General features: G+C 41.9%; 1 long non-coding RNA gene and 1 pseudogene across 1 annotated transcript; both read left to right on the top strand.

The window, feature by feature from the left end:
* The first annotated feature begins 16,960 nt into the window (after positions 1-16,960).
* On the top strand, positions 16,961-18,042 carry LOC130070359 (uncharacterized protein K02A2.6-like; annotated as a pseudogene).
* A 29,511-nt stretch (positions 18,043-47,553) lies between these two features.
* On the top strand, positions 47,554-48,044 carry LOC130070374 (uncharacterized). Its single transcript, XR_008803875.1, has 3 exons — positions 47,554-47,645; positions 47,775-47,897; positions 47,990-48,044. It is a non-coding gene; the product is annotated as an uncharacterized LOC130070374 (long non-coding RNA).
* The last annotated feature ends 24,045 nt before the right edge of the window (positions 48,045-72,089 follow it).

The raw sequence follows: 72,089 nt of genomic DNA, 5'->3' as shown, positions 1-72,089 counted from the left end.
TCATTGTGTTCACATATTAGATGGGAAAAAAATTACAGAGGGATTAATGGATATTTTGTTATCCTGTAAATCAGAATATACTGTCAATAGCCTTAAATTTATTTTCGCCATGTTTTTTGGAATAAAATGTTATATAAATCAGGCTAGGAATAATATTTTTACAAATCTCTCAGTAAATGTCTTCATAATATAACTAGGTACAAGACTGGAAAGTTTGGTGTATATAGGTGCTACTGAAGTGGAGATTTCGGAATCACGTTTTCAGAAATTGGCATCAGCCAATGAGATTGCGCATTTAGAGTTAAATCCCCCCTTTTACTTTCACGATTGGTTGCTGATAAAAAGGAAATGACCATATTTGGATCCGACAGCATTGCACAGGAGAGAGAGAGAGAGCTTTCTAATGGTATATGTGATGACAGGGTGCAGGCAGCGATCGCAGAGCAAAGGGATGATTTAGAACGCCAACTTTTGTTGAATTTATGAGAAATCTACAGATGCAAACTAGGGCTGACTTCTAATAGTCGAGGATTCGACGATTCGATTCGGAGAGGTCTGATTCGACTATGAACCTCATAGTCGAATAGTAGGCAAGTGTTATGAGGGGTGTGACGTTAACCGTGAGACCGACGGTTGAACACCGTCATTAGAACTCTATAACCGCCAAAACCGTGCTATTAAAATATTTTTTACAAACATTTTTTATCATAGAGAATGTTTAAATACTATAATATCTTACGAGGGAAGCGGAGGCGGAGTTAGTGGTGCGTCGGAGGCTGAGTGCTGGAGATGATTCGGGAGAGGTCTGTGCCCCTTTACCGATCAGAGCGCGCGCTGACACGGAGTAAAGCCTTGTTTATACTCGACGCGTCCGCACGAGCGCGAAGGTGCGGACGGCAAAAAAATGACGCGTTGGGTGCGCAAGACCGGCAAGACCCCATTTTGCTTGGCTGTGTGCACGGCTGTTTTTGTAACAGCGCGCGCGCGCGACGCCGCATCCGAGGATGAACGACTTCAAGCCGAATCAGCATGTAGGCTACGTCTCACCGCACCGGCACGCAGTTTGCGCGTCTAAATTGCAAAGTTCATTGCAAAGTTTTTTTGTTAAGGTTTTGTTTACTGTGTGTGATTTATTTAAAACAAAGCACGTTCATTGCAATGTTTTTTGTGTGTTAAGGATTCATTTAATGGAAAGCACATTCACTTCTAGTTGTCTTGCTGTTCATTTTAAATAAACGTAGAGCGAGTTGTCCTATAACAGATGAACAGTTATTCAACCGAACGTCTAGCTGCTATCTAAAAAAAAAAAAAAAAAGTTTGACTATCAGTCGACTACGGCAAAATCTAACGAATCAGATTCGACTATGAAAATCCTTAGTCGAAAACAGCCCTAATGCAAACAGATAAAGTGTAGTAAAATATAGACCTAAATGTGTATTTCGGACTTTTTTTCACCACAACTCTAAAAGAAGACATGTTATTGAAGACAAATATCCCAAAATCTCAAAATTGACCAGTGAAAAAAACAAAACGATGTTTTTGCCTGCCGTGTCTCGCCTTAATATCATCAATCTTGCAAGTAAAGAAGTCGCAATATCAAGTTCTTCTAAGCTATCTGGGATGCTGAGGAGATGAAACTGATCAGGAAGTTTATCTATAAAGCAATCTTTAGTGGCAGAAATTATAGTTCTACCATATTTGTAACAGAGTCGGCTTTGCAACCTTGGCTAAATGGAGTATACACGAGACTAGATAATGATCTGAGATGTCATCACTCTGCGTCAAAATTTCAACGGCATCAACATCAATTCCATGTGATACTATTGGATCTAAAGTACGATTACGACAATGAGTGGGTCCTGACACGTGTTGTCTAACTTTAATAGAGTTCAGAATGTCTCTAAATGCCAATCCCAATGCGTCTTTTTCATTTTCTGCATGGATATTAAAATCACCCACAATTAGGACTTTATCCTCAGCCAGTACTAACTCTGATAGAAAATCTTCAAATTCTTTGATAAAGTCTGTTTGGTGTCGTAAGATTATAACAATAATCTTGGGGGGTGGTCTCATTTAAAGTAATGTAATAGTCTGGTTTTAGCCAGGTCTCTGTCAAACACAGCACATCTAGGTTATGATCTGTAAACATATCTTTAACAGTAAGTGCTTTTGAAGAAAGAGACTATTCAGCAATCCAAGCTTTATAAGTTGTTCATCTGTATTATATCTATTTTTTATTTGTTGAACATCAATAAAATGTTTACCCTTAAATGGGTTTTGTATTTCCTAGTTCAGGGAACAGACACAGTCTCATTATGATGATTTATTGGTGAAAGAGTCTCAATGTGATAGGATTTATCTGACTTCTGTGACATGAGACAGCTAGCAGACGGTCGGTTTAGCCAGTCTGTCTGCTTCCTGACCTTGGCTCCAGATAGTCAAGGTTCAACTCTAAGACTATGTGGCACATTACTAGAGAGAAGAGCAGCTCCATCCCAGGAGGGATGAATACCATCTCTTTTTAACAGGTCAGGTCTGCCCCAAAAAACGTTTCCAACTTTCTATGAACCCTATACTATTCTGCGGACACCACTTAGACAGCCATCCATTGAGTGAGGACAGTCTACTAAGTATCTTATCACTCCGGTGTACAGGAAGGGAGCCAGAGCATATTACAGTGTCTGACATGGTACTTTGCCAGTTCAAACACCTTAATGTTAATTTTAGTGATCTCAAACTGACGAAGTCGAACATCATTAGTGCTGACGTAAATATTAAATCGTAGAGAATTTACGATTAACATTAGCCAGCACTTTTAAAATTTGCTTTGATGTCAGGCGCTCTGGCTCATGTGACTGGTGTCTCTATTTTCATGTTCCGTGTAATAGAATCGCCAATAACTAATCGCCCTAGTGAAAAAAGATGGCAAGCACGGATGGCAGATTAACTGGCTAGCAAAATGTTAGCGCGTTGTGCAAGCAATAGCGATTTAGATTAATGCTAGCGATGTAAGATCGATGTAACAGACAAAAATAGATAATATCAGATATATTGCGACGATGAAATTATATTAAGCAATATAAATGGCAGGAAAGATAGAGTTTAAAAACAAAGCTATACGAAGCTACAACGTAATTCACTAAGGCAGACAGGAAACCACTGTCCAACAGTGAAAACGGGCCGTCCGGAAACAACCAGCTGTCTTCGTCAGTCCTGAGTCATTACAGTTCAGGTGGAAAAGACCATGGACTGGATTAGCAGCATGGTGGTGGTGAAAAAACCATGTGGAAAATTAATAATTTGTATTGTATTGACATAGATTATATTCTTCCTGATCTGCCTAAAGCGAGAGTTTTCACAGTGTGTGATGTGAAGGACGGATTTTGGCACGTAAGGCTGTCAGAAGAGTCAAGTTATATCACTACTTTCGCATCTCCATTTGGCAGGTATAGATGTATCAGAATGCCCATGGGCATCAGCCCGGCTCCAGAAGTATTCCAGCACAGATTGACTCAGGCGTTGGCGGGGCTAGCAGGAATCCGGATAATAGCAGATGACATTCTCATCTGTGGGGAAGGTGACAATGATGAGACAGCTGAGGAAGATCATGACGCAAAACTAAGACAACTACTGGAACGTTGTAGAAACAGAAACATCAAACTAAACTTCACCAAACTCAAGCTGAGACAGAAAGAAGTACCATACATCAGACACAGATTGACTTTAGAAGGTCTAAAGATTGACCCAGAGAAGGTGAGAGCCATAGTGGAGATGCCCATACCGTCAGATATGAAGGGGCTACAGAGATTATTAGGTGAACTGTATGTCCAAATTTTGTGCACACTTGTCAGATAGAAGCGACACATTAAGACAACTGATGCAAAGAGATGTGGTTTAGTAGTGGACTGATTTTCAGGAAGAAGCATTCAATAAATTGAAACATATGATTGCATCTGCACCTGTTTTAAAGTACTAAAATCCAGAAGGCCTGGTTCTTCAGTGTGACTCCTCTGAGACAGGACTCGGTGCAGCACTGCTACAGGCAGAACAACCAATTGCTTTTTGCAGCAGAGCACTTACACCTACAGAAAAGGGGTATGCACAAATAGAAAAGGAATGCCTGGCAATCCTTTTTGGGATGAAAAAATTCCACCAGTACACCTATGGCAGGAACGTAGAAGTCCATTCTGACCTCAAACCCCTAGAAACAATCACAAGAAAATCACTTCTTAATGCACCTAAAAGATTGCAGAGAATGCTTTTGAGACTTCAGCGATATGACATTAATGTTGTCTATGTTCCAGGTCGACTAATGCACCTAGCAGACACCATCAGCAGAGTGTACTTACCAGAGTGTGCTGCAGAAGGATCTGTAGAGACACAAATTGAGATGATTAACATGCTGCACTACCTGCCCATATCAAAAGGAAGTCTACAAAAGATACAGACAGAAACAGCTAAGGATGGTACATTTCAGATGTTACAGCAAGTGATAGTCCAGGGACAGCCAGAAGAGAAATCTCAGCTAAAAGAAGAGGTGAGACAATTCTCTTCTGTGAAAGAAGATCTCAGTGTACAGCATGGTGTGATTTTCAGAGGAGAAAGAGCAGTAATACTGGCAAAGCTGAGAACAGAAATCATGGAAAGAATTCATGCATCACACTTAGGCGTGAAAAAAAAAAGTGAAAAAAACCCAAATAACCAAAAGGACATTCAGCTTTCCTTAGGCGTGAAAGCTGCTTACGCAGAGCAAGAGACTGTGCATACTTGCCTGGGATGAGTGTGGCCATAAGGGCATACATAGGAAAATGTGTGGTCTGAAGAGTGGTGGATGCAAGATAGTGGAAAGGGACAATGTGCCCACATGACATTCCTATGAGACCATGGTCAAAAGTGGGAACAGATTTGTTTTCATTTAACAACAGAGCATATCTCATCACTGTTGACTATTTTTACAACTTCTGGGAAGTAGACTGTCTCACAGATGCCAGGGGCCTCATTTATAACCGTTACGTACGCACAAAACAGGCCCTGAAAGAAGCGTGCGCCACTTCCGATGCATAAGTTAAGATTTATAAAAACAAACTTGACAGGAAAATTTGCACACCTGCACTCAAACTCTGACCCATGCATATGAACATTTTAGAGAGGGAGCAGTTTGGCGACACCGATGGTGAGCTGGAGTTAAATGGCTTTTTGGTCACTTTTAGAAAATTACACATATACAGCAAGATAATACAAATATAATTTCACTCTAGCAGAATTGGTTCACTCTACCACTTGAAGAAAACATCCATCCCTTCTTAAATGTCCGCGCTAGCAAGGCGTTGGGCCGTTTAGTGAACCTGTAGTAGCATATAGGCCTATCTGACGGCAGATGAAGGAAAGTCTTAAATCTTCATTGTGTCCTAATCATAAATACTGTGCATGTTCACAATAACAATTTAAATAAATAAAAGATTGATTTAAACTATGCTTTACATCTGATAAACACATTTAGATTAAATATGCCATTCTCATTAATGGAGTTAAGCACTAAAATTACATGTTTTTTATATTCTTACAACATTTTTTTGTATTCTTATATTTATATTCTTACAACAAATGTAAGTTACAACATTTTTATATTCTAATAAATAGAAATATTTGTTGTGGATGCAATGCTTTTGAACACTTTTCCTGTGGCATGCTGTGTATTAATGTTTTAACTACAGCGAGGATTGCTTACCATGATAATAGCAGATTATATTTTCGCGCAAATAATGCAAAATAAGGCCTATCTGTTTCCATTTTAAAATATAAATCACTTAAAAATACAATTGGGCCAGTGGAAAAGATTGAGAAAAACTTTCCCTGAAATGTATTTTATACTATTTGATTTATTTATTCAAAAACAAGGCACGGATTGTTACAGATCTGCCAAGCTCTCTCACCAACCAATCACAGCGCACTCCTTCACCTGAGCTCTAATCACATACACCTGCACCTCATCATCACACTCAGTGGCGCAAAAAGTGGGTATGCGCTATATGCGGCGCATAGGGGCGCAGCACCATGGGGGGCGCCAAAGCGATGGTAAAATTGTTTTAATTTAAATTTAATTAAAAAATATATATATATATATTGTATTTTCTATATGTAGCTGCTGTTGTGCGTTTCTAAATCATTTCTGCATTTCTTCAATGTTATATAAAATTTTAGAGGACTAACAGGCTAGAGTAGGCGCCCTCATGGAGAAGGGGGGCGGGGTAATAATATCGCGAGCGGGTGGGGGCGCCGTGAGCGCTGAGCGAGTAGGTACGAGTAGCCTAGTGACTTGTCGTCGAAAAAGATGGATAAAACAAAATGCTGGGGGGCTAAAAATAGAAAAAGAAGGAGGGAAAATGAGATGGCATGTCAATTGATGTGACAGCAGCTAAATAAGTGCATGCTGAAAGCCAACAGGTAGGATTTAAAGTGTGACATCCAGGCATGTAGGCTATCTATATCTCTGTGGCCATCGGGGCTACCGGGAGATTCCCGGTGGGCCAACGTGCTTTTTCGTACTCTCATACTTTTTTTTTTTCTTTTTTGTCTTAACGGCCCATAAAACTCGAACATCGGCGGCCCATTCGTTTTTTTTTGTGCTTAATTGGCGGCGCTGGGTTAGTGCCGGTGTAATGCATTGGGCAAAAAAAGTCAGCGTTAGTTTTTTTCTGACACAACGGCCCATGAAACATGTCATCATGTGCTTATATCTTTCAAGTATAGAAATTAGTACAAAACTAAATAAGAAAGTTTTCTTTATTTTTCAGTGCATTTGTTTTACAATATATGGCTATTACTATCATGGGATTAATATTATAACTATTATTATGTAGTAGTGTAATGTAGACAGACACTAACTAAAAGAGGTTTACATTTTTCTTTGTTTAATTTGCACCCTGAATATGGGTTGGAGCTTTTAATTTTGAACTCTCAAAGTGCACCAGACTGCTGAATTTAACATTAAAGAACAGAAAATTTTCTTACGGGGGGCATGCCCCCGAACCCCCCTAGAGAAACAGAGGTCCACCTACCACAGTTTTACCTAAAATCCTGTGAGAAACACTGGTATTGCTGTTCCAATGGAGCTTATAGTTTTTTTAGGGGGGTTCATCACAGTGGAGTAGCTATAGTTTAATTGTATTAATAAATGACAATTTTGCACTTATTTTATCTGTTAGCTCTCACTCATTCCTACTCACGTATTACATGGCACACTTATTTATTTATTTGTTTATTTATTTTGCGGGGGAGGGGGCGCAAAAATTGTTGCTGCATACCCCTCTGACACAAGGTAGTTGCGCCCCTGATCACACTCATCACTGCCACTACATAAACACACACTTCAACACAGTTCACGGTCTGGTCTCGTTCGTATGAAGAGGACTACTCACCTTACAATGGCTTACCTGATTTCTCCAGCGATCTTTCTTCAGCCTCCACTCCAGTGTCATTCTGCAGCGTCTTGTCTCCATTCTCCTTCGTGTGATTCCCTCCGTGTCTCCAGCGATCCGGCATTCCATCCTTCCACGCTTCATCTATCCATCCACATTCCTGTAAGAAGATGCATTCCATTTACTGCCAGCACCACACTCTCCAATTCATCACTGCACTTCCCACTCACCTGCTTCCAGTTCACCTGCTCAGTTGCTGTCCAAATAAACTTCCTGATGGACTAATCTCGGTCTTGTGAGTCTGATTCCGTAACACGGATAGGCTACTAAATGATTTTTATCAATTTAATGTGAAGGCATGTCTGTGTCTCATATTTTCCTAATGTCTTTACCGTTAAACATGGTATCACGTGGATGAATATGCATTTGCAGATGAGGATATGTATAGTAAAACTAGGCGTTGTAAGCGCCATATATGGTTATTTCGGGGAGGACACGCACGTGTGCACAATCTTCCGCTGCCTGGGATTTATTAAGGGAATTCTGCGTAGGTTCTGGCGTATGCACAGTTTTATAAGTCTGAACATTTTTTGGCGTACGCCATTTTTGGCTTTCGGGCGCACGTACACTTTTTAGTAAGGATCCTATGCACAGTTTTATAAATGAGACCCCAGGTCAAGCACAGTGATATACATGTAAAAGGCCCATTTTGCATGACACAGAATCCCAGACACAGTAATCTCTGATAACGGGCCACAGTACAGCTCACAAGAATTCAAACAGTTCAGCACAGCTTGAGAATTCAAGCATGTAACATCATCTCCAGCATATCCACAGAGAAACGGCAAAGCTGAGTCTTGCTATAAAGATGGCTGATGGAAAAGGCAAAGAGAGCAAAGACTGACCCTTATCTTGCTATACTAGATTACAGGAACACACCATCTCAAGGATTCAATGCCAGTCCTGCACAAAGGCTCATGAGCAGAAGAATTAAAACATTACTGCCAACAGATGACAGCCTCCTGCAGCCAGGTGTTGTAAACACACAACATGCAGTAAAAGACAACCAACACAAACAGGCCTACTACTACAATAGAGGAGCAAAAGATGTTAAACGTCTTCAGGAAGGAGAACAAGTAAGAAATTAGTTGGACAAGGAACACAGAACAGACTGGGCACCAGCAAAAGTGATAAGAATGACCAATAACAAATACACGGTTGTTATGTATAAAGCGTTGTTACTCTAAGACAGGGCGTTCTCAAGACAGAACGTTGACACTGTCCTGTAGAGTTTAGCTCCAACCCTGACAAAAACATTCAGCTGCCTGTAACTTTAGTAATCCTGAAGACCTTGATTAGCTTCAGGTGTGTTTGATTAGGGTTGGAGCTAAACTCTGCAGGACAGTGGCCCTCCAGGATCAACGTTCCCCACCCCTGCTCTAAGACATAAGTAATGGGTGGAGTCATGTGATGATGACGAAGTGATGTGCTGCAGAGAATATACAAGTGAATCTTCATTAGTGTCCTCTGTCTTTATAAAAAGGAAAAGACACGACAAAGTGGCGACGAGGATGTTTGAAAGAACCTCTGCGTGTTTGAATTGCCCAATACAAGTGTAGTGAAGTGCAGAAAATAGCTGAACGAGACGCGAGCTCGGTGCCTGTGAATTGATACAAAAAGACGTTATGGCTGGCATCAGAGGAAATATCGGACAATTCGACGAAAATGTTGAACAATGGAGCTCATATACAGAGAGATGTGAATATTTCCTGCAGGCAAATGCCATTGAGGGTGAGAAGATTGCGCCTACGTTCCTCAATGTGATTGGTGTAAAGACTTTCACTTTGCTACGCAGCCTCGTACAGCCTAGGAAACCAGGTGAGAAAACTTATGCTGAGATTGTGGCAGTGTTAAGCGCACATTTTTCACCTAAACCGCTGGTGATAGCGGAACGATTTCGGTTTCACAAGAGAAATCAGGAACAGGGAGAAACTGTTACTATATTTGTGGCTGCACTGAAGAAACTTTCAGACACTGAATTCGGCGATGTTTTGAATGATACCATCAGGGACAGGCTCGTTTGTGGATTAAGAAGCGAAGCCATTCAAAAAAGGCTGTTAAGTGAAAGTAATCTCACATTGCAAAAAGCCACTGAAATAAGTGTAAGCTTGGAACTTGCTGTTAAAGAAGCACAGCATTTCAGTAGCTCAGATAAAGTCCATAAATTGTCTGCTGACATGAGCACTTTCCAGAATTCCCCTGGCAAAGCACCTACAAATGCAACATGTTTTAGATGTGGCAAAGTCGGACATCTTGCATCTGAGTGTTGGAGTAAAGAGTTGGTGTGTCGTAGTAGTTGTGGAAAAAAAGGCCACATAGAACGTGCTTGCAGAGGAAAACAAAAGGCTGCAAAACGCCTTGCACATCAAAGAACAAGAAGAATATGTATACAATGCAGTCAATTTGCAAGTACACAGATGACACTGATTCCTCCTCAGAGGAAGTTCCTTTGAATATTCTAGCCATGGAAGGAGACTCCAAAGGCTATTTGGTGACATCTGTCATTGAGGGAGAGCCGGTGTGTATGGAGATAGACACTGGCGCTGCTGTTTCTATTAGGGATGCAACAATACCGCTTTTTCAAAACCGATCCGATCCGATACCAAAATTCTGAGTATTGGCCGATACCGATACCAATCCGATACCAGTGCAGTTTTTTTTTTATATCAAGTAAAATTTCTATAACTCTGTGTTTAACATTGTGTGTTAAACACAGAGTTATAGAAATTTTGCTTGATATAAAAAAGAGTGATTATCAGTTCAACACACAATCTACTTAATACAGACAACTTCATTTTAAAGAAAAACAACAAATCCAAACAAAGATGGCGCCGCTGTGTTTGGCATGCCGTCTGTCGCATCCTCTAGCTTTGATGTCCTTACTGTTTTTATGCTTGTCTTTTTTAACTACTGGTTGTAAAATGGCGCTGACGTACGATCGTCAAACACTTCTGGACATTCGACTGATTGTTGAAGCTGCTAGAGGTGACATTTACCTGCCTCGTCCCTCTCCTTTGCCTACTCATACTTACCTTCCAGTATACCAATATTGGCGTCCTGCTGACTTGCCTTGGAAGAGGAAACGTCGGAGAAAACGTGGAAAGCGGGGTGGAGCCGCTGCTCGGCTCAGGTCTCCTGCGTGGCCGCCATCTGAGAGGCTCCGCGAGCGGCGTGTTTACCCGCACTCGCTGAGTGCTGGTGCATGGTCACCGTTTGCTGATAGGCTATCTCCTCTGCTTACGACCAGAGAACGGCGTGCGCTCTGGCGCCCGCTAGATACATCGCATCGATGGCTTCGACCCGTGGTCCCCGGCACTCTTTCAACATATACGCGCTGCCTTCCTCCTCCTCGTCGCGCGTGTGGAGTAAATATCTCTAATCTTCGACCGTTGCAGAGATCAATTCAGCTGCAGGAGGACACGAAGCTACTAAAAGTGGCTCTGATCAACGCACGCTCTCTGGTAAACAAGACTTTTATATTAAATGACTTTTTTACCCTTCACACCCTGGATATCTTATGTATTACCGAAACCTGGATTAAACCGGGAGACTTAAGTCCATTTACTGAACTTGTGCCACAGGGCTGTAACTTTCTTAATTCCCCCCGATTGTCCGGTCGTGGTGGGGGGTTAGCTACAGTGTTTAAAAACAACCATCTCTGTCACTGTCTATCAACTCATAAACGCAGGAGTTTTGAAGTTCAGCTATGCCAACTCTCTCTGGTAAATCCAGTGGTTTTTGTTATCATATATCGGCCACCCCATGCAAATAATGACTTTATTAACGAATTTGCTGAATTTCTGTCTGAAATTGTCACCTGCCATGATCAAATTCTAATTATTGGGGACTTCAATATCCATGTGTGCTGTGATTCTAAGCCTCTCTCAAAAGACTTCCTTAGCCTAATAGATTCCTTTGACTTTGTGCAATGGGTGTCCGGACCAACTCATGTCCGGGGGCATACCTTGGACTTGATTTTATCTCGTGGTCTATCGGTGTTGAACGTCAAAATTGGTGAACCAGGCTTATCCGATCATATGCCCTTATTGTTTTCTGTGCCACTTGATGGAAATGCTGAAGGACATTCTCCACTGCCACGCTTGACTCGAATTCTCACTGAATGTTCAAGCAATGAATTTTGCTCTAGGTATGTACAATTGTACGCTACTCAAGATGCAAACCTTTCCATATCCCACTTAGATGCTGATGAACATTTAAGTATTTTTAACACTACCTGCTTTAACATTTTAAATTCCATCGCCCCCCTAAAAGAGAAAAAAAGCAAGCATAACTCATTACCTTGGCATAATGATATTACTCGTTCTCTCAGACAGACCTGTCGAAGGGCAGAACGCAAATGGAAAAAAGACCGATTACAAGTTTCATATGAAATCCTAAGGGACTCTCTTTCTGCCTTTCAACGAGCTGCTAAGGTTGCAAAGAGTAGATACCTTTCAAACTTAATCATACGGAATAGCCATAAGCCAAATATCCTATTTTCCACTATTGAATCTGTTCTCCACCCAAAGGTTAATTTATTCCCTGACGCATCTGTCTCATTATGTGAGGACTTTGTGACATTCTTCAATGACAAGATCTCCAAAATTACATCTTCGCTGTGTACCTCATCGTATAAACTGTCTGATGTCCCACTCTCCTCTTCCACTTGGTCTGTCTTTGAGTCTGTTAGCCTCAATTCTTTGATCGAGACTATGTCTCATCTGAAGCCAACTACGTGCCCCAATGACGTTATTCCATCTCGTTTCCTGGGGCAAGTTATTGAGACTGTCGGCCCTGACCTGTTGTCTGTAATCAACAAATGTCTCCATACTGGTACGGTACCTTTTGATTTTAAACTGGCCACAGTGCGACCCCATCTTAAAAAAACTAGTCTGGACTCCAAACTATTGGCTAACTTTCGACCTATCTCAAATCTACCATTTTTATCTAAGATTTTAGAGAAAATTGTTTTAAATCAACTTCAGTCCTATCTGACTTTCAGTTCTATTCATGAAAAATTTCAATCTGGCTTTAAACCCCGCCATAGTACTGAGACAGCGCTCCTAAGAGTTTTAAACGATATCATGCTAACCACTGATTCTGGGCAGTCTATGGCGTTGGTACTGTTAGACCTCAGTTCTGCCTTTGATTTAGTTAACCATGACATTCTCATATCACGCCTTGAAACATGTGTTGGTCTTCGTGGCACGGTACTACAGTGGTTTCGGTCGTACCTCTCTGACAGGAGGTATGTTGTCAATATCGGTCACCATTCTTCCTCTGAAACAACTGTAAATTCTGGTGTCCCCCAGGGCTCAATCCTTGGTCCTGTACTGTTCTCCCTGTTTATGCTTCCACTTGGGTCTATTTTTAATAAGTACGGGGTCTCCTTTCATTTGTATGCTGATGACACCCAGATTTACATCCCTCTGAAGCGTGATGATAGGCAGGCATTACAGCCTATCACGGATTGTCTGGGAGAGCTAAAACTTTGGCTTACGTCTAACTTCCTGAGCTTGAATGAGAGTAAAACCGAATTTATTGTGTTTGGTTCAAATGGACAATATTTACATGCCCCTGATTTTGCATCCTTGTCGCCTTATAGTACCACGTCCACGTGTGCCAGAAACTTGGGTGTTTGGTTTGATACCAATCTTAAATTTGACAAGCAGATAAGTACTGTGATCAAGTCGTGTTTTTATCATCTTCGTCTTTTGTCAAAGGTGAAGCCTTTTCTTTCCCTTAAGAAATTCGAAACAGCCATGCATGCTTTTGTTACATCACGACTTGATTATTGTAACTCACTGTATATTGGCGCTTCACAGGCCTGTGTTGCGCGTTTGCAGTTAGTTCAAAATGCAGCGGCTCGGCTTCTTTTTGGGAAGCGTAAATATGAATCTATCACACCGACCTTGATCTCACTACATTGGCTGCCGGTCAAATATAGAATTGATTTTAAAATTCTACTGTTTGTTTTTAAATCCTTTCATAATGAGGCACCACAGTATCTGTCAGACCTCTTACACCGTCACGCTCAGCCAAGGTCACTCAGATCAGCTGACTCTGGTCTGCTGCAAGTGCCGAGGACTAGATTAAAAAATAGAGGAGATCGTGCCTTCTCTGCCATTGGCCCTAAATTATGGAACGGTCTCCCGGCCCATATCAGAACTGCCCCAACACTATCGACCTTTAAGTCTACTCTTAAGACTTATCTTTTTTCTTTAGCGTTTAATATACCCTGACCCTTTATTTTATGATTTTACTTTCGTGTGTTATACCCATTTTACAACTGGTGCTTGTCTGTAAATTTGCTAAATTCTTGTATGCATGTACAGCACTTTGGTCAACCTCGGTTGTCTTTAAACTTGTGCTTTATAAATAAACATGTATTGTATTGTATTGTAAATCTGGTCAAACGTTACAAATTGCTCTTTTTATTGTTGTAAAATACATTCATGAAAAACAAGATAACAAAAATCAAAAAGATAAATTATTTTATATAGCCTATATAGGCTACTATAAAATTGAGACATGTTTTAAATGTATAGCACAGCTGTTTAATGAGGCAGCAACATATGATAGATAGGACAGAACAAGAAAGGCTATTAATAATCTTTCATTGCGCAAAAGTAGTATGATATGATTATGAAAGACTCCAATACAGTGCGGCACACATCGCTTATGCGCATCCCGAGCGCAGAATGATGTGCTTGAAGCAACACGGAGTCACAGCGCGTCGAGTCCGCATTGAAAAGTTCAAAGCACAAAGGAAAGACATATCGATGCGTAGTGTATTGTACACAGTATCTATCTATTTCAGTTACTGTGCGAGTGAAGAACAATTATAGTGCTCTGACTCTACTCTAGTGTTGCGATCTAACAGACGCCCGGTAGAAAGAAACGTGATTTAGTTATAGCAATAAAGTCCAGCAATATAAAGTTGTTTTATGCGAAACCATAGACCTTTATCTACAGATCAAGTGTAATAATAGTAACATTGAATCATCTTGGAGAGTTTCATCGGGTTGACTCTCGTACCCGAACGCGACGCGCTGTTTGAATGCTGAATGGAGAATGACTGACAGCCGCAGCGGAGGGAAAAAGTTTACGTGGTCTTGAATTTAATGACACATCACATTATACTATATAATGGCTTCAGAACACTTAGAAGATAGTGCATGAAAACTTTATGGTGCTTTATAATGTTTTTGTGCCTTTTGTGGGGGTTAACAATAACACAGAATAATATGCACAATATCGGATTTGGATCGGCCTCGTCTGACCGATACCCGATCCGGCAAAAATGGCAGTATCGGAGCCGATACCGATACTAAGTATCGGATCGATGCATCCCTAGTTTCTATCGTGTCAGATGCTGTGTACCACAAAACCCTAAAACAGGGGTCGGCAACAGGCGGCCCGCGGGCCAAAACTGGCCCGCCGGCAATAATATCTGGCCCGCGCCGCAGCCTGAAAAGTTCTAAAAGACATTCAAAAGAGTCTGTGGATCGCTAGACACACCTCTAAAATAACCGTCATGAAATGTCTAATATTATATTAAATGCGTCTCTATAGCACGCGTTGTGTTTATCGTGCAATTTATACACGAAAATGTGTTTTTACGTGCATATGATACGCAGTTTTTCGCGTGCATTTGATACGCACTTTATTGCGTGTAATACACACGCATCCCACACCACTAATCCTACCCAACGTATAATACACACGCACCAGACACCACTACTAAACCTACCCATCGTGCAATTTATACACGAAAATGTGTTTTTACGTGCATATGATACGCAGTTTTTCGCGTGCATTTGATACGCACTTTATTGCGTGTAATACACACGCATCCCACACCACTAATCCTACCCAACGTATAATACACACGCACCAGACACCACTACTAAACCTACCCATGCGTATCATATGCACGTAAAAACTCTTTTTCGCGTATAAATTGCACGATAGACACAATGCGTGCTATAGAGACGCATTTAGTGTGATCGGGTTGTCGTTGCAGATAAGACACACGACACACCGGCTTTGCATTTACAAAAATAGGTAGGATGAACGCATAGTTGTCTTTTTATTATTCTTTGTATAACTATTTTCGCTGTCAACTTCCCTTTTTAGACTCTTTGATAGTGCCATTTTCTCTCACCAGCTTAAATGTTAACACGACGTAATAGCGTAAAAAAAGTAGCTATGCAGTTTAGTAGGCTATGCGAGGATGCCAAGGAATAATTCTAAGTTTAAAAGTAGTCTACGTCAAATAATTATTACAATAAGTTAGACTCCATTGTGTAACAAGCAAATTAAAATGATACACATTTATTCACAATATGGAAAGAGGAAATAAAACATAGTTCGTTAAGAGCATGACTCAAAAATGCCATTAATGGGCTTATTCAAGTCCTCTTTTATTTTTTTAGTTATTTTTATCCATTCCGCATCTCCCACATGTGTGTTTTAGCAAGGCAGGATGTGTTGCAAGATGCCGCAATATATCGGGAGACATGTGGGTCAGACATGATTTTGACCACTTCATTAAGTTTTGTTTTGTAGAAAGCCTATCTAAAAATTTAATTTCGTTTTGTATCATTTGTATCTTATTTTTAATCAATGTTTTATCAACCAATTGCCTGTATTTAATAAAAGCAAATATAGCAGACAATATAATCGGACATGGAGGCGCCGGCGAGATTGCATTGCTCGTGAACTGGAGCTCGTCTCATAAATGAACCGAAACTCAGCGTTTAAGCTGCCTCACAGACACGAAAATATATAGAAAGCTTAAAAATGTCTAATTTTAAACGAAACAATTCAAAACGAAAAGAAACCGACTACTCTCTGCTTATGTAATCCATATGAAATGTGCATTTCTCTCTATAGGCGCGTTAACTACTGCGGTCACTATTGCAGCCGACTGAGCCGACACAAGACACTTATAAACAATTAAAATGTCTCCTTGCTATATTTGAAACATTCATAATCATTACTTTTGCCGGTTCCTTGTGACAGCTTTTGCGTTATTGGCAGCGTCACCCTCTGGTTACATGAACACGGCGTCACCACCGAATCAGCACCGAAAACATGGGAATTTTTTTAGACAATAATCCCACGACCTATTCGATATTCTATAATTAAATCAACAAATCGAATATTCGAAAATCGTGACTCATCCCTACTGCTTTATTAATGTATCCAGTATAAAACCCGGACACTGCCACACTGACTGTCCTACTACAGTATTTAACACAGAGTAACAGCTCACTAACATTCTAGTTGCATTTTTCATCAATTAATTTCTTAAATTATCCATTGACTATGTTCTGGCCCGCCATCTAGTGTAAAAAATTTTTTTTGGCCCGATGCCAACCTTACTTGCCGACCCCTGCCCTAAAACATGTCTACTTAAAGCCAACCAAGATAGTGTTGAAAACATATACGGGGGAGCCTGTGACTATTAGAGGGTAATGGATGTGGAAGTGGAATTAAATGGTCAATCAGCAACGCTGCCACTGTATGGCGTAAAAGGGAAATACCCAGCTTTACTTGGTCGAGAATGGCTGGAAACAATGAAACTGGACTGGCCGACCGTGCGGATGGTGTCAAAGGGTAACACGGAGCTCAGGGATGTTCTAGAAAAACATACTGATGTTTTCAAGGATGAACTGGGCATGATGAAAGACATTACAGCCAAGCTCGACATTAAGCCTGATAGTAAGGCAAAGTGTTGCAAAGCCTGTTCTGTGCCATATGCTATCAGATCAAAAGTTGAGACCGCTCTGGAAGATCTGGTAACCAGTGGAGTCATCATACCAGTGAGTAACAGTGAGTGGGCTACGCCTATAGTACCCGTGCTTAAAAAGGATGGTTCCATTCGATTTGTGGTGATTTTAAAGTCACAGTAAACCCTATACTGTCTCCTGACCAGTATCCACTTCCCCTCATTGATGATCTGTTTGCTGGCTTGGCAGGGGGGAAGCGGTTCAGCAAACTTGATTTGAGTCAAGCCTACCTACAAATGAAAGTCGATGAGAACTCTAAGGAGTTACTGACAATTGTCACACACAAGGGGCTTTTCAGATACTAGCGTCTTCCCTTTGGTATCACATTGGCCCCTTCGCTTTTCCAGAGGGCCATGGACCAGGTGTTAAGTTACCTGTTGGGGGTGCAGTGCTACTTAGATGACATCTTGGTAACAGGAAAAACCGAAGCGGAGCATCTGAGTAATCTGGATGGTACACTCCAGCCCCTAAAGGAATATGGTTTAAGAGTGAGAAAAGACAAATGTGAGTTTTTCAAGCAGTCAGTTAAATATCTTGGTCATGTGATCGATGCTGATGGACTGCACAAGGCACCTTCAAAAGTAAGAGCCATACTAGAGGCTCCAGCACCACAGAACACCAGCCAGCTCCGCTTGTTCATAGGTCTTCTAAATTACTCTGGACGATTCATCAGTGGATTAGCCACACTGTTGAAACCACTACACAGTCATGGGAATGGACACAGCAATGCGAGACCACTTTTCAAGAAGCTAAGAAAGCTCTGGTGAAGTCCGATGTGCTAACCCATTTTAACCCAAAAGCTCCCCCTGCAGTTAGCCCCTGATGCGTCATCTTATGGGGTGGGAGCTGTGATTTCCCACATCATGCCTTCGGGAGAAGAAAGGCCAATAGCATTTGCCTCACGCACGCTGAACAAAGCAGAGAGCAAGTATGCGCAAATTGAGCGAGAAGCTTTGGGAATCATTTTTGGTGTTTGAAAATTTCACCAGTATCTGTATGGCAGGCAGTTTATACTGCTAACTGATCACCGGCCTTTAACCACAATTCTTGAGCCACACACAGGTATTCCCTCTCTGGCAGCAAGCCGAATGCAGAGATGGGCTCTGCTGTTATCAGCACATCACTTCGTCATCATCACATGACTCCACCCATTACTTATGTCTTAAAGTAACAACGCTTTATTCATAACAACGGTCAAGCTGGAAAATGGAACTGTTGTAAGGAGAAATCGGAATCATCTCAAGACTGTGCCTGGAGGACCACAGAGAACAGACACACAAAACACGAGTGTCAAGATTGAACAGACTAATCAGAAGATTAATCTGGATGAGGGACATTCAAAGACAGGACCGGAGAGGCTGCTCTGTCTAGTCTTCGTCGTCTGTTAGGAACCTGGGTGTGCTCTTTGTAACTGCCTCACAGTTTTAGTTGGGTTTGTTACTGTTTTTTGGTTCCTACCTGAAAAATAATAGATCGTAGAAGCGGAACTAATTAGCGCCGATTTTGTGTCCGCACGTAACTAATAGGACAAAACACCTGCAAGTGAAGCGCTAAAAGCATAGCATGACGAGCTCTCCGGGCTAGGTTAATATTAAGAATATAAAACACATCTAGATGCGTATTATCTGAGGCAAGGAAGACGTTAAAGATTTAGCCCCTCTTAGTAGAAAGCAGCCTACGAGGTATGTTCTTTTGTATCTGTTTTTACGTAATATGTTTTGTGTGAATGCTTGTGTTATCTAGTGTGTAACAATAACGTCACAATTTGTATTCAAGGCATTGTATTTATATTATCCTTTTATTTTTCTCTCTTCCAACCCAGTTCTCACGGGTTGAGGGTTGACATATGTTGGAGAAATAAACCCCGTATTTTAAACAAGACCTCGTGTTTCGTGTTGACTACTGAGGGAGCTACATTGATACCAATTTTTCATTTGAAAGTCACATGTCTAGTATCTGTAAAACCTAATTTTTCCATCTTAAAAATATATCTAAATTACGTCATATGCTCTCAATGACAAAAATGCGGAACAATTAGTTCTTACCAGAACCAGGAAGTATGACCATATTAGCCCGGTTCTGTCAACACTGCATTTGCTCCCTATTAAACATCGTATAAATTTTAAAATATTACTGATTACTTACAAAGCACTAAATGGTTTAGCTCCCCAGTACTTGAGCGACCTCTTAACGCATTATAGTCCTTCACGTCTATTGCAATCTCAAAATTACGGCCAGTTGATAATACCGAGAATATCAAAATTGACTGCTGGCGGTAGATCCTTTTCCTATTTAGCACCAAAACTTTGGAACAGACTTCCTAACATTGTCCAGGAAGCAGAGACACTCTGTCAGTTTAAATCTAGACTAAAAACACATCTCTTTGACCTAGCATACACATAACACATTATAGACTTCTATAATTCAATGTTAGGCTGCATAGATTAGGTCAGCAGGAACTGGGAACACTTCCCATAAATCCTGATGTACTCGTTACATCGTAAGAAGAATGGCGTCTACGCTAATATTAGTCTCTCTCTTTATCCCGAGGTTTACCGCAGTCTGCCAGATCCAAGCCATATCCAGATCTGATGAAGGATCTGTGCCTGGACATGACAACAAAGCAGTCCTGAATTGTCAACTGGTCTCTCCCCTGAGAAGGCCTCCTTCCCTTCCCTTTACATCCTTTACCTCTATACAGATAAAGCGTCATCAAAATAATTCCAGTTCACATGGCTACACAGAAGCGATAAATAATTATATATTATAATTTTTTAAGGCCAGCCAAGTAATTTGTTGAGGTCAATTTCTAAAGAAAGACTACACGCCTGCGCACATATATATTCAAACGCGCATACCTATAGCAGACTGATCTCATGAAATGGCGTATGTATGACACGCCAATTCGAATTTCCATTTTTGGCGTGCAATCAACACGCATAATCGCTTTTCAGCGTGTTTATCAATGCCGTTGACTTAATGTTACATTACTGTATATATAAATATATGACCGACCCCAACCCCGTCCCTAAACCTACCCGTCACTGGGGTTAATACCATTTATGAGTCTTCCCCTACCATCCTAGGAAAAAAAAGTTGTTGTTTTTTAAGGCTTGCACCTTTGAACCTATTTCAAGGTTTGCATTCTCGAGACACCAGGCACTGTTGTTGTGCGAATGAGCGGGCCAGAGCGTGTTAGGGTTTTTCTGTTAGAACAGTGTCGTGTTAGCGGCTCCTAAGTTAATTCCACAAGTTTTATTATTTCACAGACAGTAAAAAAAAAAAAAAAAAAAACAGAGCAATACAGTCAAGGGAACATTATCTGCACTTTTTTTAATCCCCACATTTTACTCTGAATGATAGACAAAACAGTAGGAAGAAGAGAGAAAAAAAGAAGGGTGAATTCAGACAAGAACTAGACGAACACCTCCACCCCCCACCCCCACACAAGACACTGCAATATCTATAATAATAACAATAATACATGAAATGTATATAGTAATAACAATAATACATGAACATAAGTACATAAGTATACCTACATGCATGTGCACACAACCATACTATACATAAATGTCAACATGCTCACACACTGTACAAACTTAATCAAAATCTAGTGAGGTCAGAGAATCAAAGAAATTTAGAATGGGGTTCCAAGTTTTATAGAATTTAACAGTTGAACCCTGGGTAGTGTACTTACGTTTTTCAAGAGAAAGGAATGACATAAGATCTTTTAACCAAGAGTTAGTTGGGGGTGGAGTTAGACACTTCCAATGTAGCAAAATACATCTTCTAGCAACCAGCGAGGCAAACGCTATAACATCTGCTTGTTGTTTTGTGAAAAGAGAAGAGAAAACAGACACATCAAAGATGGCAACAATAGGACATGGAGGGAGAGAAATATGCAAAGCCCCTGAAAGAAAGTCAAAAAAGGAAGCCCAGTATGAGGCCAGTTTGGGGCAAGTGAAAAATGTATGTACATGATCAGCTGAGGAAAAGGAGCACCTGATACAAGAATCATCTGTTTCTGGGAACAATTTGTGGAGTCTAGCTTTGGTAAAGTGAGATCGATGCAAAACTTTTAACTGAATCAAACTTCACCAGGCACATGTAGAAGTAGAGTTAACTTTAACAAGGGCCTCGGACCAAAGCTCTTCAGAAAGGCTGAGCTCCTACTCTTTCTACCATGTTGACTTCAGACAGGAGAGAGATGAAGTTCTAGATGAAAGCAACATGAAAATATAGCTGCGAGCAGCGATTGCGGGCCCAAGCCGGTGGCACCGCAACCCCGGAGCCTTTAGTTAACTAAAGGCACCGGAGTGGCGGTGCCGCCGGCTTTGGCCCTTCATCGCTGCTCGCAGCTATATTTATATATATATATATATATATATAAACAAGCCGGTGGCACTGCCACCCCGGTGCCTTTAGGGTTACTGTGCACGACGTGCAAAAACGTAACCCCGCTTTCACTGTCGCCCTACGGTCTCATGGATTTAACGGACACATGAAATAAGTACACAAGACCGAAAATTCATATGAAGTGTACCATTTTGGACAGGGCCTATGATCGTGAATCACAATAGCCACATATATGAGATAATTTAAATTTAGAATCATTTTTAATGTCATAGGATGTCATAGGTCAATCTGTTTTGCAGCACTTAAATGTGTAAATCCAGAAGCCCAGTATTTATCTGGAGGTCTTTGCCCTTTGCCTGTCAACCTGGTTTGTCTCTGCCTTTTCTGTTCTGCCCTGTTTGCCATTTCTTAATAAAAAGCTGCAAATGGATCCCCCTGGCCTGACCCTCCCTCGTTACAACACATATGCTGCATCTGCTCGCTATCCGCCGAACGGCTCTGGTAGTTCCGCTTCAGCACTGATGATGTTGTAGGAATAGCGCGCTCTGGTTGGTCTGGATTATTCGGGATTTTTTATTTTATACAGAAATAAGTTATTTATAATTTAGATGAGAATAAAGTTAGTGTTGATTAAAATGAAGGAAAACAAATATATTGATCTGAAATATAGCACATAAATTTCAAATTAATTTAGGTTCAATTACCAAACATACAATCTTAATTTAATTTAAAGCAAACAATACATTTAAATACATTTAAATTATGACTAGTCAGAATGGCATTGTAGATATCTCAAACTGGAGTTAGGGATAGTCATAAACAGGGGCGACAGTGGCTCAGTGGTTCATGTAGGTTGTCTACAAACCGGAAGGTTGGTGGTTCAATCCCCAGTTCCACCTGACCAAGTGTCGAGGTGTACATGAGCAAGACACCTAACCCCAGCTGCTCCCAACGAGCTGGATGGCGCCTTGCATGGCTGACACCGCCGTCGGTGTGTGAATGGGTGAATGTGAGGCAATATGTAAAGCGCTTTGGTGGCCATTGGGTCTGTGAAAGCGCTATATAAATGCAGTCCATTTACCATTTACCATTTAATTGTAGATATCTATTATCAAGTTATAGATATCTTGAAATTCATTTTGATTAGAGATATCTGAAATTTGATATCTGTAACTTTCATTTTATTGGGTTAGCTATGCGCACTGTGATTGGCTCATCGCGTTTGGGGGCGTGGCTTAGCCATAGGTCAATTACGTTACAGATGTCTTAAATGATAATACAAACTATCCAAAATATAATTACGACTTGTCAGAAAGACGTTGTTGAGATCTACAATGTTAATTCCGGATAGTCAAACTAAGCTTTTAAATGTTAAAAGGGCTTGCCATACAGAGACGTAGGCTCAGAGAGAGGCTCACCATATTCAAACCAAAATATCTGACTTCCTGTTGGTCGGAGCTAATGACTGTAAATTAGAAAGTTGTCCGGCTCGAGGAGAACAATATACATACCGATTTTTGTAACTGTAGATAAAACTAATCCCCCCACTTTTGACAAAAGGTGGCGCTACTGAGCCCTCACCACGCCCGTTTCTAAACTTTGCACATGTCTACTGGCTAATAAATGTAATGTGTCTGTCGAGTTTTATGCAATTTCAAGCATGCTAAGAGTCTCAAAAGCATCAAACAAGAATATTAAAGTTTGATGCGTTGCCACGGCAACAGTATCTAAGATATCAATAATATTTTCACAGGTCTACATCTGCCGTGTGTTTACATTATACACATAAAGTTTGAAGCAAATCGGGTAAAAATAAGAGGGTTATTTCAAAGCATTTTGAAAGGGACACACTTCCTGCTGCCAGTTGGTGGCGCTATAACTTTGACTCACAATAGTCACATCCATGTGACCGGCCTCTTACAACGAACACACTGCTGAAGTTTCACCAAGATCAGTTAATGTATAAAGAAGTTATAACACACTTCCTGTTTCTCTTTTCGCGCCATAATTTCGTTTCCTCGCCATGGGCCAAACCGTTCGAGATATCAAAAATCCCCTGGCAATTTTTCATCCTCAATGTCTTGACTTCATGTTGACCGAGTTTTGTGCCGTGTGTTTGAATTCTCTAGGAGGAGTATTTCAAATTCCATTGCATGCGTTTTCCAAACAACCCTAAATAGCCGACTTCCTGTTGGGCTGGGGTAAAAAGTAAGAGTATGAAGGATATATGAACCGATGAGATCTATATGTGTACTGAGTTTCATATTATTACATGCAAACGTGTTTGATTTATGGACCAAGTTTTCGGACCCCGTTCCAGGGGGCGCTGTCGAACCCCCTGCCACGCCCGGGTACCAGCTTCAGCCCGGCCCTGATGGCCGCGGGTTCTGACCCGTGTGCAAAGTTTCAAGAGTTTTTGAGCATGTTAAGGGCCCCAAAAGTGCCTGAATAGTCGTTAGAATTTTTTTTTTACATGTATCCTAAGGAAAACAATAGGGTCTTCGCCCTTTCAGGGCTTGGGCCCTAATAAATAGAAGAGATACAGTTACCATTTATAGGGGCTGACAGTAAATTCTCAATGAGGGATTTTTGAGTTATTGTAAAATTACGAAGTTGAAAATACCTGAATAAGCTTGTAGTATGTAAATTATATTTGGATAAGAGGTCGTTGAAAGTAGCAAAATAAGTATCAATGAAAAGATCTGAGAAACAAACAATGCCTTTATCATGCCATCTATTAAAAGTGTGATCAATAGCAGATGGCAAAAACAAGTGATTGTTGCAAATAGGGCTGAAAACAGAGAGTGATTTCAAATGAAAATGTTGTCGATATTGTTTTCAAATTTGTAAAGTTAACACAATGGGATTTCTAGTATAGCTAGAGGGTTGGAGAGATAGAGGAGCAAAGACTAGTGTTGGAAGGGAAGAAGATGTACAAGTAGCAGCTTCTAGTGTACACCAGTTAACCTCTGGAGCATTATACCATAATGAAATCTTGGAAATATTAGCAGTCCAGTAATAAAATAAAAAAATTGGCAGAGCTAAACCACCATCGCTTTTACGGCGTTGAAGAATAGTTTTGTTTACTTTGGGAATATTACCTGCCCAAATAAAAGAGGAGACTGTTTTATCAAGACAGTTGAAAAAAGATTTAGGTAAAAGAGGGAGAGGATTGAAAGAGAAATAAAAGTCGTGGAAGAACATTCATTTTAATAGTCTCCACTCTTCCTACTACTCTTCCTAGAGAGGGGAAGGCTGCCCCAACGTTTTAAATTGAGTTTAATTTGTTCGACCAAGTTAGTGAATTTTTTCTTAAAAAGAAAACTGAAAGAGTGAGAAATGTTTACCCCTAAATAACGAAACCCCATAAAAGACAAATGAAAGGGTAGAGCGCTTTTAGGAATTTTCCTAGCCGCATTGTTTATGGGGAAACATTCACTTTTTGTAAAATTCAATTTGTAACCAGAAAAAGAGCCTAAGGTTTCAAGCAGGTGCATAACCTCATCAGCACAGTCTACAGGGTCCTGGAGATATAGCAACAGATCGTCTGCGTATAGAGAGACCCAATGTTCAGTGCCTCCCCTATGGATGCCGGATGTTAAGGGGAAAGGTTACTAAGGTTCTGACATGCTCTGACATTTGTGCTTATTTCTGATACTTGTGACATTTTCATGGCTAAAGTCTGATTACACTGTATTCAGCACAAACTCTGCTACAATAATATGTCAGCAGCATGTATGCAAAAGTTTGTAGTTTTAAGATAATTACGTTTATGCAAAAAAAAATTGTCACTGAAATAAGGTCATGAAACCCATTCTGATTATTTCTTCACAAGACTTTTGAAAATTGTATCACATAGCCTATAATATTTGCTCCAAAACTATGTGAAAATCATCCTGCCTACTCATTCAGATAAAATATTATAATGATTTAAAATTTGAAAGACATGTTTTGTGTAAGAAATCTTTATGCGAGTAGGCGTGAACCACCCATTAATATTGATGTGTTTCACACCTGAGAAAGACAAAGACCCTCCCCTAATGGCCCTATAAGGTGCTATCATTACGAGGAGCCTTGCACAAAAAATGAGGAAAGACTTAAAAAAATAATGGCTTTGTAATTGTTTGGATTTATTTACAACACAACATAATCCAAAGATATACAACAAATGACAAAAAAACACATTATTGAACAGAGACAGATCTAAAGACAGAGACTTGAACAGTTACACACCTTTGTGCCATTGAAACATAGTACATACCTGTCATTTCCAAGGTGTTTGATTGTTCACTTTACCATGTTCATGTACAGAGACTCATGTGAATGTTGAAGTCAGCAGGACTCATCAGTGGGGCATCTGGTCCCTGTATGAAAAAATAAAAATAAAAAAACACCATCTGTGAACATGCTGATTTCCAGAGAAACTATTGGGCTGCACGATTTTGGGAATACATTTTAGATCTTTCTGGTTAAAATTGCTTTTTAAAATTTACAAAATACACACACACATATATATACAGGTCCTTCTCAAAAAATTAGCATATTGTGATAAAGTTCATTATTTTCCATAATGTAATGATAAAAATTAAACTTTCATATATTTTAGATTCATTGCACACCAACTGAAATATTTCAGGTCTTTTATTGTTTTAATACTGATGATTTTGGCATACAGCTGATGAAAACCCAAAATTCCTGTCTCAAAAAAATTAGCATATCATGAAAAGGGTCTCTAAACGAGCTATTAACCTAATCATCTGAATCAACTAATTAACTCTAAACACCTGCAAAAGATTCCTGAGGCTTTTAAAAACTCCCAGCCTGTTTCATTACTCAAAACCGCAATCATGGGTAAGACTGCCGACCTGACTGCTGTCCAGAAGGCCATCATTGACACCCTCAAGCAAGAGGGTAAGACAGAAAGACATTTCTGAACAAATAGGCTGTTCCCAGAGTGCTGTATCAAGGCACCTCAGTGGGAAGTCTGTGGGAAGGAAAAAGTGTGGCAAAAAACGCTGCACAACGAGAAGAGGTGACCGGACCCTGAGGAAGATTGTGGAGAAGGACCGATTCCAGACCTTGGGGGACCTGCGGAAGCAGTGGACTGAGTCTGGAGTAGAAACATCCAGAGCCACCGTGCACAGGCGTGTGCAGGAAATGGGCTACAGGTGCCGCATTCCCCAGGTCAAGCCACTTTTGAACCAGAAACAGCGGCAGAAGCGCCTGACCTGGGCTACAGAGAAGCAGCACTGGACTGTTGCTCAGTTTTGAATGTCATTCGGAAATCAAGGTGCCAGAGTCTGGAGGAAGACTGGGGAGAAGGAAATGCCAAAATGCCTGAAGTCCAGTGTCAAGTACCCACAGTCAGTGATGGTCTGGGGTGCCATGTCAGCTGCTGGTGTTGGTGCACTGTGTTTTATCAAGGGCAGGGTCAATGCAGCTAGCTATCAGGAGATTTTGGAGCACTTCATGCTTCCATCTGCTGAAAAGCTTTATGGAGATGAAGATTTCATTTTTTAGCACGACCTGGCACCTGTTCACAGTGCCAAAACCACTGGTAAATGGTTTACTGACCATGGTATTACTGTGCTCAATTGGCCTGCCAACTCTCCTGACCTGAACCCCATAGAGAATCTGTGGGATATTGTGAAGAGAAAGTTGAGAGACGCAGACCCAACACTCTGGATGAGCTTAAGGCCGCTATCGAAGCATCCTGGGCCTCCATAACACCTCAGCAGTGCCACAGGCTGATTGCCTCCATGCCACGCCGCATTGAAGCAGTCATTTCTGCAAAAGGATTCCCGACCAAGTATTGACTATTGAGTGCACAACTGAACATAATTATTTGAAGGTTGACTTTTTTTTTTTTTGCATTAAAAACACTTCTTTTATTGGTCGGATGAAATATGCTCATTTTTTGAGACAGGAATTTTGGGTTTTCATGAGCTGTATGCCAAAATCATCAGTATTAAAACAATAAAAGACCTGAAATATTTCTGTTGGTGTGCAATGAATCTAAAATATATGAAAGTTTAATTTTTATCATTACATTATGGAAAATAATGACCTTTATCACAATATGCTAATTTTTTGAGAAGGACCTGTATATATATAATGAACACCAGGTTTGTTGTGCCTTGTAGGCATATAGGCTACGTGCAGTGCTGCATAAAATAAAATAAAAACAGTAAACACGGGTCTAAACATTATAATATTCACCATGTTAGAGTAAACACTCATACGAGCCGACTTTTATCATGCTGTTTTATTATCGAACATAGAAATATCCTCGTGTGGTACATGTATATACATTTAGCATTGAAAGGTTGCCTACCAGTCTAGTTCACATTTCAACATGTTTCTGTCTACATATAGATACACATACATGTACGACATTAGGCTTTTTACTCCAATCTCATTTCATAACGTACATTTTAGTCTGGCACCAGTTTAACATGTCTTACCTTAAAAATCTTCTCATCTTCAAATCACGTTCTTCTAATTCTTCTGAGGTAAATCCAAGTGAAACAGCACAGCACAAACACAGTCTTCCAAACTCGACGAAAAGCAGAGAGGAGTAAGTTACTGAAGTCTCTGATTCTTTGTTTTGAGGTGATGAGAGCGTTTACAGCTCTGTGTTCCTCCACGTGGATCATTTGCATGTGAACAGCTCTTGCGCGCGTGGGTCACATTAGAGTTAATTAGGACCCATTTGAGAAACTGTACATGTCGCTGCTTTCATACGGATTACTTAAACATAGAATATTTGTTTTTGATATCATTTACATCATTTAAAAATAAAGACTCCAAGCGTTGTAAAGACATACGTTTCAAGTCTGTGTGACAAACATTCGCCGGTTACAGGTCATTTTCTGTCGTGTTTCAGAATGAACTTCACATTGCTTCACAATGCGCATCAGAATGAACTTCACAACGCGCATCATGTTTATTTTCTTTATTTTACGAAAAACACAACATTTTGTTTTTATTATGAGTCTACACAAATAAAAGAAGACATTTAACAGTTTTGAATGATGTATAACACTTATATGTAAGATCAAAATCAACAGAGTATTTTGAGTCTATTTTGCACTGATAAGAAAATAAGCGAGCTGGTATCGCTGGCGCGACCGCCGACCCCAGGGGATTAAGGCAATAAAAAAAGGTTCAATTGAAAAGAAGAGGGGACAGAGGGCATCCCTGCCTTGTCCTGCTCCTAAGTTAATAACTGATGATCTTTGCAACGGAAGTGAATCAATCAAAACTAAGTTAAGCTGGACAATAACTTTATTCTAGAGCTGCTGTAAAGCCAAAATGATCTCTGTTACTTTAATTTCCTATTATCACTGTAAAGCTGCTTTGAAACAATCTATATTGTTAAAAGCGCTATATAAATGAAGGTGACTTGACTTTTACCAGACATTGCTTACTGCACCTTTAAGTAATAAGAATATTGCCCATAACAACCAGAAAAGCTTAAAGAAACAAACATGTTGCCAATAATAACCAGAAAAGCCTGAGCAACGAGGAACGAGGATAAACAAGCAATGAGGATAAAAGGAAAAGTTTACTTGGTTGCATTGAATTGAACACGGAGATGTCATTCCAATTGGAGATGGAATGAGGATTCCATGGAATGAGGATGAATAATAAGGCCCGGTCACATTACCGAAACTGCGAAATTTCCAAGACCAGAGTTTCAGCGTTTAATTAGTTCCTAAGCAATGTGAGAAAGATGCTGATGATACTGGGCCTCATTCATCAATCTAACGTAGAAACAAGTGCAGGTCCGAGCGAAGAAATCATCTTACGACAGGGTTCACGTGTGATTCATTAAACATTTATATGCTGCAAATCCCATCGTACGATTGATCGTACGTTGATAAATGTGGCGGCTGAAAACAACCATCATTTGAATATCACGGCCCTAAAAATTCACGGTTTAGAGTTTAAACCTAGAGTTTACAACATAGAAATGTAAAACGGCCAAGAAGAGGAAGTAATCTCAGTTCCCATCACTCCACAAGAAATCCCGGTCATTTCTGACCGGAATTTTTTAAATAAAAAAATGTTAAAAATCGTAGCTTCATCGGAATGGTACGAAACTTGGTGACTTTTATGGTACTTAGTATATGAACACACAAAAAAATTGGGGACATGATTTGAAAAGTCTAAGTGGTCGTAAAAAAAATAGTCACACTCAGGACCTTCGGGTCAAAAATGACCGCCATAGGAAATGAATGGGAAATTGGCAAAAATATGAAAATACAGAGTTTTTTTGTGCGTACAATCTACAAATCAGCCACGATGCAGAAAAAAAGCACACAACAGTGAAGGGGTGAATCTCTAAAACATCAAGAGTGCAAAACAGACAAACACATTCTCACACACACATACTTGTACACACAAAAACACACGCACACACAAATGAATGTGTGTCATTGCAAAAGCTAATTTTGGGAAATGTGTGAATAAAAGCAATTATTCATCAATGTAAGGAATAAAAAGCGCACAGCAATGAAAGCATGAGACTGTAAGCCATCAAGGTTGATAAATAGACACACACACACACATACACACGCACACACAGGGAAATATGAGACTGGTGAAACTGTAACAGAGAAATGTGAGAATATGTGAAATAAAATAGTTACAGTTAGTAACAAATACAGTTAGTATGTAAATATGTAAATATATTTAGAGAAATAAAAAAAAGTTTGAAATATCATCCTAACTATATTTACATATTCAATGAACAGTAACTCTTATTCAAAAGGCAACTGCAATTATGAACAAAAAACTAAAATAACAGCAAAAGTATAATAATTGTCAAACAGTAAATGGAAAATAGAGAAATAAAAATAAAAATATCATCCTATTTTCCATTTACTGTTTGATAATTATTATACTTTTGCTGTTATTTTAGTTTTTTGTTCATAATTGCTGTTGCCAATTTTGAATAAGATTTACTGTTCATTGAATTGTACAAAAAATAATTTTAAACCAACCAAACAAACAAAAAACTTGACAAAAATAGTCTTTGAGAATCTCTTATTATATATTAAAAACCACAACCTGAAAAACAAATAGGCAAATATGTTCAAAACAACTAGAATTCACAAGCCTTTCTACAGAGAGCTGTAAATCCATCTAGTGGTTACAATATGATATTGCATGATAATTATGCTCACTACTTCCACCAGATGGCACCAATCTGATTTTAAAAAATAATAATTCTATAGGCCTAGTCTCTAATTTAACCTGAAATACAGCATTAATTAAAAAAAGATATATATACATTTTCTATTATATTCAATGGGGAAAATGGATCATAATTATTCCATAAATATGAATTATTATCATAAAATTCTCAAAAAACTTGACAAAAATAGTCTTTGAGAATCTCTTATTATATATTAAAAAAATCCACAACCTGAAAAAATAGGCAAATATGTCCAAAAACAACTAGAATTCACAAGCCTTTCTACAGAGAGCTGTAAATCCATCTAGTGGTTACAATATGATATTGCATGATAAATATGATCACTACTTCCACCAGATGGCACCAATCTGCTTTCAAAAAATGTTCTCTATAGGCCTAGTCTCTACTTTAACCTAAAATACAGCATTAATTAAAAAATAATAAAAATTATATATATATCTATATAAATTTTCTATTATATTCAATGGGAAAAAATAGATCATAATTATTGCATAAATATTTATTGTTATCATAAAATTCTCTCAAAACACCAAAAATAAAAAGAAAAAATATTATTGAACAAAAATAAATTTCATTGGTTTTACTGAAAAAAGAAAAAAATTGATTTCAGGGGTCCGGTCACTTTTGACCGCGAAGGCCCTGAGTGTGACTGGAAAACGAAGAACCCCAGAGGGTTAAAAGTAAAGATATTTAGAACAGAACAAGAATGAAAAAAAATAAGTAGCTATAATCTATATATTAAACTATAAAATAAAACACAAATTAGGCTATAGTGGCATTCAGTATAAACAACATACAAACATCAAGCCAAAATGAATTTATTTAAAGCAAAACTGAAAAGAAACAGCATTGGGCTCAGTGCTCACGACTCTCATCAGCAAGAATCCAAATATGTTTCCGTATTTGCCATGTAAAATTTGGTTGATTTTACTATTATTCTATTGACTATCTGTTATACAAACTATTATTCATTATGTAAACAAGGCTTTGTACTTCACGTGTTCCAATATCCACGTAAAACAGCATCCTTCACATGGGCAAAAATGTGTTTGGTTGGGTGCTGGGCACACTTACAGCGGATAATTTAAATTGAGCACTGTAACTTTTTGGTTGACTGCATTTTAGTTTGAAGATGAATGGCTGAAATGCCAAGTTAGCAACGCTATTGATTTGTTGTGTGTGTGCGGCACTATGCGCATGTGAGGCACCTGCAAGATCAGTTGGATTTAATAAAATAAAGATATATACAGGAAACAAATACACTGCATTAGAGTTTCACAAAAACAAGCTTAGTTTATCCTACTTGTCGCACAGTTTTGTTTTTTTCTTTTGTTAATCTGGTAATTATTTAAATGAAATACATTGTGTAGTCCTATTTATTTTATTCCTTTTATAGGCTATAGTTGGTTTTCTCTGTTCACAGAAGCGCTGCATGTGCGTGATTTGATGATGTGTGAATCCTTATGTTCTGTTGTTTATGCTGCTATTTGCACGTTAAGCTAAACCCCTGAAAAAAAATTGTGGTAGGCTATTTTAATGGGTCAAAGACACCCATCTATTCTATTTTAATTTAATTTTAATTTGACATTCTGATGTAATCTAAATGAACAAAATGCTCTCATAACAATTCTACACCAGATTTACTATGCTGCACGCAAGTTCACGCTATCTCAAAAACTTGCATACACGAACTGAGACCTGACGTGAGATTTGATCGTAGCCACCCACGTCCATATTGATAAATGCCAAGTTTTGCATGGAAACGGCCATACGCCCAGTTTTCTGTCATACGTTAGTTTTATAAATGAGTCCCACTGAATGGACCTTATATATAGGGATGCTGTGATAGGCGTCGTATTCCGATAGGTAGATGTGGATCAACTGAAAGTCAGCTGAAGCAAGCTTGACTAACATAACCTGCCAAAATTAATGCTATGCTTGATTCTGGAGGGCATTTACACCTGCTCTTTTCACGATCGGATAGCTATCTGATCAGAGAAAATGCATGAAGTGACCCATTAAGCCAGGCATTCACTAAGCGATTTTAGTCTGATTTTGAGTTGAATTCTGACTAGTGCGACTATTTTTGGAGTCAGGCTGAATTTCAGCTTTGTCGTGTATAGTTTGTCGTGCAGTGTACATGGGGTAACGAGAGCCTCTCCCAACTGGCAATCAGATGGTCGGATATATTTTTGACATATTTTGATCGCCTGTTCCAAATCTTGCACAGTTGAAGCAGAGTTTACGAACGGATTACCCTAAACTCAGTTTCCCTCACTGTGCCTGCACGAAAACAGAAGTTAAAACATTTAATCTTTAATGGAGGAAGAAAGAAATTGAAAAGAGGGGGATTTATGTGTAACTCTATCATCTCAATAGAGATGAGAACTCAAGAGGGTAGCCACCACAGTGTGTTCCTTTGCAAATATATATAAAAAATTATTAAACAATATTCAAAAGTAGCTCAGCAGGTAATCTGAAATGGCAAAGAAATAAAAAATAAAATAAAAATAATTGTAACTACTACAGACAACAGGGTTCTATGCAAATAAATACACAATTCAACAAAAAAACAAAACAATTTCACTACAAATTCCGAAGCAAAAATAATTACCAAATCAAACCGAAAACCAGTCAGTATCTGGTGTGACCACCATTTGCCTCACGCAGTGCAACACATCTCCTTCGCATAGAGTTGATCAGATTGTGGCCTGCAGAATGTTGGTCCACTCCTCTTCAATAGCTGTGCGAAGTTGCTGAATATTGGCAGGAACTGGAACACGCTGTTGTATACACCGATCCAGAGCATCCCAAAGATGCTCAATGGGTGACATGTCTGGTGAGTATGCTGGCCATGCAAGAACTGGGATGTTTTCAGCTTCCAGGAATTATGTACAGATCCTTGCAACATGGGGCCGTGCATTATCATCCTGCAACATGAGGTGATGGTCGTGGATGAATGGCACAACAATGGGCCTCAGGATTTCGTCATGGTATCTCTGTGCATTCAAAATGCCATCAATAAAATGCACCTGTGTTCGTTGTCCATAACATACGCCTGCCCATACCATAACCCCACCACCACCATGGGCCACTCGATTCACAACGTTGACATCAGCAAACCGCTCACCCACACGACGCCATACACGCTGTCTGCCATCTGCCCTGTACAGTGAAAACCGGGATTCATCCGTGAAGAGAACACCTCTCCAAAGTGCCAGACGCCAACGAATGTGAGCATTTTCCCACTTCAGTCAGTTATGACGATGAACTGCAGTCAGGTCGAGACCCCGATGAGGACAACGAGCATGCAGATGGGGCTTCCCTGAGACGGTTTCTGACAGTTTGTGCAGAAATTCTTTGGTTATTCAAACCGATTGTTGCAGCAGCTGTCCGGGTGGCTGGTCTCAGATGATCTTGGAGGTGAAGATGCTGGATGTGGAGGTCCTGAGCTGGTGTGGTTACACGTGGTCTGCAGGTGTGAGGCCGGTTGGATGTACTACCAAATTCTCTGAAACGCCTTTGGAGACGGCTTATGGTAGAGAAATGAACATTCAATTCATGGGACATTCCTGTAGTCAGCATGCCAATTGGCCGCTCCCTCAAAACTTGCGACATGCTGTGTGATAAAACTGCACATTTTAGGCCCCGTTTACACGAGAACGATTCCGGGTGAAAACGTAAAAATATTTTATCGGATGTGCCTTTCGTTTACACGGCAACGGCGTTTTGGGGGCTTAAAAACGCAAAAAAGTGAAACCACCCTCCAGAGTGGAAATCTTAAAAACGCTCCACCGTCGCGTTCCCCTCTAACCGGTAAAAACGCAAATCTGCTCACGGTGGCTCTCGTCGCGTACGCGTTTACGTCACATGCATGCGCCAGTACAGGAAAATAACAACCAACATGTCAGATTATTTCCATACGTCGGACCTTCAAGTTGCCCTAGCAGCTCTGAAAAACATACAAGAGTCTTTTCAGCAGTTGTACAAAATATCCACTTTTGCGTTTTCTCTTCAGATCGTTTCCGTGTAAACATAGCCTTTGAGTGGCCTTTTATTTGGCTAGCCTACATCCCACCTGTGCAATAATCATGCTGTCTAATCAGCATCTTGATATTCCACACCTGTGAGGTGGATGGATTATCTCGGCAAAGGAGAAGTGCTCACTAACACAGATTTAGACAGATTAGTTTGAATAAAATATTTCTCAAAAATATTTGAGAGAAATAGGCCTTTTGTGTACGTAGAAAAAGTTTATAAATTTGTTCAGTGTAAAACACAGATTACAATATAAAAGTATAAAAAACAAATATCACATATTTCAATAATTCAATTATGTACAGTACCTGTATTCTTAAATCAATCTGCTTAATTCTTTGAGGCACCAATCAACATATTTAATAACATAATAAGTAATTATAATCAGTGTTGTGCTAGTTACTAAGAAATAGTAACTAGTTACAGTTACTAGTTACTTCATTCAAAAAGTAACTCAATTACTTTGTTGATTACTTACACCAAAAAGTAATGCGTTACTGTTAAAAGTAACTTTTTAGTTACTTTTTTAAAGAAAGTTCTTAAATGTTCCCATTAATGCCCTTTTATGCGTTATAGTCTATACAAACACAAAACTGACTTACACAGAAAGTAATTTTTAAACAGTATTTTATTTAAGTCAGACCAGCACAAACACAGTTGCTCCACAGATGTAAATATACATTTTGCTTCGTTTCGCTCGGACATTTAACGTCGTACACATACACGCGGAATCACTCGGACATTTAATGGCGTAGACATACACGCAAAATATGACGGTTCGTTTCGGCGTGGACATACACGCGGATAGCTCAAAATGCGTATAGATAACACGCCACTTGACTTGAAAGTGGCGTGTATGTTTACGCAAAGTCATGATGTCATGTTGCATCGCTTGAGGTAAGTTTGCCGTTACTAATGTTATTCCTCTCAGACTCAACGGCAAGCTTCTGTTCTTTCTCTGCTGATGCAGCATCTAGTCAAAAAATTAATTACTTTATAATGATATGGCAATGTGTACTTAAGTGTTCTGTATTCATACCGTTTCGCTGTCTGTGTTTTAAATGCGCATCAAGTGCTCAGCGCTCTCCGTGCAGCTTGTAATCTTCGTGCTCGCGCTGCCTCACGTGTACGTAAACAACTCAGCCAGTGAGTTTGTTATGTGTCCTCAGGTGTCCTCTCGCTCTGTATAATGATAGCAGTCTCTTCAGTGCTCTCGTACTGTGTAATGACAGCGCACACTTCTCAGCCGCTCTAGCAACTAATTAATTTAAAAAAGTAACGGACCACGCGCCATATGGTAACGGTAACGGAGTTAATTTATTTAAAAAGTAATGTGTTACAGTATTAGTTACTGTCAAAAGTAACTGCGTTACAGTAACGCGTTACTAGTAACGCGTTACTGCCCAACACTGATTAAAATAATGATAATTTAATACATAAATTGGAAATGCCGAATTCTCTTGATATCACAGATAGCTGATGCTTTTGACGATATCTCTGGATACACAACATCATGGTCTATCGGCGCAACTTGGCACGGGGGGTTATCGCTAGGGTTGGGAACCGAAAACCGGTTCTTATGCAGAACCGATTCTGTTTTTTGACAAAAACTGGAACCGTGCGACATTCCTAAGTTTCGGTTCTAAAAACGGTTCTTGTGCGATGTGCGTGCGAACTGCGAAGCGCTGGGAGCGTATACTTTAATAGCGATGTCTTACCTCATAAATATCAATTACGTTGCCCGCCGCTTGCAGCAGCACAACCAATTAACGCACTCACTCACTCACACACACACACTCAACGCTCACTCACACTCAATGCTACTCATTTACGCCTTGCATGAGATATTTTCTTGTTGACCAGCATGGCGAAGAGAAAGTCAAAAGTGTGGATTCATTTCGAAAGGTTAAATGATGATGAAGCAAAATGTAACACATGTGACAAGCTAATAACATGCCAAGGAGGCTGTACTAGCAATATGACTAAACATTTGCAACAGCACGGAATCAGCCTCAAAACATGCAACGTTTTCGACCGTTTAAGGAAGACAACTGCACCTTGCATGTCCCCATCGCCAGGTACGAATTCATACATGGGTAAATGTATTATTTCAGTAGTAATAAACTATACCATATCAATATTATTTACGTTTATTTTTCAGATGTTAAACATAGCGCGCCAAGCGCGGATACCACGCAATGCGCCACACCCACACCTGCTCCTGGAATGTCAGAGACTGTAACTCTGTTTACTTTAGCGAGTAAAGGGAAAATGACGACAGAGAGAATAAATGAGTGCCACAGGGCTGTTACACGGTTCATAGTGAAAGGTTTACATCCTTTTTCCACCATTGAGTCCCCATGGTTTAGGTAAGTGTTTAGGCACATGCATGCAGCTGAACTACCATTTATTATAAAGTTAACTAACCTACTATATATAACTTGTAAATTAATATACTATAAATATAACTCATAAATTTAATTTATAACTAGGTTTTATGCAGAGACAGAGAGAGAAAATGTATAAGACAGTTTCAGAGGTGTTCATTTCAACATAATATTTAATTTTAATTTCCTTTTTGGTAACACTTTAGAATACGGTTCCTTCGTTAATGAATAACTACACAGGAACAAATGAGTAACACAATATTAACAATCTAGTAACTACTATTAACTAACAAGAAATTCTGATTAACAAATTAATAAGTAACAGCGCACAGATGAAAGTGGTAGTTCACAATTAACTAATCAATAACTACTTTTTTTTAATGCTTCCCAGAGAACTACTGTAAGAATCATGGTAACTAACTAGTAATGACTCAAGTGTTACTACATACTTCTAAAGGAATTACTAATTATTTGGATCCGTATTCTAAAGTGAAGATCATGGTAACTAACTAGTAATTACTCAAGTGTTACTACATACTTCTAAAGGAATTACTAATTCTTTTAAGCTTTTGAGGTTTTTGGTGAAGTTTTAGATAGTAATTCCCATAGAAGTATGTAGTAACACTTGAGTAATTACTAGTTAGTTACCATGATCTTCACTTTAGAATACGGATCCAAATAATTAGTAATTCCTTTAGAACTATGTAGTAACACTTGAGTAATTACTAGTTAGTTACCATGATCTTCACTTTAGAATACGGATCCAAATAATTAGTCATTCCTTTAGAAGTATGTAGTAACACTTGAGTCATTGCTAGTTAGTTATCATGATTATTACATGAAAAGCCAATCCTAAAGTGTAGAATCTTCTAATCGTTCACAAGATATTTGCACACACGTATGAGGTAGGAGACATTAATAAAATCTTCTCTTTTTTTTTTGCGAGGTATAGGTTAAATAATAAAATCACTGTATATGATATTTGGATGGCCGATATGTTCTCAATATCGATAATCGATAATGTTACTCAATATGTTCCAGCCGTCACCGTGACTCTGGCCAATTTTCTGCCATTCCTCTGGACTGGCATTGAATCACTACAGGACAAGTAAGGTCCCGACAACTGCATTTAAAAAGCCATTTCTTTAAAATTATTCAGTTGATAAATAGTTCTCTAGGAGAGCGCATAGGCTAATTATTTCCCAAATCATAAGTCTGCTATGCTATTACATATTGATAAACCTTGTGTATTTGTTTACAGCAGTTATTAATGTTAATGTAGTACTAGTCATTTGTCCTGAATAGTTATTGATTAGTTTTGCATGAACTATTAATCTTCTTCAGTAGTTCTCTGGGAAGCATAAAAAAAATAGTAGTTATCAATTAGTTAATAGTGAACTACCACTTTCATCTGTGCGCTGTTACTTACTAATTCGTTAATCAGAATTTCTTGTTAGTTAATAGTAGTTACTAGATTGTTAATATTGTGTTACTCATTTGTTCCTGTGTAGTTATTCGTTAACGAAGGAACCGTATTCTAAAGTGTTACCTCCTTTTTTTCTTTATTTTAGGGAGATGACCAAGTGTCTTAACCCCAAATACCACCCACCCTCTAGGGACTGTTTAGCCAACCAGCTTATTCCTGCTTGGTATGACACTGAAAAGCAGAATGTAATTGATGCTCTGAAAAAACATCCACAGTGCAGCAATTACAAGTGATGGATGGACTAGCATTACACAGGACCACTACATTACAGTCACACTACATTTGGTTAGCGAGGGGTAAATTAAACAAACAGTCCTAAAAAGTAAAGCAGTCTACGACGTTCAGACAGGTCCTAATGTTGCCCACGAAATAGAGACAATTTTGGAAGAGTTTGGAGTTAGGGAGAAAATAGTTGCAGTCACTGTGGACAATGCTGCAAACATGAATGTAGCTGTCAGTAGACTCCAGCTTAAAAAAATGGCATGCTTTGCACATACACTGAACATTGCTGCACAGAAAATCTATTCGATTGACTCTGTTTCTCGATGGTGTGCACGTATCAGAAGTGTCATTGTATGGCTGAAGAGATCTTCAATAGCCAAGACTGTTTTGCAAGAGAAGAAACATCTCCTTAGTAAGTCATTTAATATTACTAAATGTGGCAGTTTGGATTTTTAGGTTAAGTCCGACTACGCCACCTGGAAATAATCCGGGAACCCACAAATCATTCAGGTACACAAAGCACACAGATACGTTGTGGCTGAGTCAGATAACAGACACCGATGATAGTATAAAACAATTTATTCAAGAAAACACCATTTAATAAAATACAACACGATCTTTAGTAATAAATCCTAAAATAGATCAAACCTCACATAGACACACACATATATCCTACCACTTCAGAACCTGGGGAATTTGTCTTGCCTATCAGCTGGACACAGCAATCACTCGTGCTCTCTCACAACACTCCACTCATTGTGAACACTGCAGACTGTCAGTCAGACCACCACCACACCCAAAAGACTTCAGGAACCACGGGTACCCCAGATTCTGAAGGGAAAAGACCAGAGCAATCAATATAACAATAAACAAAAAAAACACACACATATACTTTCCACATAAACTCAGTCAATGAAGCGTATAAATCACACATGGCCAAAAGGCCTATCTTTCTCTCAACAGCAACACCAGCGAACCTGCTGATGCTTGTAGATCAGCACAATAGCGGGCGATAATGGGTCATTCCCTTATTACTTGACGACCAAATAAACCCAAAATCACAAACAGAAAATCAATATAACACACAAAAGAACAGAAAATACAAAACCCAAACCAAACCAAACACTAAAAGTATCAGGGTGACACACATAGATCTTCGTCCTGTAAGATTACTCAGTCCATCAGTCGAGGAACCCTGTCACAGCACCAATTTAGATGTATCCTGGCAGGCTGCACGCCCGAAGCGTGTCTTGATCCGCTTGGGTGTCGTCCTCCACCAAATGGAGACCGGCACACTGTCGAGTTAGAATTCGCATGCAAGTTCACATAAAAATACACAGTTCGAACAAGAGACGCAAGGGTGGGCGAACACGGCGACTGGTAAGTGAGACACCGTCTAATCCGTCCGGAGTCACCGTTGTCCAACGCAGATACGGGTTACGAAAAGTAGCACGAGCCGACAGCGTCCTCAAAGCCTCCCAAAAGTGTGCTAAGCCTGCTGCAACACCTCCACGCCTTGTACCACTGCGTTAAAATATCATATTGGTTTTAGGAGGCAATTGTCTCGTTTAGCTTAGGCATAAGAAAAATGCGTCACATACCTGCGTTAAATAACTCACACTGCGCATTGCCTTCGAAGACGTGTTAATAAACGGCTCGCTATAAGCGTTCACTCCACGTGTCTTCCGTCCTCCTTAGCCACACTGCAAGTCAAGCGAGTCCCAAATTATCCTTCTTGACCCAAACATTCAAGATGCACTTGCCATCAAAAGCCCTTACCTCCTGAACCTAAACCGGCGCCCCAACAAATGATGTCACTTCCCGAACCCGGAATAGCACGCTTGCCTAGATGTCCATCGCCATAGACATAATAAATACATAGACGCCCTATTGGCCCAGTAGTATGTTCCTGCACAACCGGAGGCTGCAGTTTCAGGACCCCAGTTTTAGGACCGCAGTTTCAGGCCACTAGTTTTTTGTGACAGCGCCACCTACCGAACTGGATGATATAGCGGCGGCTGCGGTTTCAAGACCGCAGTTCTAGGATCCAGGTGGTTTAGTTTGTACATAGTATCAAGAACCACTTATTATCTTAAGTCTTGTTAATAAAAAAAAAATAATAATATATATATTTTAACAAAGAAGATTATGAACTAGAAAAGCTCCTGCAACAGGTGGATTAGAGCAAGTAGCATCAAGCTACATGACACAATTTAAAAGATTAATATTACACTTTTACTTAAAGCTCACTTTAAACCACCATAGAGTATTTGTATCATATTCCGGTCGCGGTTTAAAATGGTTTTAAGTTAAAAAAAAAGATGTTGAAATATGTTATATTTAGCATTTTATATGCAGCTAATGGCTACACCTTGCTTAGCAATACTGTAAACATTCTTTATTCATATGAAAATATCCAAAATCACACGAAAATCACACACAAACCATATATACTCGAAATCGTGCATTTATTAGCTTCTTGTTTCAGGTGAAGAGATGTAGCTTTGTTATCACGGAGGTCAGAATAAGGAAGTGTACACAGCATACACAGTAGCACGTCATGCAGAAGGGCAGGATTATTGTCACGTTAAACCATGTGAGATGATTGACAGCTCTATAGCGAATAAGAGAGCGCAGAGATCATAACTGACGCAAATCAGGAAGAGGAGACAGATCCATATACAGATCTCGCTGTGTTCGCTGTTTGAGCTTCAGACCGCATAATTTAGTGGAACATGAAAATCATTATTTCTCCAAATATGTGCACCATTGGACTAAGAGCCCTGGCGGATGCTGTATGTATGTGAACACAAATAAACCGGAGAAGACGTGAATGACTGCTTAATGAGTGATGATTTCTATTCAAAATAACGAACGTTACAGATTAATAATTTTGCACTCCTGTCATAAATTAAGAAATGAATGTCACTGCAAACCAGTTTTATCATAAACAGTGGTCAACTATCGAAGCTGGAGTTTTAAATAGCCTATGTCTAATGATGCTCAGTTTGTCTAGATCAAATAAGTAAGTGTGGGATGTTTTAACGAATAATGAATGTTGAACAACAATAATCTGGGGCCGTCTGTGATCTTTGCCGCGAAAGGTTTTAAATGAGTGTTTTTGGTGATCCAGTTCGGTAGGTGGCGCTGTAACAGAAAACTAGGGTCCTGAAACTGCGGGCCTAAAACTGGGGTCCTGAAACTGCAGCCTCCGGTTGTGCTATTGGCCGCTTTGGAACGTTGCTGCGATACGTCAACGGGTCCGCCATTTTGCGGAGGGCAAGACTGCACTGTAATCAAATGTAAGTAAACGGGTGAGCTGCGTTTTTTCTGGATAAAAACAAACTGTTTTTACATTTATCAACCGATTTCAGTGGTTTGTATGTGGTGTACAAAAAGTTCCATCTCTAGTTATTTAAAATCTCGATAGTTAGACTTGTAAAATATTTTTTTTTAAATAAAGAATGGTCAAAGCTCAGGCTTGTCATGTAGCCTATTTGGCTTTTTATTCTTGGATAAGAATGGTGAAGACCCCCATACTGAGATATAATTTAAGTTTTCTTATTGTGGAAAAAGCATTTTCTGTGATTGACCAGATTTTAGCAATAACAAAGATAACTGATGGATCCTTTATGATAATAGTACATATGTTATGGTACAACTATAGAGCAATGCAAATAAATATAACAAAGTGAGAAGTAATAGTAAATAGTTTAGTCAATAAAATAAACAAATAGTATACAGCAAATAAAATAGTAATGAATAGTATAATTATATAATATCATAAGTACAATAATACAATCATAAAAATATTGATAATAGCATATAGTTTATTAATAATACTATAATAATAGCAATAGAATAAGAAATATAAATTACAGAATATAGCCTACACAATAAAAAATAAGTTAAATAGTGACTTTAATATTTAACTCTTTTTGTTAAATTTCAGTTGTATTGATCAGTAATAGCCATTATAACAGAAGTAGCTTCAGTCAAACATACAGCAGGATACAACGTTAAAATAGCCTAAAAATAAAGTTCATGAAACTTCACTTTGCCCTCAGCCAAAACGATTTACCAGGGAACCATTTATAGATTAATGAGACCAAAGATCGCCCGTTAGATATACACAAGACGAATTATATCTCATGCTTAACCACTAGACTAGAGACATCCGAGCCAGCGGCAAACGTCAGAAGCACTGGCCGAGGTACGGCTGTTCCTTTCGGAGTAGACGAACGCTGAGCCCCCGGTGATAGCATCTTACAACTCCGAAAACGTCAGATAACATTTTTAAATAGGCGCTATCTTTATAAACAAACCACATATTTGAGCTTTAAACAACTACATTGTCGACTGAAAAACTATTAAAACTACATTTCGTGACACAATAACAGTAGTATTTTTAAATTTAACCTCTGAACGTTACTATTACTAATTAAATCATGACCAAATACAACCAAAAACAAACGTTCAGTCTTGCTTGTGAAAGGTAATTCCTCGAAAGCGGTTTTCAATTGTGTGGCAATTTGTACAGCCCCAAGCAGCGCACAAAACAGGCATTTTTCTCAATTCCCAGTATGAGAGGTATGGGAAAGTTGCCATCCCCAACATGGCGGCGCCGTTGACGTACGCTCCAGCGGCCAATAGGGCGTCTATGTATTTATTATGTCTATGTCCGTCGCAACTATTTTATATGTTCACGGAACACCATATTTGGGAATTAACCCTATAATGGCTGATTACATCACCACATAAATAAGAGTTTTATTTTATTATTATTTTATTAATTAAGTTTTATTAATTGTTTTTCAGACCTGCCACAGCATACAGTAATCCTGGACGTCAGAACTCAGTGGAATTCACTCTATCTAATGATAGACAGATTTCTTGAGCAATATCCTGCCATCCAAGCAGCTTCCATGGACCCAAGGCTGAGAGGCTCAATGGAGAGGGACAGGTAGAAGGAATGAATGTGATACAGGATAACTGCTAATGATGAATCTGATTAATTCTATAATGGACAATTTATTAGATGCAAGATTTAATGTTTGCAAATTTCAGATTGGAACGCATCACTGACGAAGACCTCAAAAAGGCAGAGGAGTTTACAAAGTTCATGAGTTTAATGTACACTTCCACTATGTGTATCGAGTGACAGTACTCCAACCTGTGGCCAAGTCCTTCCTGTCCTCCTGACTGTGCGTTCATACCAGACGCGAATAGCGAGTCAAATTCGCGCCTACCGCGTCTAGTTATACGCTTGAACACTTTGAATCCATTCGCTCGTCAAGAGCGAAATTGACGCGCGTAAATTTCGCTTCAAACTTTTGTTTTTTACGCGCGTCAATTTCGCTCTTGACGCGCGAATGGATTCAAAGTGTTCAAGCGTATAACCAGACGCGGTAGGCGCGAATTTGACGTCTCGCGCGTCGGAATCGAAACCCGTTGGCGGCCATATTTTTTATGTTGATCGAGCATTCATCGAGAGAGTCACCGCTCTGTATTTGCTCTGGAGAGCAGAACGGCGGCGTAGGGGTCATCGTCGCCGTATTTGTGTCCACCAGACCCTTCGGGGGCGAACCCAGTTTGGCGAGTTTCACCTATGGTTTCACCATTTGCTCGCTCCTGGAGCTGCGCCTGGATGATGGCCGCTTTCAGCGGTACTTCCGCCTGTCCCGCGCCCAGTTTGATGACCTGTTGTCCCGCATCGGAGCGAGGATCACCCTCGCCCTCATCCACCTAATCTGTCATTTATTTTTGTTTTGATGATAAATGGAGCCAGCCTCCAGAAGTGATTAACCTGTCCTGTGATTTTTTCTCTCTCACACAACACTGTCCAGACACGAACTTATGAACTATAGTATGTTGGTTGTCTTTACATTATAATAATATTTCATATAATCTAGATATGGAATAAATAACATTCAATACAAAATGAATATGTCTCATATATTGAAATCAAGTTTTATGTGAAAAAATATTTGCTTTGTTGTGCATTAGAACCACACCAGGCATTTAGTCATATTACAAAATAATTTATTGAAGCATCCAGATACTTCACCACGTGACAGCAGCAAGCAGCTATAGGCTCCCGAATGGTTAACGCGTTAATTATGCGTTAACCGAATGGTTAATTGACGGCAAAGTTCAGATTTTTCAACTCGGGCGGCAGCAAACGCGTGAATGCACAAAAAGCACTTAATAAAATAATTTGCGCGTAACGCGCCAGACGCTCAATTCGCGCGAATGAGGCGTATTCACGTCTACCGCGCCGTGCTCTACGCCTCATTCGCGCCGCAGGAATTGTTTTACGCACGTAACGCGTCTTTGCATTGACTGACGGTAGAGATCCACTTTTGCGACACGACGCGTGTTGTCGCGACGCCTCCCCACATTTGTACTTTGATGGGCGTTCCTCATGTTTACCGCTATGGGCGTGGTTTTGAGCCAGCGGCCAGTCTAAAACAGAGGACCTGCGAGAGACTTCCCCCCGTCTCCATATGCTCTACTTCTATTGGATAGACGCGCCGCGTTCAACGGAATTCATTTGCATAAAGATGGGCATCGGCCAGCTTTTGACGCGCATCATTTTTCCAAATGAAGCGCCGCCTTCCCGGGATGCTTTGCGGGCGCGTTAAAGTCGCGTGACGTCACCCATAGGAATAAAGCGGAGCGCGGCGCGACAGAAGTATCGCACGGACAAGTGGATCCGCACCCTTACGGTAGAGATCCACTTTTGCGACACGACAGTCGCGTGGTGTCGCGACGCCTCCCCACATTTGTACTTTGATGGGCTTTCCTCAAGTTTACCGCGATGGGCGTGGTTTTGAGCCAGCGGCCAGTCTAGAACAGAGGACCTGCGAGAGACTTCCCTCCATCTCCATGTCCTCTATTTCTATTGAATAGTCGCATCGCGTTCAACGGAATTCATTTGCATAAAGATGGGCATCGGCCAGCTTTTTGACGCGCAGCATTTTTCCAAATGAAGCGCCGCCTTCCCGGGATGGTTTGCGGGCTCGTTAAAGTCGCATGACGTCACCCATAGGAATAAAGCGGAGCGCGGCGCGACAGAAGTGTCGCACGGACAAGTGGATCCGCACCCTTAATTAAAGGAGCACTTCACCCATTTCCACATTAATCTTTATTGAAAGTGGGTCATATATGTAGTCGAAATGTAAAATAATTTTTGAATTTGGTGCCCTCTTGACTGAGAAAAGACCACCACATTGCACCACATTGCACAATGCACCACATTGCACTCCCACTAATCCAGAACAGCGCAAACATCAGAGAAATCACTCTTTCGTCTACAATGCTAACGTTAGCTGCCACCAGAGTTAGAAATTCATTTCACACAAAATTTCTAGTTAGTTGGCTGTGGCTGGCAGGACGAGGGCGAGGGACGTGAGAGGACGGCACGAGGCCGGTGGCGTGAGTGATAATGAACGACACCTGTGAGACGCGCCGGTCTCGCATCTCTCACGGAGGAGCGGAAGCATAAAAGGAGGAGCGACGACAGGGCAGATCGAGAGAGGAACAGGCTGATTTTCTGTTGTGTTTTGTTTCTGTTGTGTGTGGCCAGCAGTCGTCCGCGAGGGGCTGCTGGCTTATACTTTTGTTTTGTATTTGTTTATTTTACTATTAAAATGTTTAAATGTTCGCCGGTTCCCGCCTCCTTCTTCCCACAACAACGAACCCCGTTACATTGGCAAACTCATTAGTGAATTACTCCTCGTTTGTATTTCTTTCTATATGGTGAATTATTGCATGATACCTGGATGTTCAGTCAGAACATATGCGGTGCGACACTAGGATGGTTCACATCACAACACAAATGTCCGTGTGCTCGTCTGATTCAGAGATTTCGTCCAGGAAATTGCCATCGTTGAAATTCTCTGCAGCAGACGGACTCTATCTGTGTCCGTAGCGCACAGCGAGAGCACAGGCACCAGCAGTCCGCCCAGCTCGAGCCAGTCCGGGCTCCTCGTCGGCGACAGGCAGCCGCCTCCTGTTCCTCCATCAGCCTCAGCTGCTCTTCACTATATTGCGGCTCGCAAAGATAGCCACGAACAGCAGAATTTCAAAATCCTCTTCTTCCATATCATGTTTAGTTTCTTCCGTCATTGTCGTAACTTCCTATCTCCACGGCGCTTGTTAGCTTAGCTTCCAAACAAGATGGCTGATATTGATTTCAGTATCTGCAAGTGAAGTCCCACCCACTGATCTGTAATAGGTCTGTAGCGTGAGTGGGTCCCACACCCTGAATAAATGATGAGCTAGTGTTTGTAGTCTCTACACTTTTCAATGAAATGTGACTTCCTGCTTATTATGACGCAAAAGGACGATTTTTACGTCATAATAAGCAGGAAGTAAAACACTTAAATCCTTATTTCTCCCATCTCAGGGAAAAATAAAGGAAAAATCCACGATCATTATAATATATGACTGGGTTTCTAACAATACAAAGCTTAATGCAAATGGGTGAAGTGTCCCTTTAACATTGAAATCACTCGCGCCAGACGCTCTATTCGCGTCTGGTGTGAACGCACCATGAAACTTGAAGAACACTTTCAAGTTCAAGAAAATGACACACTCTTTGTGGCTGGAATCAAGAAAAGGGTTTGGGAAGATCTGTCTAAGCGGTACCAGGTACAACAGACAGTAAAATACACTACCCAGCTACCACTTGTTATTTCATGATGATAATGCTATACAGATTGCTGCTCAGTGCTTCAGTACCTTTTACAGATTACTTGTTTTGAATTTATTATCTTAAAGAATGAGGACATCAGGCACTTCCTTGAAGAGGCTACAGTGATGGATCCACGCTTCAAAAATAAGCTCCATCCAGATAACATTTGGGAGAGGGTGAAACTGGCTGCAGTAATGGCACAAAACAAGGTATTGTTGTTTTCTTTCACACAAACACACATACACACAGGGAACAATGTATACTGTGAATATCCGCTTCTAATGTGAAGCTCTCTCTAAAGATGTCAGAAGAGCAGGAAAGGGAAAAAGGCCATGAGCAAGAACAGGACACTTCAACGGTGAATGCAAGCTCACTATGATAAAGATACATTATCTGGTGTTGTTGACAAGGATATATATTGTTCATATTACTAACTAACACAAATTTTCTTGCTTTTAAGGAAGTGCCTTGCAAGAAAGTTAAAAAGTGTCCATTAGCAGTTCTGTTTGAAAAGGAGGATAAAGCTCTGCAGGGGATTGTGCTACCAAATGCTACTGGCTTGTCAGTTGATGAGAGAGTTGACAGAGAACTTCTTTTCTACAAAGAACGGTCCTCAATCCCCACCTATGAAGACCCTGCTGTTTGGTGGTGGGAGAACAGAGAGGCATTGCCTATTCTGTTTCACCTGTCTGAATCGTACATGTGTGTCCAAGCATCTTCTACTCCTTCAGAGAGGGTATTCTTCACTGCTGGAGACACAATAAGCCAGGAGAGGTCCCGAATTCTCCCAGAGAAAGCAGACATGTTGATTTTCCTTCAGAAAAATTGTTAATTTTTTTGTTGCAAAAATGGCTAAATACAGTATATGTTGATTTTTTTTTTTACATTGCCAACCTGCAAATTCATTTGAGAGTAAGTAATAAACACAAAAAGGATTGTTTGAGTTGAGTAGTGTGCATTTTTCCTTACCACTATTTATTTATTAGTTGTTAAACAATTTTAATGAAACCGAAATCGGAACCGGAATCGTTAGGCGGAACGGGAACTGGAAAATTTCTTACAATTCCCAACCCTAGTTATCGCGCATATTTCACACGTGTGAGCAGTCAAGTCGCAGCTCGATGATCAGACCATACAGTGTAAGAACATAAATCGTGAGCTTTGGCTTTACTTCACATGCGATTTACTCGTACAGTGAGAGTTGGTATTTAACAAAAACATTGCTGAAATTGCACAGTGTATGCCCTGGTTTAATGAACTACGGTACAGTTACCTGGCGACCTCCAATGATGCAATTGCTGTGTGAATGATCATTGTATAGTCATATTTTTATATGACACTAATCTATGGCCGATCTTCTCTTTTTGTCTATCTAGGGAGTCTTGCACTCAGGGATCCATCCCAGGACTTATAGAGGTTTTTAAAAAACGAGGGTTCCGCTGGGCCTGCACAGACAATGACTTGTATGTTTGATTTATTCTTTTTTCAAAATATTTAATATAATTGTTAATAATTGTTGAGCCCAATAGCGGCTCCTGACCATACATTGAGGTGGGGTACATTCTGGGTCTCAGCATTCTGGGTCTCAGCGATAACTAATGAATAACAACCTGTAAGTTTTACATTCTAATTGCTGAACACATACAGATGCACTTTTGGCAGAGGTTTAGGGCTACGTTCAAACTGTCAGTTCAAATCCGTTTATTTGTGTTTCCGATTGGAATCTGATCTAAGATTATTGACTGACCACATTGTGTATCACAACTGTTCAGATCTGATTTGTGTGTCCCATGCTGCCTTTTAATTTTTCGGAATATCTGTATTGGTTTCTATGGCAATGGCGTCACGTTGGTAGGTATACACCAAAAACAACAACAACAACCACAACATGGAGGGGTTTGCAATACAATTGTTGTCTTATTTTTAACATGACAATGTGTAGCTGCATCTTATGAGGCAGCAGCAGAAACGTAGGAGGCTGGTATGTGTGGCTTTATTCCATTCTGTCTTCTCCGCAAGTATCAAAACATGTCTCTGTTTATTGTCATTTTCTGCTCAACACCTGCACTTTGCAATAGCACCATTGTTTCTTAAGCGACTTTCAGCATGTTTCTAGGTCTGGGATGTTCAGCCTGAATGTGGCACATCAATGTTGATTGACAGGCTCAAGTACACACGGATATAATGCAATCTTTGAATGCGTACCTTAATGTGGTATTTATTGTGTTCGAATGTTGATTGAGAATGTTGAGGGGAATTGAAAGACCTGGTCAGGCTGGCACACCATGGAGGTGTTACAGGCCTACCAGGCTGATCTGCTCAGAGAAATAGACACAGACAAGGGCCTTAGCCAAAGTCAAAGAGCTCCGCACAGCCAAAGACCTGTCTCTCTGTGCCACAAAGCAGATGGCCCATGCAATCGGCCATTCTATGGCTGTTTTGGTGGCTACGGAGAGGCATCTGTGGATCAACCTTTTGGGGATAAGGGATAAAGAAAGAGCCTTTCTGCTGGACACCCTGGTCTCACCGTCTGGCATGTTTGGTGACGCTGTCAGTACAGTTGTCAACAGGTTTCAGGCTGCAAAGAAGCAATCTGAGGCGTTCCAGCAGTTTATCCCTCACTGGGTCCAGCAGGCTGGTCCTTCTACCTCCCATCCTGCACCCAGCTCCAGGAGGGAGGAGCAGTGTAACAAAATTAGCTCAAAGGGGAAATATTACTAATAAATCATAATTTGTTACGATTAATTATGAATATTTGGATCAGTTAATCGGATTAACTTGATGTAGCTAAATTAATATTACAAACAATGATTATTTATTAATTCTAAGAAAGGGTATTTTTCTTGGCCACAGAAAAATAATTATTTCTTAACATGTACAGTGCTTAGTGCGTGTAGCAAGATCAGGAATTGTTTAAGTGCCATTAATCTGCAGGCAGAATCAGAATCAGCAAACTCATATGTATTGTGCACAAAGTTTTATTAACTAAATCATGAACACATAACTAATCTACAAAAACACATACATACAAAGCATGCATACATGGGAAATGGAAAAGTGAAAGTGGATTAAACCGGAAAGAGAAGCAGGAAATTAAGCTATGGTAAAGAGGCATTTAACCATTTGAAAGAACCAAGAGTTTCTGATTTCAAAACACCTCGTTAAATGTACGATACTTGCATTTGCCTTTGCAGTTGCAGCAGTCTGTGAAATCTCTGAAGAAGGTTTCGGTGGTTCCATGAGTTGATGGTGTTGAAGTTGCAATCAATTTCTTCTGCGTGGAATGAAGAACTGGTGATGAATTTGCGTGGTTAGTTTGATTATGTTATGGTCAGGGAGAAGAAGGAAGAGGAAGGGAGGGAACGTTGTGTTGGCTTTTAAGTTCCACCGAAGTCACACCTCTTGAGTTTTGGCTTGACCAATGGGAAAGGTGCAATTTCCAAGCGGAAAATTCCTCTGTTGAGAGGTTTTATGGCCTTTTGTCTGGAGCATGGTTAGAATGGGTCTGGCAGTTTGTGTCCATTTATACTATGATTAATATAACAAACACACACTGCATTCTTTGAGGAGGTGCACTAAAGTGTGAGTCGTTAAATGAGCATTAATTTGATAGGAGACACGATATAGATGAGGTCACATTAACTAGCATTTCAGACAAGAAAGTCTGTCATACGGGTCATGTGTCTTTCCTATGGCCTTTGCTTTTGCATTTTTTCAAGCAATAAACAGAGTCTTATCTGATGGTTGTTACATGTGTGTCCTGAGTTTCCCCCCGTTCATTGTGTATTTGGTTTAGTCCTGTGTTCCAGTTTTCCCGCTCCTCGTTTCTGTTCAGTTCCTTCACCTGTGTCTAGTTAATTTGCCCCAGCTGTGCCTTGTTTCCCCAATCTGTTCTCTGTGTATGTAAACCCAGTGTTCTCCCTCACTCCTTGTCGGTTATTGTCTATGTTACCAGTGTGTATACTTTGCCCTTCTGCCTGCCAGTATCTGTTTGTTGTTTTGATTTATTAGTAAAAGTGTCTGTCTTTGGAAATCCTAGTGATGGGCAGATCGAGGCTTCGTGAAGCAATGAAACAGTTGAATCAAATGGTTCATATTGTTTCGAAGCTTCGAATCAATCCGACACCCGTCTCCACGGTGACACCTAGTGGTCACTTGCAGGTGTTGATCTGAAACAACCTTGACAAGCCATGAATTTTTTTATTTTTTTTTTACTTTTCTAATATGTGAATCTTGTAACCTATAGACTCCTCATTGTGCATAATGTTATTTTGGTCCTGCGAAATGAATATTAATAAAATAAATCAAGCCACAATGTCTCACTTTTTTACATATTTTTATTTACTTAGCCTACTTCTTTTTTTACAGATAATTTCTCCAGCCTTTGAAAAAATCCTCTCACAAGGGACACTTGTTGCTGGCATGCAAAGATATTTTTTAGCTAATACATACAAATGAGGAAAGATTATTGCTCTCTCTTTCCAGTAAGTTAGTGGATCATGAGTTGTGGGCAAATACGCATCGTTGATGTATTTTTTCACTTCCACTGTGGCATCAGCTGTAGCATTGTGTGTCATCTGGGTTTGATGATACGAGTATCAAAAAGTTCCCATAAACTGTCCTGTGTTTCTACTGGATGATGTATTGTTGCAGGCGAGCTGCCGATCACAATACACACATCTCACTTTATTTGGGGTTTCTAAATGGAAATGCTCCCACACCACAGATGTACGGCATCTCTTCTGGGGAGCCTCCATTTTATCTATCTATCCAAATCTATCTAGATATGTATCTCTAATCTATCTATGTAATTAGATATGTATAATATGTATCTATAATCTATCTATGTATTTATATTATGTAGCCTATCTTTAATCTATCTGTATCTATCTATCTATTAATCTAGCTGTCTATATATATTTATATCTATGTATCTATTAATGTGTCACTATACTCTGTGTCTCTAGCCTATCAGTCAATGTGTTGTGTACATTTAAGCCTAAATATAACTAAACAAATCGCACTATAAATGTCACTATATCACCAAAAATCCGCTATCTCAAAATCAAACTCCTCTCACAAAAACCCACGAGGTCAATATGCGTTGATTTCACTTTAATACAGATGTGCGATTGTGTGGTCTGTTGTTCCCGACCGTGTCAATCAAACGCTGATTCGGTGGATCACACCTGATGAAACACTTAGTGAAACACTTCGAGGCTTCGTTTGGCCATAGTCACGTGACATGGGTGTTTTGAATCACGCTTCGAATCAGTGTTTCGAAACATCTGCGCTTCGGGATCTCGCAAAGCTCCGGAACGACTGTTTCGTGGCAGCCATCCCTATTTGTGTTACCTTGGTGTGTTTATCCTCTGCCCATCTGCCTGCTTATACCGGTTTCGTGAGTTGTTTAATAGTAAAGTTTATTTGAATTGGAAATCTGGACTCTTGTCTTCATCTACCTTCACCACACCCGTGACAGAACGACCGACCAAAAAGTAATGGAGGACGACGTGATGGATGCTTTTCTGTTTGATCAGAATGGGAGTTCTCTGGAGGAATTTGTTGAAGTTTACCTGCATCTGCATCAGGACGTTTACTGGGAGGAAGAGTTCTTAAAGCAGTGGTTCTGGAGAGGACTGGATGATCCACTAGCTCAGATACTGCTGCTCGAAGACTTAAATCGACCTTTTGCTGAGTTTATGGACAGAGCTCTTTGGGTTTGTGGTTCTTCCCTCACAGTAACACCAGCTGATCCAAAAATAGCTGAGCCAGTTCCTGTCATCTGCCCTGCCGAGCCAGCTCTTCATGTCAGCTCAGCCAGATCCACCGAACAGGAGCCCAGTATCCGCCCCAGACTGGTCGCGGGAATCTCCTGTTCAAGAGCACGTAAGCTGGTTCCGAATAGCGCGGTTCTGACGTCCAAGTTGTTCGATCCTCCTCTCACAGCCGTCAGGAGGGCTCTAAGATATGCTTTTCCTTACCATTCTTCACGCTATATGCCCATTCTACAGAAGCATATCCACGTCAGTCCTACCGAGTCCGCGCTTTACGTTGCGCCCGCCGAATCGAAAACTGTGGGCGTGGTGACCGTCGAACCAGAGACTGTTCAGGCAGCACTTGAGTCTAGTCTGGAAGACACTGTGCTCGTTGTGATGTCCATGGCTGTTTTGTGTGTGTGGGCAGCACTCACATCTGTTACAGCCTCTGAACCCAGCCGAGCCTTCGCCGCTGGTTCCGTCCAGCACCAAGCCCTCTTCGCCGCTGGTTCCGTCCAGCACCAAGCCCTCTTCGCCGCTGGTTCCGTCCAGCACCAAGCCCTCTTCGCCGCTGGTTTCGTCCAGCACCAAGCCCTCTTCGCTGCTGGTTCCGTCCAGCACCAAGCCCTCTTCGCCGCTGGTTCCATCCAGCATCAGCCACTAGAACATGTTACTGTTCTAGTGGCTGCTGTTCCTGAGCCGGTGTCTGTTCCTGAGCCGGTGTCTGTTCACGATCCTGAGCCTGTCCCTAATCCGGGCACTCACCCCAAGTATTTTTTTGGGGGGGGGGGGCATATGTCCTCGTCCCGGCCGCCCGAAGGGTCTTCACCGCCGTGGCCGCCCGAAGGGTCTTCACCGCCGTGGCCGCCCGAAGGGTCTTCACCGCCGTGGCCGCCCGAAGGGTCCTCTTCGCCGTGGTCGCCCGAAGGGTTCTCACTGCCGTGGTCGCCCGAAGGTCCGACTGCTCAGCCCTGGCCACGCCCACGTCCTGCTCCGCCATGGCCGCCTGGACCATCCTGGAGTCCGTCCTGGTGCACCCAGTCCGCCTTCCCGTCAAGGACTCCAGGATGCCCACCCTCCCACCCCTGTTCTACGGCGTGAGGACACGCCTACCGGGAGGGGGGTGCAATGTCACAGTCTTCGTCTGCACCAGTCTGTCCTTGTCACTTCACTTCACTACACTCCCCAGAATCCTTCTCGTCTCCACACCTGTATTCACTCCCTCACTTACCAGCCTGTCCCTCGTTATCATCTGTGTCACCTGTCTTCACATCATTATGGTTCATTTGTCTCTGTATTTAGTTAGCCTCTGTTCATTCAGTCGTTGTTGAATGTTAGCACGTCAATGCTGATGCTTGTGTTACCTTGGTGTGTTTATCCTCTGCCCGTCTGCCTGCCTATACCTGTTTCGTGAGTTGTTTAATAGTAAAGTTTATTTGAATGGGAAATCTGGACTCTTGTCTTCATCTAACTTCACCACACCCGTGACAATATTAGCATATAAATGTTAATTTGCAGTTTTAATACGTTGCTTATACAAAGACGTTTTATTTCAGTCGATTTATACTCATCTCAGTATAGCAATATATTTTGGTAAAAGCTAAACTAGTAAATGTGTTCATGTAAAAATTAAATGTATCATCTAAGTGTGAATGAATGGCACAGATGTGCTCTGTTGTTTACTACAGCTGAAGTAAACAACAGCATGCATCTGTGCCGTTCATTCACACACAGACATGCGATTCATATTTAAACAGTCTTTTTATGGTTTACAGACACTATTCAATATCGCAATTAGAACAAAGCACTTAAGAATAAAGAACTTACCATTCACAATTCTCAGCTGGATCCGTTGCTCCTCGAAGTGAAACTAAACCGGCACTTCTGAGGTAAATTTCCCAGGATTATTATTGCAATAGTATTCCTCACAGCGTAGCAAGACGACATAAAGTACATGAATCTGATTAAACTTGATGTGTTTTATCGAGATGATGTGGGCGTTCACAGGTTTGCATGGTCAAACATGGCCATTCTGTCACCTGATGGAGTTTTGGTTCCTTGCCACTATTGCGTTGGCTTTTGGCTTGCTTAGTTGGGGACATTTAATATTCAACAATATTATTGATCTGCCTTATTTCAGTTGGACGATGACGCAATTTTCTTCTAGAAACAAACTTCTTGTATTATTTTCATGTTATCACTGTGAAGCTGCTTTGATACAATCCGTATTGTAAAATGCACTATATAAATAAAGGTGACTTGACTTGACTAGTCTAGATTTAATCTGACAGAGTGTATCTGCTTCCCAAACAATGCTAGGAAGACTGTTCCAGAGTTTAGGTGCTAAATAGCCTGCAGTTGATTTTGATATTCTAGGTATTGTCAACTAGCCAGAATTTTAATATTGCAATTGACGTGAAGGACTATAATGCGTTAATAGATCGCTCAAGTGCTGGGAAGGTAAACCATTTAATGCTTTGTAAGTAACTAGCAAGATTTAAAAATGTATACAATGTTTAATAGGAAGCCAATGCAGTGTTGACAGAACCGGGCTAATATGGTCATACTGCCTGGTTCTAGTAAGAACTCTAACTGCTGCATTTTGGACCATCTAGAGTTTGTTTATTAAGCATACAGGGCAACCAGCCAGTACCTTATTACAATAATCTAGCCTTGAGGTCATGAATGCATGAACTAACTTTTCTGCATCTGGCATTGGGAGCATATGTCATAATTTAGATATATTTTTAAGATCGAAGAATGCGCTTTTACAGATGCAAGAAACATGGCTTGCAAATGAAAGATTGGTATCAAAGAGCACACCCAGGTTCCTAACTGATGACTAAGACTTGACAGAACATCTATCAAGTGTTAGACAGTATTCTATGTTACTACGTGGAGGGGTTTTTGGTCTGATAATTAGAATCTCTGTTTTTTCAGAATTAAGTAGTAGGAAATTACTAGTCATCCAATTTTTTATATCAGCTATGCATTCCGTTAATTATGAGAATTGGTCAAGTTTTGTCATTGTCGTGAAGAAATATAGAGCCGAGTATCATCTGCGTAACAGTGAAAGATAATGCAATGCTTCCTAATGATATCTCCCAAGGGTAGCATGTACTGGGTGAAAAGCAATGGTCCTAGTACTGACCCTTGAGGTACTCCATAATAATCTTGTGATCGATATGACATCTCTTCATTTACTGCTACAAACTGATAACGGTCAGATAAGTATGATTTTAACCATGCCAATGTAATAATGCCAGCATATTTTTTGAGTCTATTCAAAAGAATGTTGTGGTCGATAATATCAAATGCAGCACTAAGATCCAGTAACACTAATAGAGAGATACAACCACCATAGGATGATAAGAGCAAATCATTTGTAACTCTAATGAGAGCAGTCTCAGAACTATGATATGGTCTAAATCCTGACTGGAAATCTTCACAGCTACCATTTCTTTCTAAAAAGGAACATAGTTGTGAGGATACTGTCATGATCCTGGCTCTCTCTCTCCTTACTCTGTCTCCCCCTTTTGGACACACTCATACACATACACACTCGCTGATTACTACACCTCTCATTACACACACACATCTCTCTCATTCATCACGCACACACACATCTCTCTCATTACCCCCAGCTGTTTCCACTCTCTTCTCATTATCATGTCACCCTTTTCCACACCTGTTCTCTCTTTCTCTAATTATGTTTGCTTCTTTTAGCCCTGTTTTTTCCCTGTCTCGTTGCCAGATTATTTCGAGAATCATACGTATGAGACCTCTGAGCATTTACCTCTCGTTCCTGTCTTATCCTGTCGTGTGCTCTTTTGGAGACTGATCGACCTCACAGTTTCTGCTACTAAGCTGTGCTTGTTACAGAGTACCTGTCCAGTATCTGCCCATCTTCGTCCGCTGAGATCTGACCTTCTGTGAGTTCCTGGGCTGGCTGGCACCGCAACAGTGTTTTCTCTATCACCGAGATCGTCCCGCTGTCTGAACGGAGGATTGCTTTCTACCAGACCTGTTCTCTGGAAGACTTTTCATTTGCTCTAATTATATACTGAAGATTTCGGTTCTGTTCCTCTGGACAGCATTTTCTGTTTATTAAAGACTGTATTGCTGCATATCGCTCTTGGGTCATCCTTCTCTCAACATCACAGATACAGCCTTTTCTAGTATCTTTGACAGAAAAGATAAATTCGGGATCAGCCTATGATTTACTAATTCCGTAGAATCAAGTTGTGTTTTTTTAATAAGCGGTTTGATAATAGCAAGCTTAAAAGTTTCCGGTACGTAACCTAATGACAAAGAGGAATTAATGATCCGACCAAGTAGCAGTGCTTCGCCCTCTGATAATATAGTTCCCAGTATGTATATGGTTAAAAGATGACTGTGTCTCATATGACCTTGTTATTTGTACACACTTTTCGTCATAGTTGTCTTCATTTAAAACTGGTTTTTATTTAGTTTTGTTTTATTTCGTCTTGTTTTCGTCTGTGAAAAAATGTCGTTGACGAAAATAATGACGAAGATTATTCAACAAAACTAACACTGTAAAGGACAGGAACTGCATTAGGCCTGGTCTCTTCAATAAGTTTGATTAACATATTTGAAGTGCACTGACAACATAGTTCCCTTTCGAGGGAACTCGAACTGCGTCGGTGACGACACTAGTTGAACGCCCTTCAGTGTAGTGCGTCTGAATTTATGAATGAAATCGAATCCAATCCTATTGGCGTTGCGTGATGACGTAGCGTGTGACAGCATAAGCGGATGTATACAAAAGCATGCCGCCACACAGAAATGTCAGCTTTTTGCTATTCAGCAAGCGCTCTGTGTTGTGTGTGAGAAGTTTGTTCTATTTGGTGTTGTATTGTCTGTTACAAAGCATTATAATGGCAAGTAAGCAATTTAAAAGATGTGTGTTTCCCTGCCCGCGCTACATGACGGCCGGGGACACATACGAGATGTGTGTATCTTGTCTGGGAATGCAGCACGCCCAGGCAGCTCTCGAGGGGGCTGCTTGCGGTCATTGTGAATCGATGTCAGTCAGAGTGCTGCGTTCTCGCCTGGCTTTATTTAACGAAGATGGCCAGATGCGTGCTCCCCGCGGTTCAGGTCCCGCATACGCCGAGGCGGCTTCAATCGTGGGGCTTGCAGCGAGAGCTTTCAGAGGGGATTGAGACTGCCGAGGGACTTTCTCGATCCTCATCTGAAGGTTCAGATTCCTCTATCCCCCGTTCGGGAGCCCGCCCCGCGGCTTCTCCCGCTCGGGATGTAGACCCGGTACTGCAGCTGTCTGATTCCGAGGAATTAGATGTGCTCAGCGTCGGGGGGGGGGGGGGGGGGGGGGGGGGAGGCACACCACTCGGCTCAAATTACACCTAATTATGACGAGCTCATGAAGGTTGTAACGCGAGCTGTGGCCAAACTTAACATTAGTTGGCCACAGGAAAGACAGGAAACGTGAGTCAAGAGTAAACTTGATGAACGTTTTCTGCAGCATCGCGCACAACCTTCACGCCGGTCTCTTCCGTTTTTCCCGGATTTACACAATGAGTTGTGTAAATCCTGGAACAGGCCTTTTTCAGCACACCTGTCTAACCTTCCAATGTTAAATTACAGTAACATTGTGGGGGTTAGAGAAAACGGTTATGGGATGATGCCTCGGGTGGAGGAAGCTTTAGCCAGTTACCTCTCACCCGACCTTGCGTCATCCCTCAAGACACCGGCATTGCCCTCCAAACCCTGTCGTACGACATCTGATTTGGTGGGCAGAGCTTACATGGCAGCAGGTCGGGCTGGTGCAAGCATGCATACTATGGCCATTTGGCAGGCGTACCAGGCCGACCTGTTAAGGGAGATAGACCAGGGCGAGGGTCCCACCGTCGACGATATTGCTGAGCTTCGCAAAGCCACAGATCTGTCTCTCAGTGTTACCAAGGAGACGGGCCGCGCCATCGGCCGTTCCATGTCAGCACTGGTAGCCACGGAGAGGCATCTGTGGCTTAATTTATCAGGCATTAAGGAAAAGGACAGGGCCTTTCTTCTTGACGCACCTGTTTGTACCACTGGTCTGTTCGGCGAAGCCGTTAACACAGTCGTCGACAGATTTCAGGAGACTAAAAAGCAGAGCGAAGCCTTCAAGCAATATCTTCCTCGTCGATCAAGGTCTAGGAGGTCTGCTAAGGAGAAGCAGCCTGAGCCCGCAGCGAGCTCCTCCTACCGCCAAAGCCAGAGGGAGAGCGTCGCCTCTAGAGGTCCCCCTCGAAGAGCTTGGGACTCTAGACAGCGCTCTCACCCACAGCCTCCTGAGAGGGCGGATCTGAGGACCGTCCTCCAGGCCAAGAAGGCAAAAGGAAAGAGGTCCTAACTACTATGAGACCTCGAAGGGCCGCCCCCCCCCCCAAGAGAGAGAGCGATTGAGGCCCCCTCTCTTGTTGGGCCCTCAGGAAGCTGGCATCAGTATACCCCCATCTCTGACGCTTCGGGACAAGCTAGCTCCCAGCGAGCACACACTGGTCTGTCTGCCCCAAAGGCTTGCAGTCAGTCAGTGTTCAGGTTCGCACACTGTAGGTCGTTGTCGGTTCTCCCCTGCCGGTTCTCCGCTTCAGGGGGCCGTTAAAGACCTGCACAAAACACTGGACACCAGCCCCGAGGGTGAATTTTGCAGAGGCATGGCAAAGCCTTGCAAATATTTCTCCATGGGTCCTGCGCACCGTGGAAATTGGGTACAGACTGCAGTTCCAGGTCCGCCCACCAAAATTCAACGGGGTGGTCTGGACTTCAGTGCACCCAGAGCAGGGTCTGGTGTTGGAACAGGAAGTTCACTCGCTGCTGGAAAAAGGGGCCATAGAGCATGTTCCCCCACCAGTCAGGGAGTCCGGGTTCTACAGCCGGTACTTCATAGTTCCCAAGAAGGATGGAGGGTTACGTCCAATTTTAGATCTAAGGCACTTGAACCGGTCTCTGAGGAGGTTCAGGTTCAAGATGCTCACTATTCCCATCATCCTGAGTCAAATCCAATCCAAGGATTGGTTTGTCACTGTTGTGAATTCTCTCCCTTTAAGTGTTAAGTTGACTGTGTGTGACGATTTAAGTTGCGTTGTACGCAAATAACGTAGCGCAGCGTTCTCAGTACGCACGGACTCAGTGTAATTGCCTATTCACTAAGCTACTTCAGTTGAGAGATCACATCGCGTGAACACATTCACATGTTCAGTGTTTATGTGCAAGATAAAGTTTGTGACAAAAAAATACCTCAAGTACACTATTATGTGTATGGTCACTCTTGTGCAATAAACAGCTAAACTCTATCTGATGACTCCGACTCGCTGACCAGAGTTCTGCAGCGGTCAATAATATAATCCACCAGTTTTCAGTGGGGCAATCCCCAACAAATGGTCCTTCGAGCCGGAGCTATTGACTACTGCAGTGATGTCATCAGAAGAGCGATCAACCTCTCTCCCTCATGCTGAGACGTCAGACAGACCCTCACGGCATCGTCACACACCCAAGCATCTGGAGGAGTATCTCCTTGACTACAGCCATCACCGACATGCTCTTTCCTCCCCACCTACAGCAGAGGTGCCAGCGGAGCAGAGAGGAGCAGCAGCCGCATTGGGCATAATTAGTCAATCACGACCAGCCTCCAGCCAGGGTGAGCATCCAGCCACAAGCTCCACAGACTTATTAAGTATGAGTTCACTGAGGGAATTAATGAAGTCTATCTCCGAGAAGGAAAGAGATGAGGCTGCTGATATGGCTGCGCTTCAGAGCAAACTCAATCAGTATGAAAAACGACAGCATCGGCGTCAGGAGCTGATGAAACATATCACATCATTCCTGAGGGAAGAAGGGGATGAAGAGGTGCAAAGTGTAAAGCCTGCCACACCACTGACGAGATCACCTCCAGAAAACTCACCTCATCCGACCCCTTTATCAAGTCATTCCTCCTATTCATCACAGTCGCCTGACATTGAGTTACATACCGAAGAACAAAGACACGTGAGTGCCACACAAATAAATGGAAGCACACCTACTGCAGAGGCAGAGCACTTTAACCCTGGTTTTGTACCAATTCAGCCAGTCACTTCACTCCCTTTGTACTCTCCAATGTCGTCTGGTACGTTACCTGTCGCCGTGCGCCAACACCAACATGCTACAAGAGCAGACAATTTGCCACTACTGCTTAATACACAGTTTTGCCCTTATGACGATGCTGGATCTGCCTTTCAGCCTCAGGTGCAGCCACAGCTAGTAGCTCCCACGGCAACCTACCAGCATCCCAGAGTGCCTTACATCTATACAGCAGTGGCACCTTCTCCACGACAACCTGACGCGGCTCCACTTGCATCCAGTTTTTCAGTTCCTCACTATACTACAATGCCTCCAGTAGGGTCAGTGCCTCAAACCCTGCACAGTGCTTCAGTTCCTGCCATGAACATTCCTGTTCTCGTAGGCACTTCTCTACATCCATTGAGCCAGCCACTGAAGCGATCAGAATACTTGGTGCCTCACCGCCCTTTGCATGCTGCCCCCCAGCCAAAGATTCCCGATTTTGTAAATGACAACGAAAGGGAATTCGCTAACCTGAAGTTAGCATTGGACAATCTTCTTGAACCTCATGCAGAGCTAGACGAGAAATACAAGTACCACATCTTGCTGGAACACCTTAAACTGCCTGAGGCACAAATGATTGGCCAGTCGTGCCGCCATCATCCATACCCGTACTCTGCAGCTATGCAAGCTCTTCAGTTACAATATGGCCAACCCCATCAGCTAGCGCAGAGCGAAATAGCAGCAATCCTCACAGCACCAGAGGTGAAACCAAACGATGCTCGCAGTTTCCAGAGTTTCGCTCTCCGTGTCCACCTCTTAGTGAGCATGCTGTTATCGTTGGAGGGACCCAGAGGGATGGAGTTGAACTGCTGCTTGCATGTGGATCGTTTGGTTAGTAAGCTGCCAAAGTACTTGCGAGATGGTTTCATAGAGTTCCTCCAGCTACAAGGGAAGCTCAACTCCCCCAGTATTAACCCGTACAACCTACAAGACTTCGCAGGGTGGCTCCACGTCAAAGCTCAGCAACAGATATTGTCTAGTAGGTTAGTGCAACGCTACCAGTATGAAAGGGATCCCAGCGGTTCAAAGGAGAAGAGTGCAGCTAAACCAAAAAGCCAAAGTACAGCCTTGTATCATGGTGCAGCACCCATTGAGGATAAAGCATCTCCCAGTCCTAAGGTGTCTTGGAAGAAGACCCCCCTCAAAGTCAACTGCCTTTTCTGTGGCAACAAAGACCACTACATCACTCGATGCAGCAGTATTAAAGAACAGTCAGTGGCTGATCTTTGTAAGTGGATTTCAGAGGGGAACCCGCTGCTGGAAATGTGCCCGTTCCCATGCGCCTGAGACATGTAATCTGAAGAAACCCTGCAGTGACTGTGGTGGTATTCACCTTCAAGTGCTTCATGGCGTGGCCCGAAGGCATGCAACCGATACATCATCAGCTACCTCGGAGAGCCGCATCTACCTTCTGCCATCCTTTGCATCAGGCAGAGTCCTTCTGACAGTTGTAGGCCATGAGACGGGACCCCAAATTTGGGCTACCGGTACCATTTTGAGGGATTAAATTTCTTTTTGATTTTCATGAAGAAAACAGAGATGAACATCTCTAGTGTTGGAAAATGTGTGATAGCATCCGATCCATGGTAGCTTTCATTAGAAATCAACACTTATATCATCCTACCTCAAGGTAAGGTGTTCAGTGACTACAAGAGAGAAAAATGTATTTAAAAAAATTATAATTTTTTTATTATAAAAATTGATAAAATTTTATAAAATTTTATAAAAATGTTTTAAAATTTAAAATTTATTTAAAGATAAATTCATTTATCCTTTTTCTTGACATATGTTTGAAAATCGTCCTCCGTAACCAAAAACTACCTTGAATCTAATGCTATCACACATTTTTCAAATACAGGGTCATATACCTACATAAAAATCACCATGCGGTTTAATCCCTCAAAATGGTACCAATCAACCCTCTGTCTCACGGCCTATGTGCTGTTGCACCACAAATCAAAGACAATAGAGACTTACGCTATATTAGATGACGGAGCACAGCGCACCATGATCCTACCTACTGCTGTCCAGCAGCTCCAGCTTAAAGGTGAACCTGAGACTCTAGCCCTTCGTACAGTTCGACCAGACACTACTCATCTCAATGGCTCAAAAGTCACCTTTGATATCTCTCCAAGAGGTAACCCAGAGAAACGCTATCAAGTGTTTGGAGCATTCACAGCTTCTGGCATTGATCTGGTGGAACAGTCATACCCAGTTCAGACTCTTCAGAGACGGTATGCACATCTAAGAGGAGTTCCGTTACAGCCATTTCACAAGGTACGTCCATTGGTGCTCATAGGTTCAGACCAAGTTCACCTTATTACTGCTAAGGAGCCTATTCGTCAAGGCACCAAAGGGGGACCCGTGGCAGTTTGTACAGCTCTCGGCTGGGCACTTCAAGGGGCGGAAATGAGTACCACAGGCCAAGAACCAGTGCAGCAATGTTTCTTCATCTCCACTGACCACCCAGACGATCTTCTCTACAGAAATGTGGAGAGGTTATGGCAACTGGATGTGCTGCCCTTTCGTAACGAGAAACTGGTTGTCCGGTCTAGGCAAGACAAAGAGGCTATGCAGTTGCTTGAGTCTCAAACGCAGCGAGTCAATGTCAAGGGAGTACAGCGTTACACCACCCCTCTTCTGTCGAACCCAAGTGCTCCAGAACTTAAGGGCTCCATGCAATCTGTCCTTGCAAATCTGAGGAGCACTGAAAGGAGACTCCAGAAGGACCCTGAAAAGGCTTCAATCTATTCAGGAGAGATTGCCAAACTCATCGAGGCAGGTTACGTAGTCAAGCTCAACCAAATGGAAGCGACACAAACAGAGGCATGGTACCTGCCCCATCATCTCGTGAGTCATAACAATAAGCAACGACTGGTGTTCTTTCAGATACCATGGCCTCTCCCTGAACGATCAGCTCCTCCCAGGTCCTACACTTGGACCATCGCTGTTAGGAGTACTCCTGAGATTCAGACAGCATCCTGTAGCAGTAAGCTCAGATATCAAGGGCATGTTCCATCAGGTTCGTCTATTGCCGAAAGACAGGCCCTTTCTCCGTTTCATTTGGAGAGATCTGCAGAGTGAAAACCCTCCAGATGTATACGAGTGGCAGGTTCTGCCATTCGGCACAACAAGCAGTCCATGCTGTGCCATCTTTGCTATGCAACACCATACTTGCAATTCCGAAGCCAAATATCCAGGGCTACAATAGCTAGTCCACCAAAGCTTCTACGTGGATAACTGCCTGACAAGCTTCCCTACTATCCCAGCAGCCAAGCAAACTGTGGATCAGTTACGCAGCATGTTAGCAGAAGGAGGGTTCGACCTCAGACAGTGGGCTAGCAGTCATCCAGTGGTGGTAGCTCATCTTCCGACGGAAGCCCCGTCATCAGCCACAGAGCAGTGGTTAGTGCAAAACCGCGTTGATCTTATGGAGCCCACATTAGGCCTCTGGTGGAATTGAGCAGCTGATACCCTTGGCTACCATTATCGGCTCATTGAGCATGCAGAACTGACGATGAGAGCTGCTTACCAGGTGTTGGCGTCCCAATATGATCCACTGGGGTTCATACTACCATTTACCACCAGACCAAAGGTGATCATCCAACAGTTGTGGGCTAAAAAGAGAGACTGGGATGACCCAGATCTACCACCAAACCTTCAGGCCGCCTGGACCAACTGGGAAAGCGAGCTTAAACAACTTATTGCAGTTTCTATTCCTCGCTGTTACACACCAGCCTCCACAACCCACAGATCCCTTCATGTGTTCTGCGACGCCTCTGACAGAGCGTACGGGGCAGTGACATATTTGGCCGTTCGAACCAGCAGTGACATTCATGTTTCCTTCATAATGGCCAGATCACGGGTTGCTCCTAAGAGGCAGCAGTCTGTACCTCGCCTGGAGCTTTGTGCTGCCTTAGCTGGAGCTCAGCTGGCCAAACTGGTGAGGGATGAGCTGACACTCTCCATCAATCAGACAATTCTGTGGACAGACTCCATGACTGTGCTAGAGTGGATTCAGTCAGACTCCTGCCGGTACAAGGTGTTCGTTGGGACACGAGTCACAGAGATCCAAGAATTAACAGACCACAGCTCATGGAGGTATGTTAATACGCAGGATAACCCCGCTGATGACATAACGGGAGGTAAAACCCTCCAAAGTTTGGCCGAGCCCAGTCGATGGAGTCAAGGGCCTCCATTCTTGAAACAGAGCCCAGAGCACTGGCCTAAAAGACCTGAAGTTGCAATGTCAGAAGTAGAATCCGAATTGAAAGGCCTAACCTGCTACTCTGTAATGGCGGTTGAAACAGAGTCCAACCTACCCGATGTTACGCAATTCAAGACCTGGCGAGAGTTAGTGGGGGCAACTCTACAAGCCTGTCAAGGGGCGGCCGCATCAAACAGTGTGATAATGACTAACAGAGAGGCGGAAGCTGTCCTGCTGAGGGCATGTCAAGCTCAGAGCTTCCCGGAAGAGGTTGCTGCCCTTCAGGCACAGAAATTGATTCCCGTGCACAGTCAATTAGTCAACCTCGCTCCAGAGTGGGACCCCCTGACCAACATGATACGAGTTGGGGGGCGTCTAAGAAGGCTTGCAAACTCAGACCCAGAACAAATTCACCTCATTGTACTGGACCCAAGACACGCAGTAACAAAGCTCCTTATTCAAGAATTTGATGAGCTTTTGTTACATCCGGGAGCTGAAAGAGTCTACGCTGAGATACGGAGGCAGTACTGGATTCTCAGAGGACGCCAGGCTATCAAGCACCATCAACTTCATTGTCAGTCCTGTCAGCGCTGGAGAGCGCAGCCAAAGGTACCTCAAATGGCAGATTTGCCACCAGAACGCCTCCGTCTACTCTGTCCACCCTTTTATTCAACGGGTGTTGACTGCTTTGGCCCATACCTGGTCAAAATAGGAAGGCGGAATGAGAAACGCTGGGGCCTGATCTTCAAATGTCTCACAACCAGAGCAGTTCACATCGAGCTTCTTAATTCGATGGATGTTGATGCCTTCCTTCTAGCACTCCGCCGGCTCATAGCCAGAAGAGGTCAACCCCGTGAGATCCGTTCAGATTGTGGCACTAACTTCCGCAGGGCAGAAAGAGAGCTACGGGAAGCCTTCTTTAGCATGGAGTCAGAACTCCAAATCCGTCTTGCAGACCACCAAATTGACTTCAAGTTCAACCTGCCCAGGGCTCCACATTTCGGCGGAATATAGGAGCGTGAGGTCCGCTCTATAAAAAATGCTCTCCGGGTAGCCGTTGGGAACCAAGCAGTCACAGAGGATGTTCTGTCCACAATCCTAGTGGAAGTGGAGGGGATTCTCAATTCGAAACCTCTGGGATATGCCTCAACAGATGTCGCCGACATCGATCCAATTACTCCTAACCTTCTCCTTATGGGGCGGCGGGATGCATCTCTCCCTCAGGTGGCATATGCTTCAGGAGATATGGGGCGGCGGAGGTGGCACTGTCAAAACATGGCGGACCAATTCTGGTTACAGTTCACCAGAAACTACTTGCCTACGCTTCAGACCAGGCAGAAGTGGCATAAAGCTTCAGTAAACCTGGAGGTCGACTCCGTTGTACTGATTGTGGATCCGCAACTCCCGAGAGCTCGGTTCAGGAGAGATTGCCAGGGCAGAGTTGCCTGGCCCATAGGCAGAGTTCGGAAGAAATTGCCAGGCAGTAACGGATGTGTGTGAACTGTTGAAGTTGTCATTGACGGTAAAGCTTACATTAGACCAGTTGCGCGCTTGATACAGTTGCCTGCTCTAGAAGGTAACACTAAAGACAGTTAGAGAATTCTCTTGATAACCCATTTGCTGCTCAATTGTGGGGGCGGCTGTTGTGAATTCTCTCCCTTTAAGTGTTAAGTTGACTGTGTGTGACGTTTTAAGTTGCGTTGTACGCAAATAACGTAGCGCAGCGTTCTCAGTACGCACGGACTCAGTGTAATTGCCTATTCACTAAGCTACTTCAGTTGAGAGATCATATCGCGTGAACACATTCACATGTTCAGTGTTTATGTGCAAGATAAAGTTTGTGACAAAAAAAATACCTCAAGTACACTATTATGTGTATGGTCACTCTTGTGCAATAAACAGCTAAACTCTATCTGATGACTCCGACTCCCTGACCAGAGTTCTGCAGCGGTCAATAATATAATCCACCAGTTTTCAGTGGGGCAATCCCCAACAGTCACGATAGATCTAAAGGACGCATAATTTCACGTCTCCATCCTTCCATCTCACAGGAGGTTCCTGAGGTTTGCTTTCGGGGGCGAAGCATACCAATATCGGGTTCTTCCATTCGGCCTAGCACTCTCCCCTCGCACATTCACCAAGTGTATGGATGCAGCTCTGGCCCCTCTGAGGCTCCAGGGCATCCGCGTGCTGAATTACATCGACGACGGGCTCATCCTGGCCCAGTCTCGAGTATTGGCAGTTCGGCATCGAGATGTCGTCCTTGGCCATATTCAGCGCTTGGGGTTGAGGCTCAACACAAAAAAGAGCGTGTTGACACCCGCCCAACAAACTACGTTCTTGGGGGTGGTATGGGATTCGACGACGATGCAGGCACAAATGTCTCCTGCACGTATCGAGTCCATTCTAACCACACTAACCAGGGTGAAGCTAGGCCACACCATCACAGTGAAACACTTCCAAAGAGTGTTGGGTCTCATGGCGGTAGCGTCCAGCGTGATACCTTCTGGCCTGCTGGACATGAGAGCCTTACAGTGGTGGCTGAAAGCCAAGGGGTTTTCCTCGAGGGGAAATCCATTCCGATTGATAAGGGTTACTCGCAGATGCCTTCGTTCCCTATCAATATGGAAGAAACATTGGTTTCTGTCCCAAGGTCCCAAGTTGGGAGCGTTGTGTCGCCGAAAAATTATTTCGACAGACGCCTCCCTCACGGGCTGGGGCGCGGTGATGGACGGCCACTTTACAAGAGGTCTCTGGCAGGACCATCATTCCTCATGGCATATAAACTGCCTGGAAATGTTGGCGGTGTTCCGAGCTCTGAGGAGTTTTCTGCCAGACCTCCAAGGTCGCCACGTTCTCGTGAGAACCGACAATACGTCAGTGGTGTCCTATTTAAACCGCCAGGGGGGTTTGAGGTCGCGCCCTCTGTGCAGAGTGGCGCATCAGATCCTCCTGTCGTCCCATCAGGGCACTGCAGTGCTATATCCAGAGGTCCTCCTCATGGCGGAAGTCGGACCAGTTGCTGGTGTGTTTTGGGTCGCCCAGGAAGGGGCTTCCCGCCTCTAAGCAGACCATCAGCAACTGGATCGTTCAGACTATCTCCCTGGCCTATCAGGTGCGCAATTTGCCTTCTGCTAGTCTTCTGCTGTTGTAGCCCATCCGCCTCAAGGTTGTGCGTGTTGTGGCTTCACAAATGCTTTGCTGCATACCTCGGTTGTAACGAGTGGTTATTTCAGTCACTGTTGCCCTTCTATCAGCTCGAACCAGTCTGGCCATTCTCCTCTGACCTCTGGCATCAACAAGGCATTTCCGCCCACAGAACTGCCGCTCACTGGATGTTTTTTCTTTTTCGGACCATTCTCTGTAAACCCTAGAGATGGTTGTGTGTGAAAATCCCAGTAGATTAGCAGTTTCTGAAATACTCAGACCAGCCCTTCTGGCACCAACAATCATGCCACGTTCAAAGTCACTCAAATCAACTTTCTTCCCCATACTGATGCTTGGTTTGAACTGCAGGAGATTGTCTTGACTATGTCTACATGCCTAAATGCACTGAGTTGCCGCCATGTGATTGGCTGCTTAGAAATTAAGTGTTAACGAGCAGTTGGACAGGTGTACCTAATAAAGTGGCTGGTGAGTGTATATAAAAAATGACGGAAATCATAATATTACATTTCTTTGCTACGCAAATGGATGAGGGAATCGATCGCGCGGGCGCGGCCGACAAGGAGTGTGTTTCGTGTGCATGCATGTGTTTTGCCCTCCCTCCCTCCCTGTTAATTAGTTTGGTCTACTCCATTGCGTATATTGAAACCATAGACTGTAAAAAATTATTGAAACACGCCCTCTTTCACGTCCTGGAAACACACCAAGCCGTGCAGATGAAAGCCGACTCCCTCGCCTCGCCGCGTCGCCTGTGTTGCGGGAAAACAGCTGCACTTGAACCGACTTGAACACACCGAGAGAACTACAGCCGACTGACAGCTAGAATGCGCGTTCTGCGCCTGTGAGTGAATGAGACAACTGTCTATTTCTGCAGATATATCCATCTAATTCGACATTCAAAAAGAGAAACCGACACTGCCCACTGCAGATACACAAACCGTTAACAAAACAGTGCGTGCTTAACGTTACAGTTTTGAATATCAATCCTGCTAAACACTTTCTTTATTCCACTCCGCTCATGTTAATATAAAAATATTCGCCAAGGAACACTCAGGTAATATGACGTAACATTAAAACAGCCATGGAGGGAAAGGGGAAGAAAAGAAAAGGTGGAGCTGAAAAGTTACGAAATGCTTCAAATTAACATATTATACATTTGGCGCGAAGAGTAGCAGTTCAGCAGGCTCTGATGGCTCTAGCTCCCCCTGACTAGCTGATATGCTGTCTTTATAGTTTTATATTAATAATGTTGTGTGTCTTAATGTTCTTCTGTTTGTTTCCCTTTGGTTTTACAAATATGACCTAATATATGTTGTGTTACTTAAAATAAATGTTTAAATAGCATTTATTTTTGTATTGTGTTATTATATTTGTATGCTATAAGTGATGTTAAAAAATATTCTGCACATTAATGGGCCAATGTGTTGTGATGTGGGATGTGGTGGGCTGCTGTGGGCCAGAAAGTCCAGGGCCACTTTTTGGTCCCAGTCCGCCCCTGCCTGGACCTACACCAACATCATCAGAAACAACACTGGACAGGACTGAAACTTCAGGGGAAACTTGCGTGTCTCTCCTCTGCTGATCACTCTGTTTCTTACTCATTTTTTTTTTAAAGGGGTCATATAATGCCATTTTTGTACAAGCTAATATGATTATTTAGGGTCTAAATTGAAAGTTTGTAATATACTTTAATAAAAAATTCTCATTAGTATTGTAAGAAAACACTTATTTTACCTGGTGAAAAACAGCTCTGTTTTCAGCCCGCCGTTTCAGTGTATATGACTTTAAATGATCATGAGCTTTGCTGACTCCGCCTCTCTGTTCTATGCGTACACCAGAGCCGGCTCTGGCGTACACCGTTTGTAACACAATAACACAATAACCATAACACGTTGTTCAGTATTAACGTGGGATTATGCATTATATTGAGAACGTCATACATAGAAAACATGCCGTAATGTACCCTGAGTGTAAACCTTAGACGCATTCATTGTGAAGCGTGCAGCTAGCGATTTACAAGGATTAATATAAATATTAATATAAAGTTTAATAAAACGTTACACTCACTTCCAACGCATTCTCATCCCAAAGCGTAATATTTTGACTCTTTTGCCAAAGCGTCTATATCCAACGCATATGGCACCCTTTAGCGTCAATATAACACGCTTCGGTTTTGGGTAGGTTTAGGTCTGGGGTAGTGTTAGGGTTAGACCACTAGGAGGCGCCATATATCTGCGTCTCATATGACGCTAAAGGGTGCCATGTGCGTTGGATATAGACGCTTTGGCAAAGGGGTCAGTATATTACGCCTTGGGATGAGAACGGGCTCTCACTTCCGTTCTTCTGGAGATTCAGCAGGAACACGAATAGATGGTACCGATCCTTTCAGGAGCAACTTCTTAGCAAAACCAGCTTTATACCTCCTCGTTTATAAAGCAGTCTGGTGTGTGAAATGATTCGCGCAAACATGAGAGCATTGACGTTGCTCGTGGGGAATATTCCCTTCGAAAACAAACTCAGCCACTGCGTCTTCGGCGGTTCGGATTTATGAACATTAAAACGACTGCTGTGTTCGTTATTACACCCAAGAACAGAACACCACATCGCTTAGACGCCATTCTGCTCATAGACAGTGCTCCAGCATATCAACAATGACCGCGCCGGTCCGCGCAGACTATGATTGACAGCTAGCTCACGAGCGAGGGCGGGTCTGTGTTGAAACCCTTCTGTCAATCAACAATCGCGGGAGGGGCGTGCGAGCTTGTGACGTCACAGGCTCGAACGGCTCGATTTGAGGCAGGGGAAAACATATAAGGAAATTAAAACAAAACCACTGGATGGATTTTTATCATTATATGATGGCTGTGTACAGACACTGCCAACACACATTTCAGTACAATCAACTTGTAAAAGTGCATGTACCATTATATGACCCCTTTAAGAATACTGCACTCAGTGAGGACATTATCATTTTTACAGTAAAAGCCAGACTACAAGTTCTTCCAACCAGACTTAATCTTTCTATCTGGTTTCCTACAACTCAGGTACCTCATTGTTTGCATCGCACTTCAGAACAGATCACTGAAACACTGCTGCACATCTTTAATGGCTGCCATGCCTATAAAGGAATGTACATCGCACGCCAC

Source organism: Rhinichthys klamathensis, unplaced genomic scaffold, assembly GCF_029890125.1.
Source record: "Rhinichthys klamathensis goyatoka isolate OS25496 unplaced genomic scaffold, OSU_Roscu_1.1 h1tg000404l_1, whole genome shotgun sequence".
In the NCBI taxonomy this organism is placed as follows: domain Eukaryota; kingdom Metazoa; phylum Chordata; class Actinopteri; order Cypriniformes; family Leuciscidae; genus Rhinichthys; species Rhinichthys klamathensis.
This window is presented reverse-complemented; position numbering and strand designations above follow the sequence as displayed.